The 72,089-nt window shown below is 45.8% G+C and overlaps 1 protein-coding gene across 4 annotated transcripts; it reads left to right on the forward strand.

Moving 5' to 3' along the window:
- Positions 1 to 2,585: 2,585 nt before the first annotated feature.
- On the forward strand, positions 2,586 to 59,339 carry LOC308471035 (arylacetamide deacetylase-like 4). 4 transcript variants are annotated; one of them, XR_013982696.1, is made up of 5 exons: positions 29,141 to 29,388; positions 32,038 to 32,218; positions 32,808 to 32,917; positions 34,935 to 35,296; positions 43,832 to 44,474. XR_013982696.1 is itself a non-coding variant. In XM_080994922.1 (4 exons), the coding sequence occupies exons 2-4, from the start codon at positions 37,040 to 37,042 to the stop codon at positions 58,686 to 58,688; spliced, it is 1,014 nt and encodes a 337-aa protein (XP_080851048.1). In that variant the 5' UTR covers positions 36,349 to 36,456; positions 36,908 to 37,039; the 3' UTR covers positions 58,689 to 59,339. The 4 variants fall into 4 exon arrangements, 2 of the variants coding, with proteins under 2 accessions (XP_080851048.1, XP_080851049.1); XM_080994922.1 differs by lacking the exons at positions 29,141 to 29,388; positions 32,038 to 32,218; positions 32,808 to 32,917; positions 34,935 to 35,296; positions 43,832 to 44,474 and adding exons at positions 36,349 to 36,456; positions 36,908 to 37,072; positions 53,977 to 54,193; positions 57,925 to 59,339; XM_080994923.1 differs by lacking the exons at positions 29,141 to 29,388; positions 32,038 to 32,218; positions 32,808 to 32,917; positions 34,935 to 35,296; positions 43,832 to 44,474 and adding exons at positions 50,805 to 51,060; positions 53,977 to 54,193; positions 54,799 to 54,862; positions 57,914 to 59,339.
- Positions 59,340 to 72,089: the final 12,750 nt, after the last annotated feature.

Here is a 72,089-nt window from a genome sequence, read left to right on the forward strand (position 1 = left end):
ATTAGAAAGCTTAGGGGTGTAGCTCTTCTGCAGATTATTATTATTATTATTATTATTATTATTATTACTAAATTTCTATACCCTCCTATACCTGAAGGTATCAGGACGGTTCACATCAAATACATAAAATCAAAACAAAACCAACAACCCAATAAAAAACAAACCCAAAACAGCCAGCATTTTTTAAAAGGGTATAGGTAGACCAAGTCAGGCAAAGGCCTTGTTGAAAAGGAACATTTCAAGGTGTATAGTGAAGGCGCCAGGCGAGCTTCCCTGGGGAGAGCATTCCACAGACAGGGAGCCACTGCAGAGAAGGCCCCGTTCTTGTGTTGCAACCCTCCGGACCTCTCGAGGAGGAGCCACACGAAGGAGGGCCTCAGAAGATGATCTCAGGGTCCAGATAGGTTCATATGGAAAGAGGCGGTCCTTGAGGTATTGTGGTCCTGAGCCATTTAAGGCTTTATAGGTAAAAACCAGCACTTTGAATTGGGCCCAGAAACTAATGGGTAGCCAGTACAGTTGGACCAGGATTGGTGTAATATACTCAAACCATCTTGCTCTGGTGATCAGCTTGGATGCTGAATTCTGCACCAGCTGAAGTTTCCAAACCGTCTTCAAAGGCAGCCCTATGTATAACGCATTGCAATAATCTAACTGGTGATCCAAGGAAAGTTTATAATTTTCTCATGGACATTTCATCAGTATGTACAGAAGTTTAGGGGCCAAATTCAACTGATTAATCTCACTAGTGGAAGCCCTCACAAAAACTTTCCGTCGTTGCTGCTCCCCACAAACAGCCAATGGGCAGGAAAAGACCCAGAAGGCCAAATGAAATCAACAGGCTAGCAGTTCCACATCTCTATTGTAACATACATTTCCCAAACATCTGGTACCAGATGCACACCTTTTTCTGTATGAGAATTTCAGGCACAATGCGCTCTTACGCTTCCATAAGTTTTACATTTAGAGCTATGCATCAGTGTTCTCAGTCCCTGTTCAACATTCTCAGCATCTCCTGGGTTTAAGGGGTGACAGCAGTGACTCATACAGATATGCAACAGGCACTACCTATTTTTTAGAAAGGGGATTTATTTAAAGATATACAAAACCACACATCCATTACAAAGTATCTTTTTATGATATACTGAGATAAACCAGTGACTTAGTCTATAAGAGAACAATGTCAGAAGGAAGGAGATGCCAGGAAAAGAGAAACCTAAAGAAAGAGGAAGTGTGTTATGTACTGAGTTGAATAGGATCCAAACTGCAGCAGTCTGATTGGTCCTAGAACAATAGGATCCAAAACGCAGCAGTCTGATTGGTCCTAGAACAATAGGATTCAGAATGCAGCAGTCTGATTGGTCCTAGAACAATGCAGCAGTATGATTGGTTGGCAGGAACCACCCAATCATTCTCTAGATAGAAGCGAATCCACAACCTGATTGGCTTACAGTAGAATTCCGGAATTAGCCAATCATGTGCAGCCCATTGTGTAAATAATGTATATAAAGCAGATACTGTGAGGGGACATTTATTCATTCCTCCTCACCACTATGAGCTGAATAAAGAGCATGAAATCACTTTCCGACTCTGAGTATATTTCAAAGTGAGAAAAAAGGAAAAGAAAGAAATGAAATAAAGATAAAGAAGAAAATAATAAAAGGACTTCCGGGTCTCTGTCCTGCTGCTACATATGGCATTCACTCCACAAGATCCAACAATTCTAGAACCCAGTATTTTTTCAGTCTTCAAATCCAGATATTACAAGATCATTTTCTCTTTCATGCAAAAAAGTTGGTAAGAATTTTTCAACCCTTAACAAATGTTAGTTGTGATTGTTCTCTAATCAAACATGTTAACTCTGCCACCTCAGCCAAGTTCAATAGTTTTAGCAGCTATTCTTCAATAGTGGGGTAGGGTTGTGTCTTTCCATCTTGGTGCATCGAGCAATCTCGCCGCTTTAATCATATATTGGAGCAATCTTCCATAATCCTTTTCTAATTGTGTTTCTATTAGCCCCAAAAGAAAGAATAACAGGCATTATCTTCCGAGGGCCACTGTATTCTGCTCTGGTATTCTGCTCCAGAGTACCTGGAGTACTGTGTCCAGTTCTGGGCACCACAATTCAAGAAGGACACTGACAAACTAGAACGTGTCCAGAGGAGGGCAACCAAAATGGTCAAAGGCCTGGAAACGATGCCTTATGAGGAATGGCTAAGGGAGCTGGGCATGTTTAGCCTGGAGAAGAGGAGGTTAAGGGGTGATATGATAGCCATGTTCAAATATATAAAAGGATGTCACATAGAGGAGGGAGAAACGTTTTCTGCTGCTCCAGAGAAGCGAACACGGAGCAATGGATCCAAACTACAAGAAAGAAGATTCCACCTAAACATTAGGAAGAACTTCCTGACAGTAAGAGCTGTTTGACAGTGGAATTTGCTGCCAAGGAGTGTGGTGGAGTCTCCTTCTTTGGAGGTCTTTAAGCAGAGGCTTGACAACCATATGTCAGGAGTGCTCTGATGGTGTTTCCTGCTTGGCAGGGGGTTGGACTCGATGGCCCTTGTGGTCTCTTCCAACTCTATGATTCTATGATTCTGTGATTCTACCCTGCTGACATCGGGAGCAATTGAATGATCCAGACATGCAGAAGAATCGATCCCATGCAGCAGAGGTTGCTGAGGAGGGAGAGGAGGAGGCGAGACCTGAAAGATAAATCATACAGAGCTGCAGCAGGCATCCTCTGGGTGTTTGTGCTTGGACTTAAAGGAACCTCAGTTTATTTTGCTTGCTTGCTTGCTTATTACAGCAGCTGTTCTCACTACAGCACTCTGGTACACAAACTGAGGAGGACTGTGCCAGCCCACAGGCATCTAAATTACATCAATCAGCTGTGATGGGCCATCCAAAACTCAGTGATATACTTCTGACATGACCTTCAGTGCTGAACCAGTTGCCCACTCCACCTGTTGATGACGTTGATCCAGGAGAATGAGAGCCACAAAACAGGTAAGTTGATACCTTCCATTGGCCCAACTTCTGGAAGCTCTTGGGCACTGAGGCTAGACCTCCAAGCACATCTCCTCAGTGCAGCAACTATTAACACCCCTAATAATAAACAGTCCCAAATACAAGGCTTCTCCACACACCAGTGTCAGTCCAAGTAGTGGTGAAGTTGTGAGGCAACCTTAGGCTTTAAAACTCGGTGAGAAGCGAGGAGAGAGGGGTGAAAGAGAAAGAAAACAATTTCTGTGTGGGGTAATTCATGCCTTCTCTTGCTTTGGATGGGGAAGAATTGGATTCAGTTTACCTTTAAAGGAGAATTTGTCAAATTTGAATCAAAACCCGGCCATCCTTCGCAATGTGTACACCTCCAGATTTTGCAGTACAGTTCTGCAGCCAAAGAACGTATACAAAAATGCATATCCTGAGGTAAAGGGTGCCTAAAAATCCATCTATTATCGGTGAAAACCAATGCATCTTATTAGGAACAATTGCTTGGCAAGAGTGTGTGTGCCTTAGGCAAAATTACATGCAAGCATGCGTGTATTGTGTGAAATTCACACTAACGTGCTGGTGGATGTTTGTGAGGACTTTTAAAAAGCAGCAACTAACTGAACAAAAATGTTATCTTCCCAAGGGTGGGGAGAAATGTTGTGTTTGCCTGGAAGTGTGGAGAAGTGAATCTAAGGCTGGAATAAAGAGAAAGCAATGGAAATTGAAAGCTTGAAACTGAAAGCCCATCCTTAAGGTTGAAACTGATGGAGAAGGATGAGAAGTTAACAGCCTGCATTGGGAGAAACCAAACCAGGTTTCTGTCTCCTGGCAGAGGGAATGTGGAGTTTACATGCCACCAGAGCAGCTGTTTACAGCCACACCTCCTCTTACACCTCTGCGATAAGAGCTGCCGCAGCAAAACTTCTTTTCCTTTCCTGTATCGGTAACAGTCCTTTCGATCTGTAGCTGTTTTGGCATCCCAGCCGTTGGTGGTCCTCTAAAGATCTGAAGTGTTGTTTGTTTTGCTTTCTTCTCAGAAGCAGGCAAATGCCTTTTTTAATTTACGTACTTAAGTAGGATTTTTGTTATGTACTGAGTTGAATAGGATCCAAACTGTAGCAGTCTGATTGGTCCTAGAACAATAGGATCCAAAAGGCAGCAGTCTGATTGGTCCTAGAACAATAGGATTCAGAATGCAGCAGTCTGATTGGTCCTAGAACAATGCAGCAGTATGATTGGTTGGCAGGAACCACCCAATCCTGCTCCAGATAGAAGTGAATCCACAACCTGATTGGCTTACAGTAGAATTCCAGAATTAGCCAATCATGTGCAGCCCATTGTGTAAATAATGTATATAAAGCAGATACTGTGAGGGGACATTTATTCATTCCTCCTCACCACTATGAGCTGAATAAAGAGCATGAAATCACTTTGCGACTCTGAGTATATTTCACTGGCGACGAGGATGGGATCCCGCTGAGCTGACTGCCACACACAGCACCGCAGCACCGCCAACTGCCGCACCGCTGCCTCGCACCGTGTATCCAGGCTTCAGCTCCGGGGCACAAGGAACTCAGAATGGCAGCCAACAGCAGCTTCTCGCCATTCAACCCAGCATCTGGAGACTGGGAAGCGTACGCCTCCCGTTTCACCTTCCTCCTAGAAGCCAAAGGGGTCACCGACGAAGAAGACGCCAAGAAGAGGGCGATATTCTTCAGCGTCTGCGGAGAGGAGACGTTTGAAATCGCCCGGGCTCTCCTTGCGCCTGAAGACGTCGCTACTGTTCCATACAAAACAATAATGGAACAGCTGAAGGGGCACTTTTCGCCGCAGCCCTCAGTGGTGGCTCGTCGAAATGCCTTCTACACAAAGCGGCAAGCCCCTGGGGAAACCATAACTGGGTTTGTGACCTCTCTCCGCCAAGCCGCCCGGTTCTGCAACTTCTCAGAGCTGGAGAACATGCTTCGTGACCGCCTCGTCGGTGGCCTGAAGGATGAGAAGCTGCAACGACGCCTCTACGCTAAGAAGGACCTAACGTTCCAGGTCGCTCTGGAGGAGGCCCTGGCAACAGAAGCTGCCGAGAGGTCGACCCAAGAGGCACGGCCGAGCCTGCCATCCCAACCGAGGGTCCACCATGAAGACCTCACCGACGACTCAGGATCCGACAGGGAGGAGGTGCACCGAGTACAGCAGCGCACTCAAGCAGCGCACAGACCACAGCTGCCTCGACGAGAAGGAGGGAACTGCGCAAGCTGCGGGGAGAGTCACGAGAGGAGGACCTGCCGTTTCCGCAACGCAGAGTGCAGGCAGTGCAGAAAATCGGGACACATCGCCCGGGTGTGTCGGGCTCGGCCCACCCGACACCAGGCATCAGATGACCAATCCAAGAGCCCCAGGTCCCGGGGCCCAACGCACCAAGGCAACTCGACGGAGCTCACGGACTTCCAGGTATACCAGTTGCCCCACCCCAACGTAGAGAAAATTTATGTAGAGGTACAGATAGAGGGGGCCCCATGCCGCATGGAGCTTGACACGGGTTCAACTCTATCCATAATCTCGGCAAGGACCTTAAGGAAACTGTGTCCCACTGGGGGTCCCAAACTCAGGCCGGCCCCATTCACCCTCCGGGACTTCCAGAAACGTAAGGTCCCCACAATGGGGGTGGGGACCTTCAGGGTGCAATACCGAGGGCGGACGCGGCAACTGGACTTGCTTGTGGTCAAGGGCCCCTACATTAGCTTACTGGGATTGGCATGGTTTGGACCACTGGGGCTAGCTGTCACCGGGGTGAACCACACTAGCTTACAAGTGGACGTGGACGCCATATGCAAGGAATTTCCAGGGGTTTTCGATGGGAAATTGGGACAGTATACGGGCCCCCCCATTGCGCTACAGCTTGACCCCGCAGTACGACCGGTCAGGCTCAAGGCCCGCCGGGTCCCGTTCGCCTTGAAACCCCGTATAGACGAGGAATTGGACCGACTCGTAGAGCAAGGAGTGCTGGAGCCGGTGCCTAATGCTCCCTGGGAAACCCCAATCGTCACACCCGTCAAGCCTAATGGTTCGGTCCGCATCTGCGCAGACTACAAATGTACCATAAACAAGGCCCTCACGGCCCACGCATACCCAGTGCCAGTGGTCAGCCATGTCCTTGCCACCCTGGCTGGGTCGAAAATTTTTGGCAAGCTGGACTTGGCCCAAGCATATCAACAGCTGCCAGTAGATGAGGCCACAGCAGAGGCACAGACGATTGTGACGCACAGAGGAGCGTTCAGGGTAAAGCGGCTGCAATTCGGTGTCAGCGTGGCACCAGGCATATTCCAGAATATAATGGACTCTCTCCTTAAAGGGATTCCTGGCGTCACCCCCTTCTTCGATGATGTGTTGATTGCCGGCCCCACACCAGAGGAGTTTGAGGACCGCCTCCGCACCGTTCTGCACCGTTTCCAGACGGCGGGTCTCAAGGTGAAGCGGGAAAAATGTCTACTAGGAGTGCCTCAGGTGGACTTTCTGGGATTTATGGTGGACGCAGAAGGGGTCCACCCAACTGGGGACAAGGTACGGGCCATTTGTGATGCCCCAGCGCCCAAGAGCAAGACTGAACTTCAGGCCTTCTTGGGACTATTGAACTTTTACCATTCCTTCCTTCCCCACAAGGCGGCGGTAGCGGAGCCCCTACACAGACTCCTGGACAAGCGGGCCCCTTGGGTGTGGGGCCAGCGCCAGGAGGCCGCATTCCAGGCAGTCAAGGACTTGCTTGTCTCAAACTCGGTCTTGGCACACTTCGACGAGAGGCTGCCGGTGGTGCTAGCATGCGACGCCTCACCCTATGGCATTGGAGCTGTCCTGGGGCACCAACTCCCGGATGGAAGAGAGGTACCGGTGGCGTACTTTTCCCAGACACTCAACACAACCGAGCGGAACTACTCGCAAATCGACAAGGAGGGTCTGGCAATCGTAAAGGGAGTAAAAAAATTCCATGATTTCTTGTACGGGCGGCCCTTCACCGTGGTGACTGACCACAAGCCGTTGCTTGGCTTGTTTGCCCCCGAAAAGCAGACCCCCCAAGTGCTGTCTCCTCGCGTCCTCAGGTGGTCAATTTTCCTTGCCAGCTACCAGTATGCACTGATTCACCGACCTGGGAAGGCGATGGGCCATGCGGACGCCCTCAGCAGGCTACCACTACCGGAAACAGGCCCTGACCCAGCACCTGCACAAGAGGTTATGAGCCTGGAGCTGCTTCCCGACCGCCCCATTCAGGCACAAGAAGTTGCACACCATTCCAAGAAAGATAGGGTCATCTCCCGGGTCCTGGACTGGGTGTGGAGGGGATGGCCCAGCAGCAGCCCCGGGCCAGAATTCGCCGGCTACACAACCCGCAAACATGAACTGTCGGCCCACAAGGGGTGCCTGTTATGGGGAAGCAGAGTCGTTGTTCCCCAGCCCCTCTGCAAAAGGGTCCTCACAGCCCTACACGAGACACATCCAGGGGTAGTAAGAATGAAGGCCCTTGCCAGGAGTTATGTGTGGTGGCCGGGGATCGATGGAGAGATAGAGGCCTGGGTCAAACACTGCCAGGCCTGCCAAGAATCCCGCCCAGACCCCCCAAGGGCCCCAGTCCAGTCCTGGGAGTCCGCCCGAGCACCATGGTCACGCCTGCATGTGGATTTCGCTGGCCCCTTTCAGGGGAAAACATTCTTCATAGTGGTGGACTCCTACACCAAATGGCTGGAAGTCGCACTGGTACCGTCCACTTCCACGTCCGCAGCCATCCGGGTACTACGCAGGCTGTTTGCAACCCACGGGCTCCCTGACACTCTCGTCTCAGACAACGGGACTGCATTTACGTCAGGAGAATTCCAAACCTTCACAGCGCAGAACGCCATCCGCCACATCCGTTCGGCGCCGTTCCACCCTGCCACCAATGGCCAAGCAGAACGCATGGTGCGGACCACCAAGGACACCCTTCGCCGCATGACGCAAGGGGACTGGGAGTACCGCCTTGCCACATTCCTTCTAGCACAGCACAGCACCCCCAGCTCAACGACTGGCCGGAGCCCCGCTGAACTACTAATGGGTCGGCGCCTTGCAATCAGATTGGACCGCCTTCACCCCGATAGAGCTCAGGATGAGGTAGTGGTGGGGGAAGGCAGGAACCCCCGGACCTTCGAGGCCCAGGACCCAGTGTACGCAAAGAATTTTGGGGCAGGCCCAGCATGGGTACCCGCCACAATCACCAGGGTCACTGGCCCCGTGTCGTACGAGGTGCTAACGGATGGGGGGCAATGCTGGCACCGCCACTGCGACCAGATACGGCGACGATTCCCGGGAGAAAACCAGGAGGAGGACAGGTCAGAGGAGTCCCAAGGGAACAGCGGGGCAGTGAGGCCCATAGAGCAGGAGGGGCCAGCAGGAGAGGCAGAATCAGTAAATACAGAGAGGACCCGTGAGGCCGAAAGGACACCGGAACCAGAACCACGACTGAGCGAGCCGGTTGCACCAGACCAAACAGCCGCATCACAGCCAGCATCCTTGGAACACGAGCCAGAACCCGGAGCCCGGACCAGGGAACACCCCAGGCCACAACGCACACGTAGGCCGCCGGCATACCTTGAGGACTATGAATGCGACCTCCCGGGCAGGACTGGAACTTAGAGGGGAGGGGTGTTATGTACTGAGTTGAATAGGATCCAAACTGTAGCAGTCTGATTGGTCCTAGAACAATAGGATCCAAAAGGCAGCAGTCTGATTGGTCCTAGAACAATAGGATTCAGAATGCAGCAGTCTGATTGGTCCTAGAACAATGCAGCAGTATGATTGGTTGGCAGGAACCACCCAATCCTGCTCCAGATAGAAGTGAATCCACAACCTGATTGGCTTACAGTAGAATTCCAGAATTAGCCAATCATGTGCAGCCCATTGTGTAAATAATGTATATAAAGCAGATACTGTGAGGGGACATTTATTCATTCCTCCTCACCACTATGAGCTGAATAAAGAGCATGAAATCACTTTGCGACTCTGAGTATATTTCAATTTTATTTTATTTTTTAAGCCTCTAGTTCATCAACAAGAGCAAAGTGTTTGGTTTTGAACTTTTCCAGCCCGGTTTGTTTAGCTTGGGTCTGGAGATGAAGCTGTTGTTGTTCTTAGAGCCAGCCATAAAAACATACGAAATGCTAGAAATTGCATTAGAATAACGGACAGGGCAGCAGCCGTAAAGCACAGAAACAAACAAACAGAGATGATGCAGCCAAAATGTGTGATATATATAAAGACAGCTGCTGAACTCAGGTTTAGCCAGGAGTCCCAAACCAGAGTGCTGTAAAAAAGAGAGACTAGAGTGCTTTCTTGTCACTACAATGATCAAATCATTACACACGTTCTGGTGTTAATGTTTTCATTCACTTAGACTGTGGGTGAGGTGGGGAACCTATGAGTCTCTAGTTGTTCTTGGACTCCAACTCCCATCAGTCCCAGCCAGCAAAGTCAATGGTGAGGGATGATGGGAGCTGTAGGAGGGTCACAGTTTCCCCACACCTGTCTTACAAACACCATACCTATCATTTTCTAGTATGCGGGTTGCGCTGTGGTCTAAACCACTGAGCCTCTTGGGCTCGCCAATCAGAAGATTGGCAGTTCGAATCCCCGCGACGGAGTGAGCTCCCGTTGCTCTGTCCCAGTTCCTGCCAACCTAGCAGTTCGAAAGCACACCAGTGCAAGTGGATAAATAGGTACCACTGCAGTGTGAAGGTAAACGGCGTTTCCGTGCACTCTGGTTTCCGTCATGGTGTTCTGTTGCGCCAGAAGCGGTTTAGTCATGCTGGCCACATGACCCAGAAAGCAGTCTGTGGACAAACACCGGCTCCCTCAGCCTGAAAAGTGAGATGAGTGCCTCAACCTCCTAGTCGCCTTTGACTGGACTTAACTGTCCAGGGGTCCTTTACCTTTTACCTAGTACAGTGGTACCTCGGGTTAAGTATTTAATTTGTTCTGGAGGTCCGTTCTTAACCTGAAACTGTTCTAAAGCACCACTTTAGTTAATGGGGCCTCCCGCTGCTGCCGCGCTGCCAAAGCACAATTTCTGTTCTCATCCTGAAGCAAAATTCTTAACCCGAAGTACTATTTCTGGGTTAGCAGAGTCTGTAACCTGAAGCGTATGTAAACTGAAGCATATGTAACCCGAGGTACCACTGTACAAGAAACACCACATAGCATTGCTTTTCTATGCCAGGGGTCCACATCTGGAAGCCCCAAGGTGAAATCCAGCCCTTTCCCCTGTGGTGATATTTGACCGCCTAGGCCCTATTTACCAACCCTAGCAACCACAGCAAAAAAGTACTATGAATGAGTAGCCTCTGACAAGGTGTTGGAATCAAGCATTGGGGAGGGCACTGGAGTCTTAATCCGTGCCTTCAACTCCCTTGCCAAATTAGCTGCTTTACCTGTGGTAAAGATGATGATCTTCAGAACTGCATCCAGGGCCGGCCCTACCATGAGGCAGCTGCCTCAGGTGGCAAACATGCAGGGGCAGTGGAGAAACAGTGGAGAAAACGACCTGCCCAAGCTAGAGGCATTAAGAAACAATACAGGGCCACTGAGGGCAATTGGCAATACATGATAATTGTCCTCCCTCCTTGCCCTGACATGTGAACAGAGCCTGGGGATTTGGGAGGTTGCCAGAATAACTGGCTGTGTGGTGATAGGAAAATAGAGTCTTTTAGCAAGGTGTGCTGGGAAGAAGAAGGGGAGGAAAAAAGACTGGGATCCATCTTGGGCAGGCTGGCTGAAGGCTGGCTGAGAAAGATGTCATGGACTCCAGGGCTGCACTGCTCTGTGGGACAAGCCCCTCTTGAAATGACCATGTTGTGAGATCTGTACTCCTTCCATGCAAACTGTAGGTGTAAATACCAAATTTTTCGCCCTATAGGACGCACTTTTTCCCCTCCAAAAATGAAGGGGAAATGTGTGTGTGTCCTATGGGGTGAATGCAGGCTTTCGCTGAAGCCTGAAGAGCGAGCACCGACCCCTCTCCCTCCAGGCTTCAGGAAGCAATCCACAAGCCTTGGGAGCCCGGCGGGAGTTCCCACTGGGCTCCCAAGGTTTGCGGACAGCAGCCTACAGCCCGAAACCCGGGGAGCGCAGCGGAGCGCAGCGGAGCGCAGCGGAGCGCAGCGGAGCGCACCCCAGGCTTCGGACAGTTCTCCGCAAGCCTTGGGAGCCCCCGGGAGTTCCCGCCGGGCTCCCAAGGCTTGCGGATAGCAGCCTGTTCTGGGGGCTGGGGTCAGGGGAAGCTCAGGCTTTCCCCGCCCCAGCCCCGCGCCTGGGGGGGAAATAATTTTTTTTCTTTATTTCCCCCCCCCCCCAAAAAAAAAACCTAGGTGTGCCCTATGGGCCGGTGCGCCGTATAGGGCGAAAAATACGGTAGGTGAATAAACCATATTTCCTAAAGCTTAAAAAAATAAAATACAGGGGGAGTTATGGAATACTCCCATCAGCCTCAGACAGCATGGGCTTTGTAGTCCACAACATGTGGAGAGCACCAGGTTGGTGAAGCCTGCACAGAAAGAAGGGAAGGAGTGACAGGAGCTGATCAAACATCCCACTTGCTGCAATCAGGTCAGTGCAATGAAAAACCAGGCTTATAACACAAACTGAGCACAGGAAGTTGCCTCCTGCCATATCCAACTCTTGGCCCATCTAGCTTAGTAGTGTTTACACTGACTGGCAGCTGCACTGCCAAAGTATGCGCCTTGCTACAGAACTACATCCCCTCTCCAGAAATAAACCTGCAGCGACTGCTGTTAAACTCTTACATCTGCTTTCTCCCAAAGAGCCGGTTCCTATATGGAGCAGTTTTCCTCCGCACAAGAAAGCATGTCGAGGAATCTGCTTACAAAGCATTATGTCAGAATAAAGAAAGAATTTCATTTGTAGATGGGTTTTTCCCCCCTCGCTCAGAGAATATCCATGAACAGGAGTCGGCAGAAAGCAAGTCCCCAGTTCTCGAGTGTTCCTGCAAAATACGTATGGATTTTTGCATTCCAGACTAACATTTTCCACATGCATTCCTCAGTGGAGAAAAAAAGAGAGAAAGTTATGCCAAACTGACTCAAATGTCTCCAAAAACACCCTACACCGCACAATGGATGTTCTCTTAACGCAGTCAGTAGCAGAATTCCAATGTGCGACTCTAGGAAATTATGGTAAACAGGATATCGACAGGTCATGGTGTCAAAACATGTCCACATGTTGCTTGGATTTGCATTTACTCATCTTTCTTTCTTTCTTTCTTTCTTTCTTTCTTTCTTTCTTTCTTTCTCTCAAGGGTTGTTGGCAAAGACCACACACAGAGGTGTGTGTATTTATGGATTCATGACCTCCAAGAAGCCCTGCTATTGTTTACCATTCTGCAAGAAAGCCAGAGAGAGCTATAATGTGATAATAATAGTGAAAGCCTCCTAACATATATATTTCTGGTGTGTCAGCAAAAAGTCAGCAGGGGCTCTCCAGCTGGCACCGTCATATGAGTGAGCTACACGGGGAGGCCATGCGCCCTGGCAGCTTCTGCTGCTGTATAGAAACTCCAGCAAAAGGAGAGAGAGAGAGAGAGAAGTGAGGAGCTATGGGGAGAGTGGGATTTGCAACTGAGAGCACTCCAGAGGGCTGCTTATTGTAGGCTCAGTGCTCCTCATGCAATAGGAATGGGGGAGAAATTCAGTTCAGTTAAACTGAAAGGCAAACTCCCCCAATTCATACTTTCTGAAAACAATTAAATGAACCAAAACTCAGCCAGTCTTTAAAATCCGCACGTCTCTGAATTTTGCGGCAGCTAGACTGGTGGCTGGGAGCAGCCATCGAGACCACAAAACACCGGTCCTGAAAGACCTACATTGGCTCCCAGTACATTTCCGAGCACAATTCAAAGTGTTGGCGCTGGCCTTTAAAGCCCTAAACAGCCTCGGCCCAGTAAACCTGAAGGAGCATCTCCACCCCCATCGTTCTGCCCGGACACTGAAGTCCAGCTCTGAGGGCCTTCTGGCGGTTCCCTCACTGCGAGAAGTGAGGTTACAGGGAACCAGGCAGAGGGCCTTTTCGGTAGTGGCACCTGCCCTGTGGAACAGCCTCCCACCAGATGTCAAGGAAATAAACAACTATGTGACTTTTAGAAGACATCTGAAGGCAGTCCTGTTTAGGGAAGTTTTTAATGTTTGATGCTTTATTGCATTTTTAATATTCTGTTGGGAGCCACCCAGAGTGGTTGGGGTAACTCAGCCAGATGGGCGGGGTATAAATATATTATTATTATTATTATTTATTTATTTATTTATTTATTTATTTATTTATTTATTTGCAATCCGATGCTCCAGCCAACTATTGTGTAAAAAGGGGGCAGGATAAACTGAAATAAAGTGTGCATAGGCATGTATACATCAGTGAAAATAACATACCAAGCAAAGCATCATATTCAGGGAAATTGCTTGGCAAAACTGTATCTATTAGGCAAAACTGCTTACAGAAATGTCTATATTAGGATAAATTAAGACTAACCTGATAAATTTCAATTGGAACTTCTTTTTAAAGAAATCCATGAACTAATGTGGAAAGCTAGAAAAATGAATTTTGGATTGGGAAACTGGGAAACTGAAATCGACAGATTCAGCCATTCTTCCTTATGCATTCATGTTTTCTTTCAGCATCTACATGATGTCATTGCCACGCCAACCCACACCCCTCCCATTTAATCCAGAATTGCACTTTCTGGGGGTGGGGAATCCATTAAGTTTAAAAGGAATGTTGCAGAATGTAACCGTATCTCAGGGAGATCTTTCTCTGATAAGACCCAAAAGTCCTACTGTGGCATGAACACTGCTTTAGGAAATTTAAAACAGGAATAATCTCAAAAATTACATCTGTGTCTGTCAGCAGTCTGTTTACACTCTCACAATTCATGGTGGTTCATAAAAGGTTGCTAGCGTTTAGCACCTGACGGAGTTTGCATCCCACGCCAAGTCAACTGGGCTTGGCAGCCTCCGCGTGGTTCCTCCGTGACTTGCCTCAACATGAACTTGAGCCACCACTTCTGAATAATTGTATCTAAAAATACCTTCTGGCCACAGCCTGAAGTCCAGGGAGCCATTCCTGGTTTCTACGTAGATCTCAGTGTTTACCGGAGAACAGAAGCTTGGGGGAAAGAGTCCCTGCCATTCTGACGGGTTTCTTTGGGTGCCAATTTGCTTTTCAATATGACTGAATTAATTGAGAGCAGCAGTGAATATGGCCTGGCTAATGCTAAAGCATTAATTAATTTTCTAATGAATGATTTTAGAGTGTTGTTTGTGCTGTACTTTTGTACTGTTTTATTGTTGTTAGCCGCCCTGAGCCCGGCTTCGGCTGGGGAGGGCGGGATATAAATTATTATTATTATTATTATTATTATTATTATTATTATTATTATCTTCTGTTTCTCAGGCCCAGTTGCAACGAAGGAGGCACGCAGCCTTTTTTAAAAAAATGGTTGCTACTTCACTGCAGCCACCATGTCCCTAGTTAAAAGCAGAGGTGGGTGAGAGGAAATCAATATTTAGCACCTCCACCCAGAAAAAAGACTGACCCAAAGGCAATTACAATATCATCACCATCATCATCATCTCAGGGCAGTTCACAGGATAATATAGGCTATTAAAGGGACCTGACTGTTAAGTCCAGTCGCAGACGACTCTGGGGTTGTGGCGCTCATCTCTCTTTACCGCAGACAGCTGCCGGGTCATGTGGCCATCATGACTAAGCTGCTTCTGGCGAACCAGAGCAGCGCACGGAAATGCCGTTTACCTTCCCGCTGGAGTGGTATCTATTTATCTACTAGCACTTGACATGCTTTCGAACTGCTAGGTTGGCAGGAGCAGGGACCCAGCAACGGGAGCTCACCCCGCTGTGGGGATTCAAACCGCCGACCTTCTGATTGGCAAGCCCTAGGCTCTGCGGTTTAGATGACTGCGCCACCCGTGTCCCGAGGCTATTAAAGAGGCAACTAATAAACTAGTCTTCATTAATTTCACATCCACATTCACCAGAAAGCAGCAGAACAAGCTGTCTTTTCAAGTGGGAAACTTTTAATTAACATTGTTGGGGGCCTCTGCTTAGTGTGACTTATCTGTGAGTCACTGTTGGATAATATAGCAGTATACTTCTTGTGCGCAGGGGTGCCAACATGAATAAAATATTGGGGGGGGAATGTCAGGTAAGTCTCGCCCCACATAATCAATCACATGACACGGCGTGCGCACACCATTTGAATGGCAATGCCCATCAACTTGGGAGGGGGGGTCTGGCCCCTTCAAATATTTTATTGGGGGGGCCGAAGACCCCTTGGCCCCTGGGAATTGGCTCCTATGCTTGGGCGGAACTTCCATTTTGATTCCCATTCCAGTTACTTGCAATACGGGGATTGTAATCAGAACGTACCTTACAAAATTGCTGTCCCCTTAGCTCTCACTGAGGTCCAAGCCAGACAGGTGAATGTGTTTATTACACAGCTTTTTCAGCTATTCAGCAGGGGTGAAGTGAATTTTTCATACTAAAAGAAGCTCAGAAGGCATGAGAGTGAAGCCCAATCCTTTTCTGCCCTGCTTGTCCAAACCCGATAGCTGTAAGACATTCACCTACACAGAGAGGCAACCCAGCTCAGTGAACTGGTCTGGAGGAAACACACATAAAAGCAGTTGAGCACAGCAAAGTAAGTGTGTGGAGGGTTTCACGGCTATTCCCTACCTGCTCCAATGAAAGAAAGAAAGAAAGAAAGAAAGAAAGAACGAAAGAAAGTGAAATATACTCAGAGTCGAGAGTGGATTTCATGCTCTTTATTCAGCTCATAGTGGTGAGGAGGAATGAAAGTCCTCTCAAAGTATCTGCTTTATATACATTATTTACACAATGGGCTGCACGTGATTGGCTAATTCCGGAATTCTCCTGTAGGCCAATCAGGTTGTGGATTCACTTCCATCTGGAGCTGGATTGGGTGGCTCCTGCAGACCAATCATACTGCTGCATTGTTCTAGGACCAATCAGACTGCTGCATTCTGAATCCTATTGTTCTAGAACCAATCAGACTGCTGTATTTTGGATCCTATTCAACTCAGTACATAACAGAAAGAAAGAAAGAAAGAAAGAAAGAAAGAAAGAAAGAAGAAAAACATGCACCCACTTTATAACCAAACATGCACATGGTTTGGCCCAAAGCCTGTGGAGATATTCCTAAATCTGTTTATCTTCATCCTTTGTCCCTATCATCTCTCCTTCCTTCCCTACTTCTATTGTTTCTTTTGATAATTTTTTTTAAAACCTTGGGATTGTAAGACCTCAGGGCAGCAATATGTCTTCCCCACCCTTACGCTAGTTTCAGGCACCATCCCTGCTGAGGGTGCTATGTAATTTCGATAATAAACTGTGGGGTGGGGAAAGGCTTTCAGTTTTTTATGCTCCTTCTTTTGGGGGATATACCATCGTCCTCCACCGCTACTTATTTTTTTTAAAAAAAACTATAAATTAAGTGCTTTGTGTGATATATCTGAACATGTACTTTGGCGCTTATCTGCGCTTCGAATTCTGTCCTACACTTTCCTCTTCCCACCCAAATAATTGCCAGAGGCCCTCCTAACTGCCTGAACGCTAGGATGTAATTTATCTAGGCCTAGTGCCCTATCAATTTTAATAGCTTTAATTACCCAACTGTCTGCTTTGATTAAACATAAAAACCTTTTAATATAACTCACCACTCCCTCTCAGTATACGTACATAAACAAAAGCATTAGGAGCCCTGGTTAACCCTACAGTAAAGGGCATCTTATGCTTTCTGTTCCTGAACCATTTCTGTCATAATCCTAGCAGTTTCCTCTGTCTTTTAATTTTATTTTCACAAAAGTGTCATGATCTCGGTTGCTTTGCAGATAAATTAATGCGCCCAAATACTGTAGCTACGAACACAGAGAGTAATTTTTGATCACTTCCAGAAGGAGATGGAAAGATCTGCCCATTTTGCCAATCTAAATTTCAGTGATCCATATTCTGCAGCAATTTGTGATTAAAAAAAAAAAAATTGCAGCATTTTAGTGCAAATTTATGCTAATAAACACATTTTTGACTAACGTACACATGTTTACAAGCAATTTCCGTAATATGCATTTTGGTATCTTCTTTCCATGGATATCTTTATAGTTATGTGCACTTTTACCTAATACATTCACTTTTGTAAACATTGGTTGATTGGCGAACTTCATTACAAAATTCGGTTGAGTGTGAATTTCAACAGAAAGATGTGCTTTGGTTCATCTATTTGGAATGAGCAAATTTGAAAGATTCAGATTTAAATACAAGCTGACTCAAATTCCTCCCTCACCCCTACTTCCAGATCTTTAACTTAAAAGTATGTAAAAGGCACATCCCTTAATTTCATGATTTCAACAGTGCAATCTTTCCTTATTTATCTAACAGTGCAATCTTATACTGTCTTCTCAAAATCCAGCCGGTATCAACATCACAGGAGCTGGGGCTCATCAGAAAGTCAGCCATCCTAAATGAAAGCAGAGTAGGCAAACTTAAAAGACTGATGGCAAGATATCGTCAGTATTATGAATATAAGCACAAATGGTGTGTTCAGTTCAATTGCTGAGTGACACTTGAGTGAAATACTGGAAGACCACTGTAAATGATACTGAGCTAGCTGGACTTATGGTTTCACTTGAAGGTAGTGTAGTAGTAGTAGTAGTAGTAGTAGTAATTTATTTATAGCCCACCCATCTGGCTGGGATTCCCCAGCCATTCTGGGTGGCTCCCAACAGAATAATAAAAACACTATAAAACATTAAACATTTTTTAAAATTCCCTAAACAGGATTGTGTTCTAAAAATCAGATAGTTGTTGTATTTCCTTGACATCTGATGGGATGTCGCAGGGCGGGTGCCACTACTGAGAAGGCCCTCTGCCTGGTTCCCTGTAACCTCACTTCTCGCAGGAGGGAACCACCAGAAGGCCCTCGGAGCTGGATCTCAGTGTCTGGACTGAACGATGGGGGTGGAGATGCTCCTTCAGGTATACTGGGCTGAGGCCGTTTAGGGCTTTAAAGGTCAGCACCAACACTTTGAACTGTGCTCGGAAACGTACTGGGAGCCAATGTAGGTCTTTCAGGACCGGTGTTATATGGTCTTGGCGGCCTCTCCCAGTCACCACTCTAGCTGCTGCATTTTGGATTAGTTGCAGTTTCTGGGTCACCTTCAAAGGTAGCCCCACGCAGAGCGCATTGCAGTAGTCCAAGCGAGAGATAACCAGAGCATGCACCACTCTGGCAAGACAGTCTGCGGGCAGGTAGGGTCTCAGCCTGCGTACCAGATGGAGCTGGTAAACAGCTGCCCTGGACACAGAATTGACCTGCACCTCCATGGACAGCTGCTGGTCCAAAATGACTCCCAGGCTGCGCACCTGGTCCTTCAGGGGCACGGTTACCCAATCCAGGACCAGGGAGACCTCCACCCCCCCACCCCCTGTCCCCAGAAAACAGTACTTCTGTCTTGTCAGAATTCAGCCTCAATCTGTTAGTCGCCATCCATCCTCCAACCGCCTCCAGACACTCACACAGTATAGGGATTGAAGGAAGGGAACCATAGAATTGTAAAATTGGAAGGGACCACAAGGTTCATCTAGTGCAAACAACTGCAATGCAGGACACTTTTGGCCAACACAGGGCTCATACCCCGTCTCATGTTCTGCGAACTGAGTCATGTGAAACAGAAAATTGTCATCCGAATCTGGATTTCAGTAAATCGTAGCTTCATGTCTCAGCAGCGATATTTCACCAGCTCAGAAATTGCCGTGAGAATGGGGCACAGGGATGCCCCTAAATGCCCAGTACACTTCTACAATCTACTCCTCCCTCCCTTCTGGGCTACATCTTTGCTCATGCTCAGACAGAAAGTACCCCCTCCCCATCTCTCTCTTGATATTCAGAAGGCTGGATCTAAGTACAGTACATCACCCCTCAAGTCTTTCCTAAACCATGCCAGCCACAATCTATTCCACTCTCTCATTAAGAAGGTTGTTAAAGAGTCGCTCTCTGGGATGATGAAAACCAAGCCGCAGTCTTGCACATTTGACACATTGGGCAAAGGCTGTGTTTGAAGGGAGCGTTTCATCTCCGTTCCAGGGCAGATTCCTGCATATAAATGTTTCATACTTTTCTGTTCTCTTGTGACATCTAATTGCTTTAAAGTGATAATCAATCCTTTTCATAGCACGCCAGTTTCGTCCCTGATCTGGCAAAGAACAAAGTGTCTTGCTTTGTGCACGCTGAGAGGACAAATCTGCTAGGAAGTTCTCCTCGGCATGTTGCGCCAGAATGAGCCAGAATTGCATGCATGGTGATCCCTGTAAAACCAATAGGTCCAATCAAAGGTGCATATGTAAACTTTTCAGGTCTGTGGCTAGTTATTTTCCCCCCCTTGGGGACTGAACATTATCCGGAGTGAAACAGCTATTCCAGCAGTTTCCCAGGCAGTTAAATTACATATTTTTCACCAACCACAAGCAAATATTTAGAACACACAATTTTAATTACATTCCTATTCTTATTAGTACAGGAAATGATGTGCTATTCATTCATTAAATGGCCCTCACCCAAGCTAGGCTAGAGCTTTGCTTGGCCTGGTACGAAAGCATACTTTATAAACATATCAACATTTATTTACCAACACATTACTAATAACAATAACAATAATAACAATAATTTATTATTTATTCCCCGCCCATCTGGCTGGGCATCCCCAGCCACTCTGGGCGCCTTCCGACAAAATATTAAAATACAGTAATGCATCAAACATTAAAAGCTTCCCTAAACAGGGCTGCCTTCAGATGTCTTCTAAAAGTCTGGTAGTTGTTCTCTTTGACATCTGGTGGGAGGGCGTTCCACAGGGCGAGTGCCACTACCGAGAAGGCCCTCTGCCTGGTTGCCTGTAACCTCACTTCTCGCAGGGAGGGAACCGCCAGAAGGCCCTCAGCGCTGGACCTCAGTGTCCAGGTAGAATGATGGGGGTGGAGACGCTCCTTCATATATACTGGACCGAGGCCGTTTAGGGCTTTAAAGGTCAGCACCAACACTTTGAATTGTGCTCGGAAATGTACTGGGAGCCAATGTAGGTATTTCAAGACCGGTGTTATGTGGTCTCAGTGGCCGCTCCCAGTCACCAGTCTAGCTGCCACATTCTGGATTAGTAGTAGTTTCCAGGTCACCTTCAAAGGTAGCCCCACATACCAGTGTGATCTGCAGAATATCCAAAGGCTAGGATCCAAAAGGGTATAAAAGCACACGTTCTGTGAACATATATATTTATCTCCCCGTTTTTTCTCTTTGGAAGTTGCTCTGCTCAAGATTCTCTCAAATTTCTCTTCACTCACCTCCAAGTTCAAAAAGTGACTGGGGGGATTTGGCATGAGAGTAGGTTAAAGTGAAATATTGGGTGAGGAGAGATAATCAGGTAAGACCCAGCAGCAGATTCTCTAAACATTTGAAATGTTCTTGTGGCAAATCCCCCAACTGCTTTTTTCATCTGCTCTTTGCAGATTTTGGGAGGCACCTTCTGATCTGAACAGGAATTGGATGGCAGAAACTGGGTGCACTCACAGAAATTAGATGTACACCAATCTGGACTTCAGCTCAGTGGACAGATCTAACTGTGCCTCCCTATCCTTCAAGCCCAGTCCTCCATCTGTGGTGGTGGGGGGAGAGTTGTTTTTTTTTTTAAAAAAAAAGAATTATGAATGACCTCACTGACCAGTTTATTTAATTTATATACCACCCTAAACCCACAGGTCTCAAGGCAGTTCACAAGTTGCAGGTCTTGGCGAAAAGTGAAGGTAGAACTTCGAGGATAATTAAGTAATATTCCACCCGGCCAGTTTGGATGCCAATAAAGGTTGCCACAGACATTTCTGAGATCATGGTCTTTCCAACAAGTGGCTTCTGTCCAGGTTTGCTAATTGTCTTACTTTAAATGTTGTGAGGATCCTATGCCCTTTTAAAATGTGTTTTTTTTGGGGGGGTGGGGGGTTATTGGGTTGTTGTTTTTATTTTGATTAAGTATTTTGTGGTTTTATATTTTGATTTTATTCTGTGAACCGCCCTGAGACCTCTGGGTATAGGATGGTATATAAATTCAATAATAATAATAATAATAATAATAATAATAATAATAATAATGGGGGTGGTGGTTCACAGCCAAATTGCAGCAGTCAGTGGGTAGATGTTGACTTCAGGGAAACTAGACATGTTTTCTAAGTCGGGATATGGGTATGACCAAGGCTATTTTTCTAGAAAAAGAGGTGCCAGAAACCATGAACACCTCCCTCGACAATGGCACCCTACTGAGAGGTGCTTAGAACTTGAGTTCAGTCGAGTTCTGGATGAAAAAAAAAGCCCTGGCTATAGAGACTCATTTGACCGCTCAGTTGCAAATGACAATGTTGACAAAGTAGGTTGTCTTGTGCCATCCATGTTCCCGGTGCTTTATAGAGTAACATCAGGAAAAGGCAGGCCTCTGCCACAAAGAGATGACAATGAACTTTAGAAATTGAAGCGGCGAGAGATAACGAAGTCTAGATGTGATCAGGGAAGAGTAACAGGATATATATGCAAAGGGAAAGGTGGTTACATATCGCCATTAAGCTGGTGAATTTCTTCACTCCGCACATCATGCCTTGAAGATCAATCAGGGTACACAATAGAGTGACGATTCAGCAATCACTTGCCCACCCAGAAGGCTCCAGTGTGAATCTCCCCTTGAAAGGTCAAAAGGGGAAAGATCCTTTCGAGACATGTGTGTACCGGAGACCAAGTAAACTTTCACATAGACAAAAATAACTGATCCAGCATCATACAAAGCACTGCCAAGTATTATGAGTCTTCTCCAGTGGCATGCTTGCATTGATGTCAACAGCGCTACATTCCTTCCCTTGGAATCTCGACCCTTTAAAAAAGAAATAACAACTTTCCTGCAATTTTTAAAAAAGCTTTTTGGAGCCCCTTTGGCACTTCACATTTCACATGAGCTGCTCAAGAGGGTGAAAAGCAGTTCAAAGAGAAGAGCATACTCTGCCTTTTGAGATGTGCTCAGTTGACAGGTATCATTTAAAGGTTGACACTGGGTGCATTAAGCAAAGTCCACAGTGCATGAACCTTCGGCCTGTGCCAAAAGGGTTTACCACTCTCTTTGACTTCACAAGGGCTCTGTATTCTTGCAGGGCTCAGATAGCGGCAGATGACAACATAGCATTATAGCCAAGAACTTTTAGAGCACTCCGAACATTAGTCTGAAATGTCTTTGCTTTGTTTCCTTTACAAGAGGGCGCAAGTGCCTCCAGGTTAAGCATCTAAACCATGTTCAAGTTTCCCAAACATGTTAGGAATGAGCGAATTGTGATGAATGACTTGAATAAGAGGGGCACTTCTCTCCCCCCAGTGAATTGTGTGGCAATAGTGAGGATATGGCTGGGGAGTGCAGGTGTGTGGATAGTTTGGGGAGAAGTGTGTGAGAAAAAAAAGGAAGGAAACAGTATATTTTGTTCTGCCAGAAGCGCCACTTTACAGAACTCTCTCTTTTTGTCCTATAGCTAGGCATGGGGGAGAAATTTGAGTACAGTTGTACCTCGGAAGTCGAACATAATCCGTTCTGGAAGTCCATTAGAAGAAGAAGAGAAGAGTTTGGATTTGATATCCCATTTTATCACTACCCGAAGGAGTCTCAAAGTGGCTAACATTCTCCTTTCCCTTCCTCCCCCACAACAAACACTCTGTGAGGTGAGTGGGGCTGAGAGACTTCAGAGAAGTGTGACTGGCCCAAGGTCACCCAGCAGCTGCATGTGGAGGAGCGGGGAATCGAACCCGGTTCACCAGATTGCGAATCCACTGCTCTTAACCACTACACCACACTGGCTCTTCAGTGTGACTTCCGAAACGTTTTGATTTCCAAAGCGTGGCTTGTGATTGGCTGCAGAAAGCTCCTGCAGCTAATCGGAAGTCCCTCCGGATGTCCGGGTTCCGAAAGAACGTTCAAAAACCGGAACACTCACTTCTGGTTTTTGATCGTTCGGGAGCCGGAACGTTCAACTTGCAAGGCATTCAGGAGCCGAGGTACGACTGTATTTGTTTATTTGATAAAATTCATACACAACTTGTTAAAACAAAAACTCAAAGCAGTTCAGTTCACACTGAGAGTGAACACTATGCCAATTCACATTTTCCAGAACAATAGGAGCACCAAGGCAAAGCAGTTCTCCAGCCAAGAATATGTACGAAAATGCAAATAAAGTGCTCATAAATTTGCTGACCCTCTGTGGTGGATGCCGTTGTGGGCGCCCGTCACAATTTTGGTGGCAGAAGCCCCGCCTCTTCGGCCACTTCCTGGGCAGCAAAGGATGTGCTAGGACTAAGCTTGCCGCTCGGTGAGTGGATTCAGCCCGCTCACACAATTGGCCAATCACGACCGGGCTTGGGAGCGGGCCACTCCCAGGGGATTAAAAGAGGACCAGTTTCCTCCAGGAATACTTGAAGCTGCGTCACCTTTTTGAGTGCTGCGCCCCCCAAATTTATTGTAAATAAAATCCACGTGTTAGGTGAAATTTCGTGCAAATATTGGGGAAACCGTGCAAGAAAATGCATATTAATATCCATGAGAACTTTGGGGGGGGGAATGCAAACTGATATCAAAATCAGATTGCCTGGAAAAATGAACTAAGAGAAACTGAAAGCGAGAGATTTTCCCATTTCTAGATTGTATTGTATACAACAAACTGCAATGAATTATAAGCTGGAAACAAAGTAACTCTGGTAGAGGCAGTAGGAAAATCTCTGGAATTTGGATGCCCAATGCCTTTATACACTGGGATGTCTTTTAAAAACTCGGGCAATTGTTCCGAAATGTTGCATACATCATCGTCCACCACCACCACTTCCCAATGATTTGTTGTATGCGTAGGAGCTCCCAAGCTCCCTTTCTTGGACTGGCCACCTATTTGTTTCAATGAAGAGAAGTCGCAGTGCATGAACATCCCTCTGCATGCACAGAGCAGCTCCTTCAATTGAAATTAATGGGCAATGTCATGGAAGGCTTAAAGGACACATCAGTCAAGAAGCAAGAGTTTCCCAGTACGTTTCCAAGCACAATTAAAAGTGTTGATGCTGACTTTTAAAGCCCTGAACAGCCTCGGCCCAGTGTCTCCACCCCCATCATTCAGCCCAGACTCTGAGGTCCAGCTACGAGGGCCTTCTGGCGGTTCCCTCCCTACGAGAAGTGAGGTTGCAGGGAACCAGGCAAAGGGCCTTCTCAGTAGTGGCGCCCGCCCTGTGGAACGCCCTCCCATCAGATGTCAAGGAAATAAACAACTATCTGACTTTTAACAGACATTTGAAGACAGCCCTGTTTAGGGAAGTTTTTAACGTTTGATGTTTAACTGTATTTTTACTGTATTTTGTTGTAAGCCACCCAGAGTGGCTGGGGAAACCCAGCCAGATGGGTGGGGTATAAATAAATAAATTGTTGTTATTGTTTCATTGTCGCTCTTAAACGAGAACAGACCAGCAACATGGCTCCACCGCATACTACGGAGTGACTAAGCTGCAGGAGGACACGATCCATGCAGACATCCCTGCACAAAAGCAAGAGATTTGTAGGCAGATCTCAGCACACCTAGGGCGCCTAAATCAGGGAACCCGTGCGTGCGAACCTGACACTAAGGCAGCGTTGCGGTGACGTTTCCCAACTCTATTCAAACAGCTTCTCAGAATAAGTACCATGCGCACATATGCAAACAATCACCACTTTGGTTTAATTTACATCCATCCTCAAATTATATAAAGCCTGGCTCGAATCCGACGAAACCCACTGGGAGCTTTATTATTTTTATTTTTCGCTCATTTCAGTGGATTCTGGACAGGGCCCTCACTGGAGCAAGCCAAAAACAGGAAACGCAAAGGTCAAGCTGCTTTTGAATTTTATAGAGAGAACTTAAGATTCCAGCAAACTTTCGGGAGAAAATCTAGTAGCAGAGGAAGAAACATGGCAACAGCATGCCAATCATTTTGGAGACACGATTAGGATAGCAGGGGCAGCCTTGACAGTTGTAGGGCAATGATGAAGCCTTAGCAATGTATCAATGGACTACTGATGTCAGTGCTCTTCGAACGCAGCCACAGCCACATGGAAGTCCTCTGCCCGTGGTGTGATCCCACACAGCTGGAGACTGTGTATGACTTGCACAAGCATATAGGTGGGGTCTAACACACTGGCTTTTCCCACGGTCGAGCCACACAGCCAGAAAGAAGTGAGTGGCACAGATTTCATCGGGGTGGACTATTTTAGAACATAGCTGCAGGCCTCCACACCACAAACTCCCTCCCTAAAAAGCTATCATGTCCAGCTTCAAGCTTCAAGGCTTCCTTTCCCCCAGATGTGGTCATATCCTCAGGGAAGCAAGGGTTCCTTTTGACCCAGTACAAAGACACGTTTGAGTAGGACAGGGGAGAAATTTGTTTCAGTTCACATTTAAAAGCAAACTTGCTTTACTCACATTTTCAAACGTTATGAGAGCCATCCTTTGAAATGCACACTTCTGTGAATTTTGCAGCGCAGCACTCGAGGCAAGTAATATGTGCAAAAATGCATTTGCTAGAGTAAAGCGTGTGTATGCATTCCTGTATTGGCAAGTGTGTGTGTGTTATAATTAGGGAAATTGCTTTGCAAAAAAAATAATAATTGCACACAAGTGTTCAGAATGAATCCACTGTCAGCAAGCCGGGTGGAATCGACAGTGGTACCTCGGGTTAAGAACTTAATTTGTTCTGGAGGTCTGTTCTTAACCTGAAATTGTTCTTAACCTGAAGCACTACTTTAGCTAATGGGGCCTCCAGCTGCCGCCGCACAATTTCTGTTTCCATAAGGTTCACCTAGTGTCACATTGTATATTGCACTTAGAATACATTTTAAATGTTTTATTTCCAGCTGTATAGCTGAGTCCAAGGAGAACAGGTCATTCGCAGATCAGAGAAAGACCGGGAAATACCGACTAACTTAACAGATAAAAGGGACCCCTGACCATTAGGTCCGGTCGTGACCGACTCTGGGGTTGCGCGCTCATCTCACTCTATAGGCCGAGGGAGCTGGTGTTTGTCTGCATATAGTTCCGGGTCATGTGGCCAGCATGACTAAGCCACTTCTGGCGAACCACAGCAGCGCATGGAAACACCGTTTTCCTTCCCGCCGAAGCGGTACCTATTTATCCTCTTGCACTTTGATGTGCTTTCAAACTGCTAGGTTGGCAGGAGCAGGGACTGAGCAACGGGAGCTCACCCCGTTGCGGGGATTCGAACCGCCGACCTTCTGGTCAGCAAGTCCTAGGCTCTGTGGTTTAACCCACAGCACCACCCACGTCCCAACTTACAGATAGTTTCATTATTAAGGGAGCAGAACAGAGATATATGGGAAACTTCCATTTGTCTAGATAAAGCAGTTGCCCAGACTGGCTTGTAACCCGCCTTTCCCTCTCTAACCATCTTTTTGTCAGGCCCTTCCCTCTGTCTACAGCGAGCCCGAAGAGCCCCTCTCTGTTTTTTCCTGGCTCTCTGCTTGGTAACATGCACTAGTTGCCATGTTTGGCGGGGGGGTGTGGCTTGCAAATCCCATTGCCAAGTCTGAGTCCTGTGGACTGGGGCACCTGCCTGTTTCCTCTTCTTCATCTTCCTCTAAGCTCTCAGCCTCCAGCACGTCCCAGCTCTTCCCCTCCTCTGGGGTGTGGCCGGTTTCCCACCAGCAGGAGCCAGGATCCAAATTCTCTCCCTCTGTGCTTTCCCTCGGGGCCTCTTGGTCAACCCTCCTCACCCAGCCAGTCCCTAACATCCACATGTGCAGAACTGAACCTGAGACTGGTAAATCAAGAAACAAAACCGACAGATTCACTCATCTCTCATTCCAAGCAGTGTTATAAGAAAAACTGCTCCCTTTCCCTTATGGGGTATCCCAGAGCCCGCATAGAGTCCTTAAGTGGGTTCCCTATCAGTAGGAGAAAATAACAGAGGCCAACCAGAGAATATTGAGAAGCAAAGCGATTAGTAAGCCTGATCTTTATTAAACTGTTGCAACAGGGTCCCCACTCACCACACGCAGGAGGGAGGAGAAACCTGAACAATGGTGTGCAAGCCCTTACACAGACTTTTGAAATTGCCTACCCTGAAGCCCAAGACCACCCCCCTGAAACATCATACATACACCACAGAAGGAGGCGGTCTACAGCAGAAATCCTGCCTGCCAGGATACCTGATAATGCTCACTGATTGCATTACCTGGGCAGCCTGGCTATTCTTTTGTGATAGTTAATACTTTTGTTCCTGAATCCAGGTCACAGGCTCACCCTATTCAGAAGAAGAAGAAGAAGAAGAAGAAGAAGAAGAAGAAGAAGAAGAAGGGGAGGAGGAGTTTGGATTTGATATCCCGTTTTATCACTACCCGAAGGAGTCTCAAAGCAGCTAACATTCTCCTTTCCCTTCCTTCCCCACAACAAACACTCTGTGAGGTGAGTGGGGCTGAGAGACTTCAGAGAAGTGTGACTGGCCCAAGGTCACCCAGCAGCTGCATGTGGAGGAGCGGAGACGCGAACCCTGTTCCCCAGATTACAAATCTACTGCTCTTAACCACTACACCACTAAGACAGGATTTGTAAGCGAAAAGACAATGGGAAGGCTTTCCCCATTTGCCTCCCTTACCGCAGAGGAATATTTGAGGTCATTGGGAGAGTCAAAATTGCTTCAGGATTGCTCTCCCGTACTATTTCAGACACATGGTTCATATATTTAGATACGTATGCATTTATGAACATTTATTCTATATTTGAGACCTTAAAATTTTTATAACACCAGACTGTGTTCTTGTTTGCTTGTTTCAAATTAAAATTGAACACTCAGGAGTATCCCTACTAGAAGCCCCACAGGCCTCACTACCCAGTGAGGCTAATACCATGCATGGATTCCCAGATGGTTTCACCTGTAGTCTATGCTGTTGCTGAAGAAGGGCTTGTATACGTTCAGTTTCCAGTTGCGTCTTGAGGCCCCAAGACCCACCCCCCAAAAATACACAGGGACCCTTATATTAGTTTAAGTTTTGGGGCAAATTTTGGCCACAACTTTATTGAAATAGAATCATGTGAGTGGTATTGGCTTAGGCATTGACTCCCCACTATAACTGACTCCACCTCTCAGGGTGATCGTCCAATGGGGTAAACCAAACGAGGGAGCAAGGTCAATGAGGAACAACCTAAGCTCACCCCAGGGTTCCTGTGGTCCTGGCATGGCCCTAGCCCCTCAAGCAGACTTCAGACGAGATCCAGGACCCCCAGATTCCTGGAGGGGCAGGTGATGGCCGCACCTCCCCTCCCCACAATCCAACTGAGCCAATGCCTAACCGCCACCTCACAAGTTGTGACAAGTTGCTAAGGGGTAGGCGAATACCAAATGGCTTAATGCCAATCTGCCAAATGGAAAAAAATTCCTACCCAGCCCCTGTTCCAAAACAGGCGACCCAAACCAAAGCAAGGCCAAGCAACTCTATCTAAACTAGGGAGGGTGGGCGGGTGTTCAGCAGATGCGAAGCAAGTGCCCCACTTGCATCACACTGCCGTTTTTAAAGCCCCTGGGATCACGCCACCTACTGGCTATTGGCTAAAACCCCTTGGCATGATCCCAGGGGAATGGCCAGGACTTCCTGCTCCTATCCCCCCTCCCCATTTTAACCCTGTCAAGTGAGCTCTTGGGTCCCGAGTGCAACCAGGACCCTCTGTTATGAGGATCCCATATGTTGCAGGATTCCAACTCTTCTCCCTGGCCACTGGCCATCCTGACTGGGGCTGATGTGAGGTGCATTCTAGCAGCAGCAGCAGCAGCAGCAACAACAACAACAACAACAACAACAACAACAACAACAACAACAAGTTCTCCAGCACCGTGTTAGAGCCACAAGTGAATTTACAGGCGAAGGCACTAGATATAGCCTGAAAATACTGTACTCTTCTCAATAAAACAGGAGAAGCAAAACATATTTTTCACTCTCCCACAAGCTTTTAAATGATAGATTTATCTGTCTGCTCTGGTCTTCCTCCAAGCAGGACAGAGATGTAACATACAACAAATCAGTGCCAGAAAACATTTCCTTGGCTGCACCTGAGGTGCCCAGAGCTAATTTACACTGGAGGTGAAGGAGATATTAAATCTTCTGCAAAGTAGCAGACATTTTTCCAGCAACGCAAGCCTGTTCTCAATTTTCCCAGAGCCTTGCGAATCCTCTTCAGCCAGGAGACTCAAAACTCAAGGTTAGCATTTCTTCCTTGTTTCATGTCTAACCTTGGGAAATTAACTCAGATCCTCCTGACCGCCCCATCCCCATTGCCCCCAGTTTTAATGGAGATCTGTAAATTGAGGAGCTTGGTTTTTAAACATCCCTGAGTTCCTTTAGAAGCCTTCCCATTGCTCAAGCGAGTAGAAGGCTTTGGGGGTTCCTAAGCCTGCCAAATAGCCCCTTATATGATTTGAGGAACACTGCTCCATTAAAGTAAAATAAAAATAAAAAGATCTCCAGCTGCACAATAGCCTAACCTTCTAAAAATTACGATCTGGCAACCATTATTCTGGTCCTTCCCTCCCTTCCACCCACCCCCACCCCCAACTGATTTAAGTGTGTTGACTATTCTAGGCTTTTCATGCTGAGTTAAAAGAATAGAAAAATCTCATAGCAGTTCTTAAACCGCCCCCCCCCCCGCCTCTTCCTTCCATTTGAATGTGGAAAGATGCCAATAGCTGATTGCCTATAAAGCAAAGATACCACCTGGGGTTTCTGCAGTCCGGTTATCTGCTGTGTTGTGTGAGCAGCTGAACATCCCAAGACAGTGCTATGGTTAACCAGAAACTATTGTATTACTTTACAACATTCCGTAACAGGCTCCAGGTCAAAAGCTAGCCCCGTAATCTTAACAATAACTTATCATAGGCTGTCTTCCTCTCTCGACTTGCAATTGAGTCCAGCACAGATCTATGTGCTGATGGATCTATATGATGGTGCTGCACCCAATATTGCCAGAATGGGGCATTTGGCTAGAAACTATTATTGCCAGAGAAAGGCTGTAAAACACAACACTATACTTGGTATCTTCATGAGTTCCAGCTGCCCCTCTTTACCACGTGCAGACTCTATATTCAGGGCCAAAGCTGGTTTGCAATGTTAAAACAATCGGTCAGAATAGTATACCCTCCAACATTTCTCTGATGAAATTAAGGATGTTCAATGCTATTATTATTATTATTATTATTATTATTATTATTATTACCACACCCATCTGCCTGGGTTGCCCCAGCCACTCTGGGCAGCTTCCAACATATATAAATAATAATAATAATAATAAAACGTTAAAAACCTTCCCTATACAGCATGGGTAGGCAAACTAAGGCCCGGGGGCTGGATCCGGCCCAATTGCCTTCTAAATCCAGCCCGTGGATGGTCCAGTGATCAGCATGTTTTTACATGAGTAGAATGTGTGCTTTTATTTAAAATGCATCTCTGGGTTATTTGTGGGGCCTGCCTGGTGTTTTTACATGAATATAATGTGTGCTTTTATTTAAAATGCATCTCCGGGTTATTTGTGGGGTATAGGAATTCGTTCATTTTTTCCCTTCTAAATATAGTCCGGCCCCCACAAGGTCTGAGGGACAGTTGACTGGCCCCCTGCTGAAAAAGTTTGTTGACCCCTGCTAAACAGGACTGCCTTCAGGTGTCTTCTAAAGGTTGTATAGTTATTTATCTCCTTGGCTTGGGGGTCGCATAACTCCATACCCTCCAACATTTCTCTGATGAAAATAGGGGCATCCTAAGAAAAAGTGGGACATTCCAGGATCAAATCAGAAACCGGGACGGCATCTGTAAATCTGGGGATATTCCTGGAAAATAGGGACACTTGGAGGGTCTGGAATAGATAATTAAATGGTAAAAGCTAGAGAGCATTAAAACAGGCCAAACAGAGGCTAGTAGGAATTGGTGGCATCATGGAGATAGATGGGGATGTCATGGAGACAGACAGCAGGGACAACCTGGTCATCTCCTGGAGGGCTATTTGGCAATTCTCTGCATTCCACATGAGCTTTTCTCAGCCTGAACCCCACCAAATAAGCTATGCAGAAGAAGGAGCAACTTGCTTTAGCATGTTGAACACCTACTTTGGGACAGCAAAGGATACAGGCGTGCCCCCAAGCTACGACCCTGGTCTTTCAGAGGAAGCCCTATCAAGACTAGGCAATCTCCCACCCATCCAATCTAGGGAACCACCCACTAGCAGTGCCTCATCTGGATTTGTGGGATGTAAAACACAGAGCAGTCAAGTACAACATCCCTAGAGTGGACATAAAAAGGGGATGTCTGGAACAACCAGTCGGAACTTCCTGTTTCCTCCTAGGCTGGGACAGACTTCCTCTACATGTGACCAGAGGTGAGCATGACCTCACCTATGTAGGTAATAAAACACCTCAGCGGAGGCCACCATCTCTCTCTCTCTGACCACATTCATCGAAGAAGCAACGTCTGCTTAGTCTGAGATGCTCTCAAAGGAGCTATCTCCTTATGGGATAGGATAGTTTCCAGGTGTATATTACTTTTGTAGCCCAAGCCTGCCTTCTGGGATCCATTTGTGAACAGAATGTGTAAGTAAACTCTTTTAATACTTTTATAGAAGACTGTGTCATGCCTATCTTTCTATGAGGGACTAAAGGAGAAATTACCAAGGAAACTTATTGTAGAGGCTTTAGCGAGCCTGAGCAAACGCATCCGCTGTGCAAGTTTAAAAAGGGGAATGTTACTCTGCTAAATTGTAGAACTTGTTAACACAAGTTGGAAAGGATATAGTCAAACAATATATCCTCTCCTGCATCCCTGAACATTTCCACAGGATTGAGTTTGTTTGTTGCCTCTCATCCAGTCCATTACTGAGGCAAGACACTGGTCCAGCACTTCCACTGCCTCACCTGCAGACGCAAAGGAGAAATAGAGCCGAGCGTCATCAGCATCCTGCGGACAACATACTCCAAAACTCTGGATAACCCCACCCAGCGGTTTCATGTAGATGTTCAGCAGCCACCTGCAACTCCAGGAATAACTCAGTAACCAGACCTTTTAATATTCCTTCTTTTCCCGCCTCCCCCCTCTCCTTCAGTACTCTCAAAGCTAGTTTTGTTTTGCCAGATTATCACCAATCAGGGTGACAAAGTCCCAGCACACTCTGTAACTCGAATTATACCAACTAAAAGCCAGGCTAGGAGTTCTCCTTGCAATTTATAGACTGGAGCATTTGGCTCAACTTACAAAACACTTTAAAAAGTGGAATTAAATTTTAATGGTGAAATATGTAATCACTATACTGTTTTATTATGCATGAGTAGGAAAAAAAGAAAAAGAAAAAACACACCAACGCTTTCAATTTAAATAATATCCAGCTTTTAAACACTATTAATGAACCTAGTGCACTCCAAATTAGAATTATGTACCCAAGTTTTCTAAATGTTTGGCTTATCCTAACAGTTTATCACCAGGGTCGCTTCTGCTAATGAGAACGGATAATTGGGAATTGATTGCTCTGGCAAATAAATGCCTTGGTGTGTTTAATTTCTTAAACTGACACACAGCAGGGGAAATCTATGATGCACTGCTCTATTCTTGTTGACAAGAAATTTATGGGAAATTTTGTTCAAGGTCGACTCTAGCTTCCATCTCCTATCCTGAGTTCACACATCACAGAAGAATGTCACATGACTGACCCTAGAAACACGTTCACAGAGAGAAGTGAACCATCCTCTCCACAGGTAAAATGGCAGGATGACATGCACATGCAGTAGTAGCTTTAAAGATGTGCCGCTGTAATACCAAATATTGCTACTAGGAACACCATAACTATATACAGTGGTACCTCAGTTTTAGAACGCAAATGCTTCCATTTTTGAACACACCTTGTAAGTCGAACAGCTTCCGCTGAGCATGTATTTCTCAATTTGGTTTTTCAAACGTTTCAGAACTCGAATGGTCTTCCAAAACAGATTACCGTATTTTTTGCACCATAACACTCACTTTTTTCCTCCTAGAAAGTAAGGGGAAATGTCTGTGCGTGTTATGGAGGGAATGCCTACGGGTGGCATGCCTACGGATTTTCCTCCTCTAAAAACTACGTGCGTGTTATGGTCGGGTGCGTGTTATAGAGCGAAAAATACGGTACTTTCGAAAACCAAGGTACCACTGTATCTGGAAAGCTTTTGCATACTAGGCAGTATTCTGCATGAATGCATCCTCACCAGGGATGCCCTGTTCTCATTTCACAGAGAGCTGTAATGTAACATTTGAACCAGCCTTGTGCAATTTCTACTAATGACTGAAGTACTGTACTAAATGTTGACAATGGGAGAGGCAACTCCAAAAAACCCCAAAAAAACCCCACACCCTTTAATATCTCTCCACCCCCATCGTTCAGCCTGGACATTGAGATCCAGCGCCGAGGGCCTTCTGGCGGTTCCCTCATTGCGAGAAGTGAGGTTACAGGGAACCAGACAGAAGGCCTTCACGGTAGTGGCGCCCGCCCTGTGGAACGCCCTCCCTTCAGATGTGAAGGAAATAAGCAGCTATCTTCTCTTTAAAAGACACCTGAAGGCAGCCCTGTTTAGGGAAGTTTTAAATATTTAATACTGTATTGTTTTTAACACTTGATTGGAAGCTGCCCAGAGTGACTGGGGAAACTCAGCCAGATGGGCATGGTATAAATAAATTATTATTATTATTATTATTATTATTATTATTATTATTATTATTAAATAGGATTCTTGAGTTCTACAGGAGTCCTTCTTCATCCCTCCAGAGAGCCAGGCATAAGGTGTCCAGCATGTTGAATTAGTACTCCAGACTGAAACCTACAAACCACCAAACATCTGAGCGGATTCTCATGCAGATCAAGCGTAGTTAAACAAGTTCCAATAAGTGCTGGAAGTGTAAAGAGAAAGAAGGTACATTTTATCATATGTGGTGGAATTGAAAAGTAACTGTTCCCCTATGAAAAAAAAATCACTGTACCTTCAACTGGGGCTCATGATATCCTGTCTGAACTAGCACAGATAAGGCAGGAGATCAGCAGCACCATAATCTGTGAGTGTGTGCCGTACACTGATTCAGTGCGCTGATGATCTACAAAAAGCTATTTGTTTAGATGGGCCCTTTCTTCTTCCCCTCTCACTTCAGAGATGGTTGATACCATGAGTGCTACATGCTAAGATAAGGTTACCAGACGTCCCCGTTTCCCGGGGACAGTCCCCAGATTTACAAATCAGTCCCCTGACAAAATCCATCAATTTAGTAAAGGTAAAGGCACCCCTAACCATTAGGTCCAGTCACGGACGACTCTGGGGTTGTGGTGCTCATCTTGCTTTATTGGCCAAGGGAGCCTGCGTACAGCTTCCGGGTCATGTGGCCAGCATGACTAAGCCACTTCTGGTGAACCAGAGCAGCACACGGAAATGCTGTTTACCTTCCCGCTGGAGCGGTACCTATTTATCTACTTGCACTGGCGTGCTTTCGAACTGCTAGGTTGGCAGGAGCAGGGACCGAGCAACGGGAGCTCACCCCATCGTGGGGATTTGAACCGCCGACCTTCTGATCAGCAAGCCCTAGGCTCAGTGGTTTAGACCACAGCGCCACCTGCGTCCCATCAATTTAGTAGGAAGTTGAAAAGTGTCCCTGGATTCATTGAAAAAAAATCTGGTAACCTTAAGCTAAGAACACTTTCCTATATTTGTGCAGAAGAGTTGCTGAGCTGAGAGGAGTATTTCTTCCCTTCTCCAGGACTGAAGGAGCCATGCTTCTATCTCCACTGACATTAAGGAAGAGGACACTCTGACAATTAGCATGCAACAAACACCCAGCAAATGGCTCCCAATGTTCCCCCTGAAAGGTACTTATTAAGCCTCTTGAAGGAAGCTTTTCCTGCCTTCTCGTGTGAGGCTCAGGGACACGTGACTGATGATGGATGATGCTTCAGCAAAGCTGCTGGAAATGGAGGGAGGCATTATTGACAGCTCTTCCTGCCGCATCAATATGTCAACATAAAGCAGGTCTCTGGTGGTAAATCAACTGCTGTGTTGCACAGAACGACCGTGGGGAGGAACCATGATTGCTACAAGCCACCGAAACTGGTAACAAAAAAGGTAAAGGACCCCTGACAGTTAAATTCAGTCATGAACGACTCTGGGGTTGTGGCGCTCATCTCGCTTTACTGGCCGAGGAAGCCGACATTTGTCCACAGACAGTTTTTCTGGGTCATGTGGCCAGCATGACTAAGCTGCCTCTGGCAAAACCAGAGCAGCACACAGAAACGCCGTTTACCTTCCCACAGGAGTGGTACCTATTTACCTACTTGCACTTTGATGTGAATTCAAACTGCTAGGTTGGCAGGAGCTGGGGCCGAGCAACGGGAGCTCACCCCGTTGCGGGGATTCGAACCGCCAACCTTCCGATCGGCAAGTCCTAGACTCAGTGGTTTAGACCACAGTGCCACCCGCATCCCTGAAACTGGTAATAACTCAGGGATAATCCACAGGTGTGCACAATAAACCTTTCATCAAGTCAGAAGGCTGTATGACACAATTCAGAGTGTTGGTGCTGACCTTTAAAGCCCTAAATGGCCTCGGTCCTCTATACCTGAAGGAGCGTCTCCACCCCCATCGTTCAGCCCAGACACTGAGGCCCAGCGCCGAGGGCCTTCTGCCAGTTCCCTCGCTGCGAGAAGTGAGGTTACAGGGAACCAGGCAGAGGGCCTTCTTGGTAGTGGTGCCTGCACTGTGGAACGCCCTCCCAGCAGATGGCAAGGCAATAAACAACTATTTTACCTATAAAAGACAACTGTTTAGGGAAGTTTTTAATGTCTGATGCTGTATTTTTAATATTCAGTTGGAAGCTGCCCAGAGTGGCTGGGAAAACCCAGCCAGATGGGCAGGATATAAATAAATTATTATTATTATTATTATTATTATTATTGCCAGTGCTTTTCAGGATGATACACAGAAAAGAACCCAGTTAATGAGCATTTATGCCAGCATGGAGTATGGCTGCTGTTACAGGGGAGATCATAGAATCATAGAGTCGGAAGGGACCCCAAGGACCATAGAGTCCAACTTCCTGCAATGCAGGAAAATACCACTGTCCCATATGGGGATCAAACCTGCAACCTTGGTATCATTAGCACCACGCTCTAACCAGCTGAGCTATCCAATGATGTAGGGTCCATTTCTGTCGAGCTGCAGAAATGGATAAGATATGAGTAGATTCTTCCCATCTGTTGTGTAGGGAGTCCACACATTCACCAAAGGTAATGGTAGCAGTAGTCACTTACATCTGATTTCATGGAGAAAACGATAGTCCCTATGTTCTCTAGGAGGTACAGTGGTACCTCAGGTTAAGTACTTAATTCGTTCTGGAGGTCTGTTCTTAACCTGAAACTGTTCTTAACCTGAAGCACCACTTTAGCTAATGGGGCCTCCTGCTGCCGCTGTGCCACCGGAGCATGATTTCTGTTCTCATCCTGAAGCAAAGTTCTTAACCTGAAGCACTATTTCTGGGCTAGCGGAGTCTGTAACCTGAAGCATATGTAACCTGAGGTACCACTGTATTGCCAGCTGAGCTCCAGCCAATCCTATCGCTCCAGTTGTTTACGGAAGTCCCAAAGCAGCTTTTGCCAACCTGATGCCCTCATAAGGATGTAAGAAGAGCATGTTGGACCACTCCAGTGTCTCATCTAGTCCAACATCCTGTTCTCACAGCAGCCAACTCGATGCCTGTGGGAAACTCTCAAGCAGAACCTGAGCACAATAGTTACCCTGCCCTCCCATGGTTTTCAGAAATCCCCTTCCGGGTGCTTTGATTCCAACTCCCATCACCTGTGATCATTCATCATGCTGGCTTGGGCTGATGGACATTGGAGCCTGGTAGCATCTTGGGGGGTCACCATGTTGGCAAAGGCCTTGTTGTTGTTGTTGCTATCTGCTTCTCCTGATTCGGTTCTTCTGCTGATGGGTTTGTTCAAAGTCATGAAATGTATTTTTCGTAATTTTTTTGTGCCGGATGTTTGTTGTACAGTGGTACCTCAGGTTAAGTACTTAATTCGTTCCGGAGGTCCGTTCTTAACCTGAAACTGTACTTAACCTGAAGCACCACTTTAGCTAATGGGGCCTCCTGCTGCTGCCACGCTGCCGGAGCACGATTTCTGTTCTCATCCTGAAACAAAGTTCTTAACCTGAGGTACTATTTATGGGTTAGTGGAGTCTGTAACCTGAAGCGTATGTAACCTGAAGCGTATGTAACCCGAGGTACCACTGTATTTTTGACTAGCTGTCTTCCATCTTTTTTATAAAAATAAAAATTGACAGCTGGTGGATAGCTCGGTCTGTAGAACATGAAACTCTCATTTTATTTTATTTTATTTTATTTTATTTTATTTTATTTTATTTTATTTTATTTTATGCTTTATTGAGATTAAAAAGCAAACAAACAGTCATCAAAAGAATAATACACCTTATCAAAAAATAATTACATAATTTCTATAGCGACTTCCGGTCACCCCATCATGGGTCCACAACATATTTGATATAACACACTTTTCATTTTCAATCATAACATATCACAATTGTCTTATTTTCCTAAGATTTTCTACTGTTCCACAGAAGTCATTCTGGGCCTGCCAACGACTTCAGATTTTTACAGTGCTCCCTAAGATATTTTTTTTACATGCCCCTTTCTTTGATAAATGTTTGTGCAGTGCGGTCTCTTAGTTTTCCCATCATCATTGCTAGTTCTGCATACTCTAGCAGTTTCGACTGTCATTTCAGTTTAGTCAGAATTGAACCACCTTTCCAATTTCTGTCTATTGACATTCTTGATGCTACAGTAGCATATAAAAATATCTTCCTCACCTGTTTAGGAATATCCAAGCCCATTATGCCCAAAAGAAAGGCTTCAGGATTGTTGTTTGCAAAGGAGATCTTAAACATCTTTTTGAGCTCATTATAAATTACCTCCCAGAATTCCTTTATTTTTTTTTACAGTTCCACCCCATGTGAAACATTGTGCCTTCCACTCTCATTTTCTTTTCTTTTTTTATATATACATTTTTATTGGTTTTTTTACATATCATTTTTAACAATTCTTTAACATAACTTCTTATCTTATACAATATTTTAGACTTCCGTCAACAACCTCTGATGATTTTCCGTTCTTTATCACTTATTCTGCATTTCTTAATTTCTCTATTACTCTTAATTATCATTAACTAATAATTCTCTTCATAGTCTTTCTTGCAATATTTCAAATAGTCCTCATTCTTGCAGTCCTATAAGCGTAATCTGTTCATTACAATTGCTTTTCAAATAGTTCCTATATTTACTCCAATCTTCTAAGAATCTCTGGTCCTGCAGGTTTCGAATCCTTCCTGTTAATTTATCTAATTCTGCATATTCCATTAATTTCATCCGCCATTCTTCTTTCGTCGGTAATTCTTCTTGCTTCCATTTTTGTGCCAGTAATATTCTTGCCGCCGTCACTGCATATAAAAACAACTTACAATCCTGTCTATTAATATCATCTCCAACAATGCCAAGTAAGAATGTTTCTGGTTTCTTAATAAATGTGTATTTCAACATCTTTTTCATCTCATTATATATAATTTCCCAGAAACTTTTTACTTTTTTACATTCCCACCACGTGCCTTCCACTCTCATTTTCAGGGTCGTGGGTTTGAGCCCCACTGTGGCGTTTGCCTCCTAGGTGGGTTATAAGGAACGGGTTAAATGAGTGTGAAGTGATTGGCCAGTGGGAACCCAAGGGGAGGAGTTAGAGTTAGCGTTGGAGTTGTTTGGAAGTCAGTTGGGAGTTGGAGAAGGAAGAGGGAGGATAAGTCTGTGGGTTGGTCGAGTTGTGTGGTGAGAGAGTGAGAGGAACTGTTAGGTGGAGTCAGATAGTTGGGATACAGTGGTGCCTCGCAAGACGAAAAGAATCCGTTCCGCGAGTCTCTTCGTCTTGCGGTTTTCTCGTCTTGCGAAGCAAGCCCATTAGCGGTTTAGCGGATTAGCGCTATTAGCGGCTTAGCGGGTTTAGCGGATCAGCTGATAAGCAGCTTAGCGGCTTAACGGATCAGCTGTTAAGCGGCTTAGCGGATCAGCTGATAAGCGGCTTAGTGGCTTAACGGATCAGCTGTTAAGCGGCTTAGCGGATCAGCTGATAAGCGGCTTAGCGATCAGCTGTTAAGCGTCTTAGCGGCTTAGCGGATCAGCTGATAAGGGCTTAGCGGCTTGGGGAAAAGGGGGGGAGGGGAAAAAACCCGCAGGAATTCGCAAGACATTTTCGTCTTGCGAAGCAAGCCCATAGGAAATTCGTTTTGCGAAGCACCTCCAAAACGGAAAACCCTTTTGTCTAGCGGGTTTTCCGTCTTGCGAGGCATTCGTCTTGCGGGGCACCACTGTAATCAGTTTGAAGTTGTTAGGAACGTATAGGACAGTAAAGGAACTAAGATTAAGAAACTGACAAGAAAAATTAACTGAAACCTTAAACTTGTTCATGCTTATAAAAATAAACTTGATCATTTGTTAATGTTAACAACTGTCTGGACTCCGTGTGTACCCAAGAGAAACGGGTTGGTGGCAGCGAAGAGGCAATCACAGTGGTGGCACAGGGATCAATAGACCGTCAAACGTCCGGGGACCCTGTGTGATCGCCACACCCACATTGGGCAAAAGATTCCTGCATTGCAGGGGTTGGACTAGATGATCCTCTCGGTCCCTTCCAACTCTACGATTCTATGAGCATAAAAAAGTTTCACAGCTGCATTTTATTCTATTTTATTTGTAAGCTGCCTTGAAAGGGTTTTTACCCTTAAAGGCAGCCTAAAAACACCTTTTTTAAACCATCAAGCAAAAACGTTTTCTGCATAGCTACTCATTTGTATGCTTTATCACAGGAATTCCACACAGGAGGAGGGCTTCTAATGGATGAAGTGCTTTCCTGTTTGATAGTGTACATTTCGCTCTAGGGATGGCGTCTTCCTCTTCTGTGGGTGGGGTTTTAATGGGGCAGGAGGCAGAGCCAGTGTCAACAAACACACACGCAAGCTTAAAATTACGCCACAGCTTGAGCCAGTGAATTATACACGCTTAAAAGTGCACAGTGAACGACCAGTCGCTGCCAAGAACACAGCATTTTAGATACTTTCCCTGAAACCAACAAGCACCCAGCACTTTCCCCCTCTCCTGATTGATTTAATTAAGCTGAGACTTGTTGCTGCTTGCCAGCACATAATGCGTACAGTGGTACCTCAGGTTAAGAACTTAATTCGTTCTGGAGGTCCGTTCTTAACCTGAAACTGTTCTTAACCTGAAGTACCACTTTAGTTAATGGGGCCTCCTGCTGTCGCCGCCGCACGATTTCTGTTCTCATCCTGAAGCAAAGTTCTTAACCTGAGGTATTATTTCTGGGTTAGCGGAGTCTGTAACCTGAAGCGTCTGTAACCGGAGGTACCACCGTATTTTATATGTCGCTGTTTCTGGGCAGGGAGCATACAGCAAAGTTGTCATCAGACATCCATAGGCCTGGAGAGAGGTTTCTAGTTACACCAATTTATTGCAGCGTGACCCTTTGCAGATCCAGTTTCTTGAAAGAGATAACCAGATTCAGCTCTTTCTGCCAAGGAGCCGAAATGTCAGTGTGACAAGCTGATCCCTTACCCCACCATAACTTAATACATCCTGTGCATGCTTGGGAGGATGTTTTTGATGAACTAGCAACTTAATTTAGCAAGGAATTTCCAGCATGTGGCCAGTCTCCTCATGCACCAGCTATCAGGATTCACCTTGAATTGGACTGTGTGGGGAGCAGGAGGAGAGTTGGCTGGCCATTCCATCATTATGACTCAACTTGTGTCTCAGAATTGGCGGCGAGCGCAGGAAAAATTCCAGGAAAGCAAAAGCTGTCAAACAGACAAGATGGCACCAGTAGATTTCAAAATACATGGCTGCTTTCTAAAGGAGGCTCTTCCAAAACAGACACGGCATATTACTTATGGCTGGAATGGGAAGGCGGGGGTAGAGAAAAACCTGTCGTACAGTATTGATTTACGGCAGAGAAGGAACTGAAAGGAATAAGGTCTAAAGGCAGGGAGGATTGCATGCCAATGACACAGAATCAGAGAATTGTAGCGATCCAAGGGACCCAAAGGGTCCGATCCCAAGCATTATCTCTCCCCTGCCACTTATCTATCATCAGGTGCCTGTGGCCTAAACTGCTGAGCCACTTGGGCTTGCCAATCAGAAGGTCGGTGGTTCGAATCCCCACGATGGAGTGAGTTCCTGTTGCTTGGTCCCAGCTCCTGCCAACCTAGCAGATCAAAAGCACACCAGTGCAAGTAGATAAATAGGTCCCGCTGCAGCGGGAAGGTAAACGGCATTTCCGTGCGCTCTGGTTTCCATTGCACCAGAAGCGGTTTAGTCATGCTGGCCACATGACCCGGAAAGCTGTCTGCAGACGAACACCAGATCCCTTGGCCTGAAGGCAAGATGAGCATTGCAACCCCATAGCCACCTTTGACTAGACATAACCGTCCAGGGATCCTTTTTTTAAAAAAAAGGTAATGACCCCTGACGGTTAAGTCCAGTCGCAGACAACTCTGGGGTTGCGGCGCTCATCTTGCTTTATAGGCCAAGGGAGCCAGCGTTTGTCCACAAACAGTTTGTCCGGGTCATGTGGCCAGCATGACTAAGCCGCTTCTGGCAACAGAACACCAAAACCAGAGCAGCGCATGGAAACGCCGTTTACCTTTCCGCTTACCTTTTAAAAGCAACAATAAGCAGTCCAAGCGATGACAAGCATTCACCAAATCTGGGCATTTTTTCAAAGGTTGTGTACTGGAATTCTCCTGTTGTAACTTGATTTAGATCATACCCTCCAACATTTCTCTGATGAAAACGGAAACATCCTATTCCATTGTTGTTGTTGTTTTATATACCACCCACCTTACTGGGTTGCTCCAGCCACTCTGGGCAGCTTCCAACATATAAAAAAATCATAATAAAACATTTAAAAACTTCCCTATACAAGGCTGCCTTAATATGTCTTCTAAAGGTTGTATAGTTACTTATCTCTTCAGCTTAGGGGTCGCATAATTCCACACCCTCCAACATTTCTCTGGTGAAAATAGGGACATCCTAAGGAAAAGCGGGACATTCCAGAATCAAATCAGAAATCGGGACGGCTTCTGTAAATCTAGGACCATCCCTGGAAAATAGGGACACTTCAAGGGTTTGTTATATAAGCTGCCCTAGGAATATATATTTCTACATTGAGGGCAGCTATGCCTTAAACACAAGGATTAAACACACACTTATATGAAAGAAAATATGAGGTATCCCACCTGCTTTCCCCTTAATAACATAAAACATCCACGTCAATCTTAGGCTTCAATTGAACTGTCATAAATGGCATTACAGTGGTACCTCTGGTTATGAACTTAATTTTTTTCTGGAGGTCTGTTCTTAATCTGAAACTGTTCTTAACCTGAGGTACAACTTTAGCTTATGGGGCCTCCCGCTGCCACCGCACCACCAGCGCACGATTTCTGTTCTCATCCTGAGGTAAAGTTCTTAACCCGAGTTAGTATTTCTGGGTTAGTGGAGTCTGTAACCCGAAGTGTTTGTAACCCGAGGTGTTTGTAACCCGAGGTACCACTGTATTGGCCTATCCTTGCAGCACCATCTCTTACAATTCCTCCCTCACGCCCAACAAACACAAAATGGATTCTAGTCTATGAAAACATCTGTCCAATCCAATTTCTCAGTCTTTTTAAGGTGCTGCAAGACTCTTGCACTGTGTCTCTTAATGCTGCTCAAAGCAGGCATATCATTGCCCTGAGGCAGTCATATGCTAGAGCGATTAGCATCATAAATACCTAGAGATGTAGAGTCTTAGGAATTCCTATCTGTTTGTGACTCTATAAAATGCCCATCGAGGGTGTGGATGGACGGACAGGAATGGCCTAGTTATCTCTTCCTGCGTATGACCTTCCAGTGGAAGCACTTGCGTTCCAACCCTAGCTCTTCCATGGCCTCCAGCAAGTTGCACTCACTCCCCTTCTTGGGGGTGGGGTGTGTGTGTCTGTTTCAGCTTTGCCTTTTTGTGGTGGAAAGTCCAGCTCTAAGGATTGAGTTCATCCATTTGCTTCGACCTTTTCTTCGCTCACACAAGATGGTTATCGTCTGCTCAAGAAATGGAATGTGGGAGCCAGAGCAGAACATGGATGGTACAGTGGTACCTCGGGTTACAGACGCTTCAGGTTACAGACGCTTCAGGTTACAGACTCCGCTAACCCAGAAATAGTATCCCGGATTAGGAACTTTGCTTCAGGATGAGAACAGAAATCAGGCTCAGGCGGCGCGGCAGCAGCAGGAGGCCTCATTAGCTAAAGTGGTACCTCAGGTTAAGAACAGTTTCAGGTTAAAAACGGACCTCCAGAACGAATTAAGTTCTTAACCCGAGGTACCACTGTATTTCATTTTGCTGCAGCACTGTGTGCTCACCACTTCCTCGAGGGACCATGCTATAGGTTCTGGTTCCCTTTGGAGGAGACCCACAGTGGGATGCTGCTGCTGCTGCTGCTGCTGCTGCTGTTGTTGTTGTTGAGTTTTTGCAATATTTGCTTTATTCAGGTAAGCGGTTGTACGAGAGAACAGACCCAACATTAGGTACCCAGAGAGAAGCATCTGCATCTAATCAACCTGAATGTTGGAAGATTTAGACAAAAAGACGGCCTCGGCCCAATATACCTGAAGGAGCATCTCCACCCCCATCGTTCTGCCCGGACACTGAGGTCCAGCGCCGAGGGCCTTCTGGCAGTTCCCTCACTGCAAGAAGCAAAGCTAAAGGGAACCAGGCAGAAGGACTTCTCAGTAGTGGTGCCCGCCCTGTTTAGGGAAGTTTTTAATGTGTGACTTTTTAATGTATTTTTAATCTTTGTTGGAAGCCACCCAGAGTGGCTGGGGAAACCCAGCCAGATGGGCGGGATACAAATAATAAATTGTTGGATTATGGAACTCACTGCCACAAGAGGTGCTGATTGACACCCAACTGGATGGTTTTAAAAGAAGACTGGGCAAATTTGTGGACAATAAAGGTCTCAATCACTCCTAGCCATGGCGTCTATGTTTTGTCTCCACTGTTGGAGGCCGTATGCTTCTGAATTACAGTTGCCAGAAGCCATAGGAGGAAAGAGGGCTGATGGGCTCAAGTCCTGCTTTTGGGCTTCCCATAAGTTAGCTACTGTGAGAGCAGGATGCTGGGTTCATCACAATGACAATGCGGTTACACGATTTAGATAATTAATTACGTAAAGTACATAAGTTGCATGAATTCACCACAGTGGGCAGGGAGACCAATAATGCAGAAGATGAACTGCAATGGAATGGAAACAGCACTGCACAAAAACCAATGCAGTGCAGAGTAGGAAATGATGTTTTATTGTCTCCCTAGGTAAAGGTAAAGGTAAAGGTAATGGGACCCCTGACAATTAGGTCCAGTTGTGACCAACTCTGGGGTTGCGGCGCTCATCTCGCTTTATTCGCCGAGGGAGCTGCTGTACAGCTTCCGGGTCATGTGGCCAGCATGACTAAGCTGCTTCTGACGAACCAGAGCAGCACACGGAAACGCCGTTTACCTTTCCGCCGGAGTGGTACCTATTTATCTACTTGCACTTTGATGTGCTTTCAAACTGCTAGGTTGGCAGGAGCAGGGACTGAGCAACAGGAGCTCACCCCGTTGCGGGGATTCGAACCGCCGACCTTCTGATCGGCAAGTCCTAGGCTCTGTGGTTTAACCCACAGGGCCACCCGCGTCCCTAGGCTCTACCAAATTTCATAGTGTCCCTCTTTGCCAGGTCCCACCAAATTCTATCTTGTTTCTGCTCCAGAGTGAACACGTACCCTCCCAAGAGGTGACCTTCTCTACCTGCCTGGTCACACCCACTGACTATCAGAAGAGTGGGGGGATACTTTAAAAACTTGCAGCCCTCTTTGCTCTGGATGTAACAAGAATGGATCTACTTTCAGCTATCAAGTGCCGGAAGTCACACGATTCTAGTTTGAAAACGCTGCACAAAAATAGACTGCTCCCGATCCCACCGAAGCCAATGGCAAAACATATATACTTTTCATTCAATATCTGAGCCTTCGTTTTTTGGTTTGTTTTTTCAAAACCACAGAATGTGGATTGGCAACATTATAAGACTTGGGAGGGTTATTATAGATGCTCTTTTATTAATGTGAATGCGGTCAGATTGTTTCTTTGGAGGTGCAGACGGAGGGAGATTTATTAAAAGCAGCCTCTGGGCAACTACCAGAGATTAAGAAAAATGTAGCTAACTACCTGTTATGTCAAGTTTCATTTTCCAGATCAAAATTCACTGTGTCAGCGGGTTTCCTTTGTTGTTAATTGAAAAGAAAGAGGAAAAAACCAACCACACAAACACGCACAGAGAGAACTTTGTATGCACTGGAGAACTTCACAAGACTAGCTCACAAGATTTATATTTTCTAAATGGCTGTTATTTTCTACTTAAAACAGAGCTTCAGATAAAAGGCAGAGGCACTTAGATAATGGTGAGCCAAGGCGTTTGATGATGTTGTTCCCATGATTTCTGTACACCAATCCAGACACACTGGATGGCTCATGCAAAACGGATGAAAGCGACAACCATGTAATACAAATTATTATGGGCACAATCTAGCCAAAGGTACACTCATTTAACTTTTAAAAGCTCCAATATACAGGCTTCTGTTGTAGCACACACAGCATAACTAAACATCCAATGTCTATCCAGAGATGGCTGAGGGCAGATTTTCTGCATTGCAGGGGGTTGGACTAAATGACCCTTGGGATCCCTTCCAACTCTTGAGTCTATGATTCTACCATCTTTACACCTGCGCAGGTGTTGATTGCCACACTCTTTGCTTTCTGAAAGGACTGCAGAAGGACCGTCTCTGGTTCACATGCTTATGGGACGGCTGTGCTTTGACCCTTTAAATAACTCATTGCCAAACCCACCAATTGAACAATTTGGATCTGAAATCCTCCAGCAAACGAATCTTTCTGAAGAACTGCATAAGTCCTGCTAGGCATCTTCCTTTGTGATCTTGTTGTCGCCGCTGCTGCCCTTTCAGATTGCACCGCTGCCCACAGGAGTTCCACGTCAACCTGACTGTAAACCCTGGGATTGTGAAGAAGGAGAAGGAGAAGGAGGAGGAGGAGAAGGAGAAGGAGGAGGAGGAGGAGGAGGAGGAGGAGGAGAAGAAGAAGAAGAAGAAGAAGAAGAAGAAGAAGAAGAAGAAGAAGAAGAAGAAGAATTTATTATTTATACCCCGCCCATCTGGCTGGGTTTCCCCAGCCACTCTAGGCGGCTTTCAACAGAATATTAAAATACAATAGTCTATTAAACATTAAAAGCTTTCCTAAGCAGGGCTGCATTCAGATGTCTTCTAAAAGTCTGGTAGTTGTTTTTCTCTTGGACATCTGGTGGGAGGGCATTCCACAGGGCGGGTGCCACTACTGAGAAGGCCCTCTGCCTGGTTCCAAGGGAACTGCCAGAAGGCCCTCAGCGCTGGACCTCAGTGTCCGGGCAGAATGATGGGGGTGGAGACGCTCCATCAGGTATACTGGACACGGGCCGTTTAGGGCTTTAAAAGTCAGCACCAACACTTGAATTGCGCTCGGAAACGTACTGGGAGCCAATGTAGGTCTTTCAGGACCGGTGTTATATGGTCTCAGTGGCCGCTCCCAGACACTAGTCTAGCTGCCGCATTCTGGATTAGTTGTAGTTTCCGGGTCACCTTCAAAGGTAGCCCCACATAGAGCGCATTGCAGTTGTCCAAGCGAGAGATAACTAGAGCATGCACCACTCTGGCAAGACAGTCCGCCGGCGGGTAGGGTCTCAGCCTGCATACCAGATGGAGCTGGTAGACAGCTGCCCTGGACACAGAATTGACCTGCGCCTCCATGCACAGCTGTGAGTCCAAAATGACTCCCAGGCTGTGCACCTGGTCCTTCAGGGATACAGTTACCCCATTCAGGACCAGGGAGTCCTCCACACCTGCCTACCTCCTGTCCGCCAAAAACAGTACTTCTGTCTCGTCAGGATTCAGCGTCAATCTGTTAACCACCATCCATCCTCCAACCGCCTCCAGACACTGACACAGGACCTTCACCGCCTTCACCGGTTCTGATTTATCATCCGCATACTGATGAACACCCAGCCCAAACCCCCTGATTATCTCTCCCAGCGGCTGCATGTAGATGTTGAAAAGCATGGGGGAGAGGACAGAGCCCTGAGGCACCCCACAAGTGAGATCCCAGGGGTCTGAACACTCATTCCCCCCCCCCCCACTTTCTGAACAGAGCCCAGGAGGAAGGAGCGGAACCACTGTATAACAGTGCCCCCAGCTCCTAGCCCCTCTAGACGGTCCAGAAGGATGTTATGGTCGATGGTGTCAAAAGCCACTGAGAGATCCAGCAGAACTAGGAAACAGCTCTCACCTTTGTCCCTAGCCCGCTGGAGATCATCAACCAGTGCGACCAAGGCAGTTTCAGTCCTATGATGAGGCCTGAATCCTGACTGGAAGGGATCCAAATGGACATAATCCAGCAGGACATAATCCAGTTTTACAATTTACATTTATATTCAAATAATACCCATAATCATACACATATGATCCCCTGAATCCTTGCATTTCCCTCCACCCCTCAATGGGTTCCATTGCCAATCTGTTTTCAATTGCATCTTACAATATTCTCCATCTTTTCTTAAAATTCCCTTTTTAACCATTGTACTTGTTACATTACAAGTGTTATTACAATCCTGCCAAAGTTTTTAGTTGTTTACAGTGTTCTCCGAGGTCACTTATAAATTTCCCCTATTCCTCATTAAAATTTCTATGTTCCTGGTTTCTAATCTTACTGGTCATTTTCGCCATTTCAGCATAATCCATCATCTTTATCAGCCACTCTGGTCGGGACTTTATCTTCTTTCCATCTCTGGGCCAGAAGTATCCACACTGCCGTTGTCGCATACATAAATAATCTCTTCTTTTCCTTAGCCTATTGGAAGGTATGGAATAGGACATCCCTATTTTCATCGGAGAAATATTAGAGGGTATGGAGGGGGTATGCAACCGCCAAGCCAAGGAGATAAGTAACTATACAACCTTTAGAAGACATCTGAAGGCAGCCCTGTATAGGGAATTTTTCTTTTAATGTTTACTGTTTTATTATGTTTTTATATATGTTGGACGCCATCCGGAGTGGATGCCGGTGGTGCTGTGGGTTAAACCACAGAGCCTAGGACTTGCCGAACAGAAGGTCAGCGGTTCGAATCCCCGCAACAGAGTGAGCTCTCGTTGTTCAATCCCTGCTCCTGCCAACCTAGCAGTTCATAGCACACCAGTGCAAGTAGATAAATAGGTACCGCTCCAGCGGGAAGGTGAACGGCGTTTCCGTGCACTGCTCTGGTTCGCCAGAAGCGGCTTAGTCATGCTGGCCACATGACCCGGAAGCTGTACGCCGGCTCCCTCGGCCAATAAAGCGAGATGAGTGCTGCAACCTCAGAGTCAGTCACGACTGGACCCAGTGGTCAGGGGTCCCTTTACCTTTACCTTTATGTTTTTATATATGTTGGATGCCTTCCAGAGTGGCTGGAGGCAAACATGCTTTCACAAGCATGAGGTCTAGAAACCTGCGATGCCTGCCGGTTAATAAGTGGTGCATAAACTATGAATGCTCATGGTGAGCAATACACTCTGCTATATAATGACATGAGGAGACTAAGCCTCCTTTCTAAGAAATAACACAGCTTTCCTTCAGTTTCCCAGTCTGCCCGGTTGCCAGCCACCCAGTGTCAAGCATTACCTCAGCTCGGTTCTTTTTTCCTTTCTCTTCCCTCTATGTAAACTGAGAGAACTCTGAAGCATGAGTTATCCAGATTCTGGAAATACTTGGAAAATACCAGTTTTTCAGATTCTTGGCTCCATGCCATGTTTTTCTGGGAGGCTCTCCAGGTAGCAGAAAATAGCAAAGCCTACAAAAGCAGGGGGTGGGGGGAGGAGCAGAAGAATTTTTTGGGGGGGGGGGCAATATAAAATTCAACCTTTCTTTTCTTTCTTTTTAAAAATATTTTTTTATTTGATTTTACAAGTATAAAATTATAGCAATACAACCGTACACATCCACATTTGTAGATTCCTCCGAATCTCTGGACTTTCGAAATTCCCTTCCATGGCTCCTATTGTTAACCTTTTCAACTGCATATTATTCAACAGTCCATATTTTATATCACTCCATTTTGTCCATAATATTTGCTACAATCCTGCTAATGTTTTCATCTGGTCTCCAAAATAAATTAAAAAAATTCCCCATTCTTTGTTAAAGTTTTGGTCCTCTTGGTTCCTGCTTTCCGGTCAGTTTTGCCATTTCATGTTTTGCCATGTACTACAGTATTTTAATATTTTTTTGGACGCTGTACTGTTTTTAACACTTGATTGGAAGCCGCCCAGAGTGGCTGGGGAAGCCCAGCCAGATGGGCGGGGTATAAATAATAAATTATTATATTAGTATTAGTATTATTTCGGCATAATACAACAGTTTAGTTTGCCATTCTTCTCTGGTAGGGACCTTGCCTTCTTTCCATCTCTGGGCTAGCAACATCCGTGCGGCTGTCGCCGCATACATAAAAAGTCTTTTCTGCTTAAAATTCAAGCTTTCTTAGGCGAAAGCTTGGATTTGCTTGAGGAAATCGACAGAACCGGGCATCCTCCTGCTGGAACGTAGCCAATTCAAAAGTGTAGAGCCAGGGCCCCTCCTGATTGGCCAGCATCCTTTCGCAGATGCATTCCACGCCATGTCATGGACGCAATAAAAGTGCATCAGTGGTGGGTTTATGCTGGACCGTCCACAATTCATTCCACCCGATCATTTGTTCTGTGATGCTTCCCCAATGTTACAGCATTGGTTGCTGCAGCAAGGGTACCGCATTTTGGCTGTTGCAGTGCAGACCCAGGTCATCAAGTCTGAGCTTCCGCAGCTGCCACCACCTGCCATTAAAAAAAAAGGTAAAGGGCCCCTGGACGGATAAGTCCACTCAAAGGCGACTATGGGGTTGTGGCGCTCATCTGGCTTTCAGGCCGAGGGAGCCGGCGTTTGCCCACAGACAGCTTTCTGGGTCATGTGGCCAGCATGACTAAACTGCTTCTGGACACCATGACGGAAACCAGAGCACACAGAAACGCCATTTACCTTCCTGCCACAATAGTCCCTGTTTATCTACTTGCAATTTGTACTTGTAAAAACAAATTTAAAAATATTACACACACAAACAAAAATGGTTTCTTGCCCTAATCTGATTAGCCACCAGAAGCCTTGGAAATCCCATGTACCTCTTCCCTCTAGAGGAGGGGCTGGGCAAATTCACACACCTTGAGATGCACCTCCAAAAGGACATCTTGCAGTTTCTGAAGGAATTACTAAACTGCTTCTTTTCTTCTCAATTGAAAGATATGTGGGTTGGCCGAGGTTTTGTTCTCTTCCACATGGCGCAGAGTGTTCTTGTACAAAAGAGAACAATCTACACCGTGTGCAAGAGAACATCACTGCTAAACCACAAGAGCCACGTAGCGTCGGGTAAGGCACAGTCACCACTTCTGTGCTTCTGAGTTTAAGGGAAATGGCATTTGGTGGAACTCTGTGGATGCTGATACTATACGTGACCATTTCTATTCATTCCTTGCTGTTTGCATGGGGAGTTTATTATCGTCTTACCAGGACCCACCTGCCTCGAGGAATAAGCTGTCGTGCAATATTACTCCTTGCCGATTTCTTAGTGGGATATGTACTTGTACTGGTAAGTTTCTTTATATATATGTCACGGGATTGAAGTCACACCCTCTACAATTAATAATAATAATAATAATAATAATAATAATAATAATAATAATTTTATTATTTTTATGCCTTCCATCTGGCTGGGTTTTCTCTGAGCAGCTTCCAGCAAAATATAAAACCATAATAAAACAATCAAACATTAAAAACTTCCCGTAATCTGTGTACAGTGGTACCTCATGTTAAGTACTTAATTCATTCCGGAGGTCCGTACTTAACCTGAAACTGTACTTAACCTGAAGTACCACTTTAGCTAATGGGGCCTCCCACTGCTGCCGCGCCACTGGAGCACGATTTCTGTTCTCATCCTGAAGCAAAGTTCTTAACCTGAAGCACTATTTCTGGGTTAGCGGAGTCTGTAACCTGAAGCGTATGTAACCTGAAGCATATGTAACCTGAGGTACCGCTGTAGTTCCTTATCTCCTTGACATCTGATGAGAGGGCGTTCCACATCTGAAATATTTTAGTTTACAGAAATGGCGAGTAACAGGCGACATGATAGAAGTTTATAAAATTATGCATAACATAGAGAAAAGTCTTCCTCCCTCAGTTATGACAAGCAGACCTTGTGGACATCAAGTGAAGTTGCACGTTGGAAGATTCAGGAAGGATAAAAGCAAGTACCATATTTTTCCATGTATAAGACGATGCTTTTTGCTAAAAAAAAAATTAGGCAAAAATTGGGTGTCGTCTTATACACAAATAGTGAATGCAGAGGGGGGACGTGCAACTAATGGCAGCAGCAAGCAGGAGATTGCCAGCGTCGATTGGGCGGGTGATTGGTGGCTGCAGCAAGGCCTGCTGGTGATTGGCTCCGGCTGTGGCAACTGGGCAGGCGATTGGAGGCTGTGGCAAGGCAGGCAGGTGATTGGCGGCTGCAGCAAGTGGGTGGGTGGGCTGTTGGTGGCGTTGAGCAGGCAGACAATTGGCGGCTGCGGCGAGGTGTGCGATCGGCAGTGGCTGTGGCAAACGATCGGCAGTGGTGGGCAGGCAGGTGAGCGAATGGTGAAAGTGACCTCCCCCATCCCAAAAGCTAAGTAATTTCTTAATTTGGGGTTTAAAATATAAGGATGGGGCGTCTTATACACGGAAAAATACGGTATGTCTTCACACCAGACATATTCAAACTATGGAAGTCACTCTCACCGGAGGCAGTGATGGTTGCCAAGTTGAATAGCTTCTGAAGGCGATTAGGCAAATTCACGGAGGAGAAAGCTATGGATGTCTGCTAGGCTCCATGGCTCTGCTCTGCCTCCACAACTGGAGGCCACAGTGCTTCTGAATACCAGTTGCTGGAAGGGGAGAGGACTCCTGTGCTCAGATCCTGCATGGCAGTTGCCCACAGGAACTGTGAGAACAGGCTGCTGGACTAGATGGGCCATTGGCCAGGTCCAACAAGCTCTTTTTACATTCTTATGTACACACACACACACACACACACACACACACATATCTTCAAGCCACCCCAATCTCTGAGTGGTGAATGAAAGGATATAGTACGTTTCCAGGCACAATGCAAAGTGCTGGTGCTGACCTTTAAAGCCCTAAATGGCCTCAGTCCAGTATATATGAAGGAGCGTCTCCACCCACATCATTCTACCTGGACACTGAGGTCCAGCTCCGGGAGCCTTCTGGCGGTTCCCTCACTGCGAGAAGCCAAGTTACAGGGAACCAGACAGAGGGCCTTCTTGGTAGTGGCGCCAAGAACACCCTCCCACCAGATGTCAAAGAGAACAACAACTACCAGACTTTTAGAAGACATCTGAAGGCAGCCCTGTTTAGGGAAGCTTTTAATGTTTAATAGGTTATTGTATTTTAGTGTTCTGTTGGAAGCCACCCAGAATGGCTGGGGGAACCCAGCCAGATGGGCAAGGTATAAATAATAAATTGTTGTTGTTGTTGTTGTTGTTGTTGTCATCATTCAGTGCAGACCCTCCAAGAGTCCCTATGTTCCAGGGATAGTCCCAGATTCACAGAAGCCGTCCCGCTTTCTGATTTGATCCCAGAATGTCCCGCTTTTCCTTAGGACGTCCCTATTTTCATTGGGAAAATGTTGGAGGGTATGAAGTTAACCAATCCCCAAGCCATCTGATGGCAGCCCTGTGTTGGGAAGATTTTTTAAAAAATGTTTAATGTTTTCTTATGTTTTTATATATGTTGGAAGTCATCCAGAGTGGCTGGGGCAACCCAGTCAGATGAGTGGGGTATAAATAATAAAGTTGTTGTTGTTGTTGTTGTTAAATAGGACATCCCTATTTTCATCGGAAAAATGTTGGAAGGTATGACAGTTTCCTCACATGTGAGGGTTTTGTTCCACAGGCTGCGTATATATGCAAATATGGGAGTGGCCGCCAAGACCATATAGCATTGGTCCTGAAAGACCTACACTGGCTCCCAGTACATTTCCGAGCACAATTCAAAGCCCTAAACAGCCTTGCCATGTATAGCTGAAGGAGCGTCTCCACCCCCATTGTTCAGCTAGGACACTGAGGTGCAGCTCCGAAGTTCTTCTGGTGGTTTCCTCACTATGATAAGTGAAGCTACAGGGAACCAGGCAGAGGGCCTTCTCAGTAGTGGTGCCCACCCTGTGGAACGCCTTCCCATCAGATGTCAAGGATATAAATAAATATCTGACTTTTACAAGACATCTGAAGGCATCTTAGGGAAGTCTTTAATGTTTGGTGTTTTATTGTGTTTTTTATATTCTGTTGGGAGCCACTCAGAGTGGCTGGGGAAACCCAGCCAGATGGACAGGGTATAAATATTTTTTTTTAATTAGTAGTAGTGGTAGTAGTAGTAGTAGTAGTAGTAGTAGTATTGCAAAAACTTTCAAAGGCTGAGGGCTGATAATAAATTCTGAATATTTTGGTTTAAACAGGGAGTGCTTCTGGAAAAACTGGGCATTTGCCATAGGTATATCATCTGGAGGGCTGTGTACAAAGCAATGCCACCAATAAAGGACTCAAAGTTGATCATAAAGGACCTGGTTTTCGATGAGGTGCCCGTGAGGGTATACTGGCCCAAGACATCACATGCTGGGAACAGGAGAGGAGTCATCTATCTTCATGGAGGTGCTGGACTCTTTGGAAGCATCCGTAAGTTCTTTGAAATAGTTTCAAAATGGTTCACGATATCATCTGAGTAGAATTTGGGGTGGTACTTTCATGTAAAGTTCCTGGGAGTGGTTTGTACTGCTCCTGTAGGCAGTTTAAGTTTAGTGTCAGGGTCAAGGGGGAAAAATCCTTAACATATCAAAGGTTTTTTTTCTGATTCGTGCCTCAAAGGACTTCTATGAAAGGGCTTCCAGAGGTGATTGGAAATAACTGGAAAGAAGCCCAGAAATGTGGGTGTAAGTTTGGTTCTGTTCTGATTTTTACCCATTGACACTGCTCTGTTACTGATCAGTAAAATCCACATAATGGTTTTCAGCTGGCGGTGCCCCAGTGACAAAGAGTTCAGTCCAACTCAGCTTTTCTCAGATGAGATTCATGGAAAGTCGCTGTTTTCTACAATCAGGTATCATATACACCTCATGACATAAAAATAAATAAATAAGCAGATCGAAATTAGTCCTATCTCTTGATTTCGACAGATTTACTTTCAGTAGGACTAGCACTGCACCCAACTCACAATGATTTCAATGTGAATGACCAGGAAAAAAATGGTAACGGGGGGGGGGGGGGCTTGTGCTTTCTTCCAGGAGCCTCTGAAAGGGTTTGTCGTTCCATTGCCCACCTAAGTGATTCAGTAGTTGTGAGTGTCGGGTAAGTGGCTTCACTCTCATTATATCAGAAGGAATGTGTAATGCCCCCAGCTTCTACCTTTCCGAAGACCTAAACCAATAATAATAATAATAATAATAATAAATTTTTTTATTTATATGCTCCCCGTCTGACTGGGTTGCCCCAGCCACTCTGGATGACTCCCAACAAAACTAGTAAAAATACAATACAGCCATACCTCTTGTTACATTTGGTTCAGGTTACATTCTTTCAAGATACGTCCCGCAGCAACCCGGAAGTAATGGAACAGGTTACTTCCGGGTTTCGTTGCTCGAGCATGCGCAGATGCTCAAAATGACATCACGCGCATGCACAGAAGCGGCGAATCGTGACCCCCGCACGCGCAGACGCGGGTTGCGTTCTGCTCAGGTTGCGAATGGGGCTCCGGAATGGATCCAGTTTGCAACCAAAGGTACCACTGTATAACATCACCCACTAAAAATTTCCCTGAACAGGGCTGCCTTCAGATGTCTGTTAAAAATCACATAGCTATTTATCTCCTTGACATCTGCTGGGAGGGTGTTCCACGGGGGCCCCTCTGCCTGGTTCCCTGTAATTTCTCCTCTCGCAATGAGGGAACCACCAGAAGGCCCTTGGAGCGGGATCTTTGTGTCCAGGCTGGATTATGGGAGTATAGATGCTCCTTCAAGTATACAGGGGCCGAAGCCATTTAGGGCTTTAAAGGTCAACATCAACACTTTGAATTGTGCTCAGAAACGTACTGGAAACCAATGTAGTTCTTTTAGGACTACAGTGTTACATGGTCCTGGTGGCTGCCCCCCGGTCACCCGTCTAGCTACTGCATTCTGGATTAGTTGTCGTTTCCAAGTCACCTTCAAAGGTAGCCCCACGTGGAGCACATTGCAGTAGTCCAAGCAGGAGATAACCAGAGCAGGTACCACCACCCTGGCGAGACAATGTGCTGGCAGGTAGGGTGTCAGCTGGTGTAGCAAATGGAGCTGGTAAACAGCTGCCCTGGACACAAAATTGACCTGTGTCTCCATGGACATCTGTGAGGCCAAAATGACTCCCAGGCTGCTCATCTGGTCCTTCAGGGGCACAGTTACCCCTTGCAGGACCAGGGAGTCCCCCACACCTGCCTGCATCCTGTCCCCCCAAAACAGTCGTCTTCGTCTTCTTCTCCTCCTCCTCCTCCTCCTCCTCCTCCTCCTCCTTTGGCGATCACTCGTAGCAGAATAAGATTGTCTTTCATGAACAAGGTCTTAACAGTGAGTCCGTAAATGACTATAGAGGCCAATTCTGGATCCACACGTCTTTCCACAGTGGGAACATAGGTTTCCAGGCCGGAGTTAATCACGGTGAGGGTTTGCCAAGCGTGCCTTCCTCTTAGCGCATTTCTCCCTTTCGTCCTGTGTGTCTTCAAAGCCCATGACACTTTTGGTAAAGGCTGTTCTCCAATTGGAGCGCTCGCAGTTGGAGTGCCCAGAAACAGTACTTCTGTCTTGTTGGTATTCAACTTCAATCCATTAACCGCCATCCAGCCTGATAATGTTTTAAACATGGTGATTTTGCCATGGGTGATCATTTTTGTATTTAGATTTTTATGGCTGGGGCCCAAATCCCTTTGACTTTGAACATAATAAGAACTGTGCTGGATCCAGCCAAAGGGGACCTATCTAGTCCAGCATCCTGTTCTCACAGTGGCCCACGAAATGCCCCAATGGGAAACGCACAAGCAGGACCTGAACAGAAGAGTCCTCTCCCTAGCTGCAATTTCCAGGAATAATATTTATTTATTTATTTATTTATTTAGACATACCCCGCCCATCTGGCTGGGTTTCCCCGCCACTCTGGGTGGCTCCCAACAGAATATTAAAAACATGAAAAAACAATAAAAGCTTCCCTAAACAGGGCTGCCTTCAGATGCCTTCTAAAAGTCAGATAGTTGTTTATTTCCTTGACATCTGATGGGAAGGCGTTCCACAGGGCGGGCGCCACTCCCGAGAAGGCCCTCTGCCTGGTTCCCTGCAACCTCACTTCTCGCAAGGAGGGAACCACCAGAAGGCCCTCAGAGCTGGACCTCAGTGTCTGGGCTGAACGATGGGGGTGGAGATGCTCCTTCAGGTATACTGGGCCGAGGCCGTTTAGGGCTTTAAAGGTCAACACCAACAATTTGATTTGTGCTCAGAAACGTACTGGGAGCCAACTGGTATTCAGAAGCATTACTGCCTCTTCTAGGAGTCTTCCCAACCCGATCAGGAGAGCTGCAATGGAGGGAGGACAGACAGACATCAAGTACTGGGGATAATAACTTCATTGCTGCTCAGGTAGCTGGAGCGATGCTACAGGATCCTGCTAATGGAAAGGGAAAAACAAGAAGGAAGCAGCTGGAGGGTAGAGGAAGATGTGCGACTATGTGTATGAACCAGTCGATTTGTCCAAAAGGAAAGTTTGCATTTGCTTGCCATTCACCGCTGTGGCCCCCAGAAAGTTACATAGAAAGGAATGTAGCCCTGGGGAGGTAAAAACATTCCCAACCCTTTCAGTATGCCATGCAGTAATCATAGAATCTTAAGAGTTGGAAGGGACCCAAGGGCCATCTAGTCCAATCCAATGCAGGAATATCAGCCAAAGCATTAATAATAATAATAATAATAATAATAATAATAATAATTTATTATTTATACCCCGCCCACTCAGGGCAGCTTCCAACAAAACACTAAATTACAATAACCTATTAAACATTAAAAGCTTCCCTAAACAGGGCTGCCTTCAGATGTCTTCTAAAAGTTTGGTAGTTATTTTTCTCTTTGACATCTGGTGGGAGGGTGTTCCACAGGGCGGGTGCCACTACCGAGAAGGCCCTCTGCCTGGTTCCCTGTAACTTGGCTTCTCGCAGTGAGGGAACCGCCAAAAGGCCGTCGGCGCTGGACCTCAGTGTCTGGGCAGAACGATGGAGGTGGAGACACTCCTTCAGGTATATTGGACCGAGGCCGTTTAGGGCATCCATGACAGATGGCCAAAATGGCCTGTATGTGATTGAATGTGGGCAACCTTTTGCTTTCTCTTTAGATTCCGTTTAGCTCCTGAGCATCCGTATCCAGTCCCATTCCTGGACTGCTGTACTGCTGCAATCCACTTTCTGAAGAATGCAAAGGAATACAGAGTGGACCCCAACTGCATCGCCATTGTTGGGGAGAGTAGCGGGGGGACATTTGCCGCAGCCGTTTGTCAAGAGCTGGTGACCAGAGAGGACCTGCCAAGACTGCGAGGTCAGGTCCTGATCTACCCATTCCTACAAACCGGGGACTTTGATTTGCCCTCCTATCAGCAAAACCAAGCAGTCCCTCCCTTGTTCAGGAAACGAGCAGTCCATTTTGGCTTGAGACATCTCACCGGGAAGGAGATTGATGTGGACGGAGTTATCAAAGGCGCCCATGTCCCTTACGATTTGAGGGAGAAATACCGGAAATGGGTCAACGTTGATTACATTCCAGAAGAATTCAAGGCTAGGGGCTATGTCCCTAAAGCACCTGCCCCGTTTTCAGAAGAACTTTATGAGCAAGTTAAAAGAGCTGGAGAGGCCATCTATGCTCCACTTCTAGCGGAGGATCACATAATCCGCCAACTCCCTGAGACTTTCATTCTAACCTGCGAATATGATGTCCTCCGGGACGACGGGCTGTTGTACAAGAAGCGGTTAGAGGACAACGGGGTGCCGGTGACATACCACCATCTTCCAGACGCAAGCCATGCAACCATGAGCTTTTACGCTATGGGGCCGCTTGAATTACCGAGCTCCAAGATATGCATGCAGCATGTAGTACAGTTCTTAAAAGGTTTATAGAAACGAAATGTATAAGATGAGAAATAACAAACATTGGAAATGTAAAGAAAAAGAGGGGAACTTTTATCACACGTGGTGGACTTGTTGCAAGGTGAAAAGCTTATTGGGAAATGATATATAACGAGTTAAAGAAAATGTTTAAAAGTACAGTGGTAACTCGGGTTACATACGCTTCAGGTTACAGGCCCTGCTAACCCAGAAATAGTACCTCGGGTTAAGAACTTTGCTTCAGGATGAGAACAGAAATTGTGCTCCAGCAACGTGGCAGCAGCAGGAGGCCCCATTAGCTAAAGTGGTGCTTCAGGTTAAGAACAGTTTCAGGTTAAGAACGGACCTCCGGAACGAATTAAGTACTTAACCCGAGGTACCACTGTACCTTTGTGGAAAAAACCAGAGGCATTTTTGTTAGGTATAGTAGGGGAAGAGATCCCAAAGAAAGATCTAAAACTGTTTATTTTTGCAACAACTGCAGCAAGAACTCTTTTAGCCCAAAAATGGAAACAACAGGAAATTCCATCGTTAGAAGAGTGGCAGACGAAAATGATAGACTATGCAGAATTGGCAAAGCTGACCGGGAAAATCGGAAACCAGCGTGATCAAGCTTTCCAAAGAGACTGGAGTGAATTTGTTCAATACACGAAGGATGTATTCAATACATGTAAACAAATAACAACACTAGCAGGGTTGTTGTAAAAAAACTTGCAATGTTAAAGATATGTTCCTTTTTATCTTTATTTAAAAGTTTGTGATAAACAGAAGCAGTGCAAAGGGAATTAGAAAATGTATAATTGCTATGAAGTAAAAAGGGATGAGAAAAACCACAAACAGGGAGGGAGGGAAGTCGAAGCTCAAGTGGGAAAATAAGTAAGGAATATAATTGTGTTTAAATATGACAAAATGGAAACTTAATAAAAAATATTTTTAAAAAATAAATAAATAAAAGGCTTATAGAAAGGAATGAGCTTCTTTGTCTTCCAATGGCAGCCTTCCCTTTCTGTGGGGCAGTATTCCCCCTGACCGATTGTCCCAATCCCAAAGTAAGAAGGAAAACTCAGATCCAGAATTCTACGCAGTCTGATTTATTGAGCAATAAGCTAAACTGAGCTAAGCCCTTGGGAGTGATATGAACTCATTTAAGGACACCAGCGTTAGACAGGATTAAAGCGAAACCCAAGGGTGGGGATATATTTACCCTCCCCCACAGCAGATAGGCTGAGCTGCCTGATCCAGTGCTTTTTTTTCTGGGGGGATGCAGGGGTACACATACCCCTAAACATTTTGTGAATCTAACAGGAGAAGAATTTTTAAAAATAATAATTCTAAATTAGTCTCTTCTCTAGCACAGTGAATCATCAGTTCCATCGCTACTCCCAATGTTGGCCTAATTTCCTGTCACGGTGTTTCCTGAGTCTCAGGCGGAAGCGGGCGTTTAATGTGTGAAGTAGGAGTTTGAACCTAGCATGGTGATTGGTCAGTTTCGTTGCTGCCACCTCCGATGGCGGCTTCATTTCCTTTCCCAGTGATTTTCTTGAGTCAAAATGAGAGTACCCCTAAACATTTTTTTAGGAGGGGAAAAAAAGGACTGACCGGATCCCTTCGGATGCCAGGATGGGCTCCTGCAAATTCGCTATGTTTTGGAAAATTCAGGGCACTTGGAGGGTTTGCAAGGAATGAGACACTCTAGCTAGTCCAGGGAGGGAGTTCCAGAGTCTGGGAGCAGCCACTGAGATAATCATGAATGTATGATAGAAAGGATATGCAGAAGGGCCCACGGGCCTCTCCCATCTCTGTATAACCTCAGAAATGCACATGTTTCTTTGGTAGAAGCCCTGCAACCAAATATCCATGTACATGGAAATCTAGTTTGTGCTAGCTGTCAGCGAACTGCCATCAGTGCCGGAGGGAGAGAGAGAGCTCCAGAGGGATCCCAGAGAGTGTCACGGGATTGGGAGAGGCAGCCCATCTTCTGGGGAAGGGAATCAGCTCAGCTCCAGTGGAGAAGGGGGGCAGATGGGGGAATCTGAGAGGGAGTCACATAACTCCTTGCCTGGGACCAGCGGGGGGAGGAAGGGTCCTCCGCTGCCTACGCCTTCCTTGCGCAGAAGGCTTCCGCGCAGGGAAAGTAGGAGGAGACTGGGCGTGAAAGAACTTCTTTGCTGGAAGAAGTTTAAGAAACGCCCACTGACGGATTCTGCCAGCGATTGAGACAGCCACGGGTGAGTGGCTGTCCGGACAGAAAAGGTTCACTTAGGCAACCCAGCCAGGTGTAGGCACCGGCTTACGCACGAGCAACCCCTAGAACCACTACACTAGCCTTCTGCTTTGGGGGGAAATTTTACACGGGATGATTTTTAAAAAGCAATCACTGCCCACATGCAGCCTGAATACTATGAGATGCACAGCTGCAAGTCTGAATCAGCCTTCAGTTGATTACAGACCTCATGTTTAATTCCCCAGCATCCTTTGATATCTAAGCACTACCTGCTTTGTAAAGTCCTGCAAATCTTTTGCCTTTCATTTTGGGCGCTATCTTTTTCCATCTTTCATACACGGATATGTCCTTGTTATTTCAATTAAGACTAGCAGAAAGAATTGGAGAGGCTCATAGTTTCAAGCATATAAATCTAGGGCAGCTGTGGTTCAAGTCACCAAAACATGGAAATAGAGTTTCCTACAAACCGATCCTCTTCCCTGAGGCCAGCTCAACGGCTGTGATGAGTCACCGATTCAAAAACGATTTCAAAATGATGGCAGCATTAATTTCCAGAATCGATAAACCATAGGATGCATTGATGCACTTTTCTGTGACATCCCACCTTTCATCTAAGTCAGGATTGGTCCCTAGTTTTGAGGATTGTGCCCTAGGTCACATGACCATGCTGAACAGGGTTTGGAACGGCTAAAAGTCTCTCACTGCGTCCCACCATGCGCCTGAAATTTGTCAGTCTGCTCCACAGAGCAGTCTAGCTGAGATACAATTAATGAGGAAGGATGATCGTTACAAACATTTCCACTTTTAAATTAATTTGTTTCACTTTCTATATGTGTGTGTGTGTGTGTGTACACACACACACACACACACACACACACACACACTTGAAGCTATGTGCAAATTAAAAGCAACTGGGGGGGGGAATAAAAGGCTAAAATTAAAATGGAGCATAATACCAAAGCTACTAAATAACAGCACCTTAGCAGCACGAATATTTTTTTCAATAAATAACATTATCGGTCAATATACCTTGTGGCAGAAGAGAAGCAGAGACATTTGTCAGCTGAGCTTCCTTGGGCAGGCAGTTTCAATTAGTAGAAACGACCGAAGACAAACCTCAAGAATGAAAGCAGATTGTGGGATACCCTGATTTTCCAGGGACAGTCCCAGAATTATGAAAGCCATGCCAGCTTCTGATTTGATCCCGGAATGTCCCTATTTCCCCCGCCAGCACTGCGAGCTCAGGGAGGAGAATGAGCCGGCGCTTGTCATGAGCAATGACAGCGGCAGCGGCTGCTGCGAAGGAGCATCCCGTTGCCTCTCCATGGCTGCTGCTGCTGGCCTCCTCCCTTGGGCTGCTCATAGCGACTGCTAGAGGGTGGGCAAGGAGGAACAGAATCTGCTGCCACCAAGGCCCACCTCGCATGATGCACTGGCTCCAGGGCCGTCTTTAGTATTCAGTTGTGGGTGAACATATCAGACAACACAGCGATTCTTCAAACAGCTCTTGTTTATTCAGAGGCCAGAACAGAACTGAACTGAAGGGTTCAGTCAGCCTGCATATATAGAGCTCCAGTACAACGTAACTGTAACAATTTTCTAAAACTATCCAATCACTGAACGTCACTTTCAATCCCTTATTTGCATAACTATCTACAGTATCCCCCTGCTGGCCCAGGGTGAGAACTTCAGTACATAACATTTAGCATATGTGGCGCCGGGGTGCAACGATCCGCCCAGCACCCCCATAGTTGTTGAGCTTTTAAGGAGGGAAACAGCGAAAACCGCTAACATGAAAAAATAAAAAGCGGCAGCAATAACTCCGCCTTTCCGTTTTTGCGATCATGCGAAAATGAAAGACACCGCTAGGGGGCACCGCTGGATACGTTGATTCTTCAGCTCTTCCGCAAAAGAGAACGGAAATGACCCATCGACCACCCATCAACCAAGCTCACGGTTAAGAGCTTAGGCGGCTTCAGCAGTGGGCGCCCCCCAGAATTTGATGCCCGGGTGCACCGCACCCCTTTCACCCCCGGGTAAAGACGGCCCTGGCTGGCTCGGAGGGGCAGGCAGATGGCAGCACCACCCTGGATAGTAAGAAGGGGGAGCAGAGCAGAGCACTATGGTTCTTGATTTTTAAATAAAAAATGCTTTGTGTGTCTGTGTCTAATCTTTCCCTTCTAAAATGTATTTATTGGCTTGTGTTTTCCTTCTTGCAAATCTACCAAAGAATAGAATAGAATAGAATAGAATAGAATAGAATAGAATAGAATAGAATGGGTTTTCTCAGGACGGTGGAGGGTGTGTGTGTGCTATGTCCCATTGGTCTTGTAGTGCCTTTTTCTGATAGGAAATGCTATGCAGTGGGAGGGTCACAAAAATGGGGAGTTAAGGATTGTTCATTGGAGGGAGGATTGAGAAATGTCCCTACTTTCATCTGAGGAATGTTGCAGGTCTGGATCACGGCTGGCTTTAACCCTGATGCAATGCTGTCTGAACTACGGCTAGGAGATTGGGAGTACTCCATAGAACCTTGCGCTCCTCATCATCCCTCTTCCCTTCCACAATGGCTTCCCCTCCTCTCACAACCCTGGCCCTCCAGCCTTCAGGTTTCTGTATCAGTGTTTTGTTTTGTTGTTCCCCCCCCCCCCAATATTTACTGAGTTTCATACAAACACATTACTTCACTAAAACAAAAATAAGAACAATAATAATAAAAGAAAAGGGGGGGGGGAATAATAATACAAACCTACCAGATAATAACCAAGAATACAACCACATACACAAGTACAATGAGACTTAATTAGTTAGTTAAGCTTCCAACTTCATAAACATATTACTTGACTTCCTCTAATCTCTTCCATCTTGATTTCCATGTAACTGAATGTAGCAGTTTTCCAATATCATTATTCAAAAAACAATATTCCGGTTATAATCTAATTTATTAACTTTTCATGTCGTTCTATTTCTCAATTATTTATTCAATCCTAATTTAATCCTAGGCCTATTTAGGTCTTTCAAGTAATTACTAATCTTTAATGTTACTGTATTTGTTCAAATAATCTTTAAATTTCTTCCAGTCTTCTTGATATTCCTCTTCTTTCTGGTCGCGGATTCTCCCAGTGAGATCAGCCAGCTCCATAAAGTCCATCATATTCATCTGCCTCTGTATCTGTATCATAGCACAAACCATAGGTAGCCTCAACCATAGTTTGTAAACCCCCTTCTTACTCAAATCACAAGCTGTAGTTGTAAAGTTAACATCCCCATACATGCAAACATGACACTACCTGGTACAGTGGAACCTCGGTTTTCAAGCGTCTCGGAAGGCCAAACGATTCGGAACCCAAACGCTGAAAACCCGGAAGTGAATGTTTCCGTTTTCAAACGCGCATCAGAAGTTGAATGGCTTCCAAGGTGCATTTTTCCATTTTTCTCAATGGAATTTGCTGACCGCCCATTGCGCCTTGGTTGTCAAGCGTTTCGGAAGTCAAACAGCCTTCTGGAATGGATTATGTTTGATAACCGAGGTTCCACTGTATTAACTGATAAACCATAATTTAACTTCCAGACTGAAAAGTAAGCAGAATGATGTCCAGATGATAGTATAGGGTGGGGAGGATGCAGTTGAGTGCTCCTAACCATGTTTGCAAACCTACTAAGAGCCCTGCTAGATCAAGACCAAAGTCCTATCTAGCCACATTGGCTCACCAGATACCTATAGGAAGCCCATAAGTAGAACTTAGGTGTGATAGGAATTTTATGGTCTTAGATATATGGTAATGTTCATAACCGCACATACATAGATCAGCACAGGAAGGCCAACCTGGAACCATTTTGATTCCTAAACTGACCAAATGTTTTCTCTGCAAGGTCAAACTGGAAAAGTCTTCCCATTGTCTCTTTCCTCACAAATCCTGTCTTAAGGACACATTTAAGATATGAATAGGGTGTGAGCCTGTGACCTGACCCAGGAAATAAGTATTTTACCACTACAAAAGAATGGCCAGGCTCCCCGGGCAATCCAATCAAGTAACTTGCCAGACAGGAGATAAACTGTGACAGGAGAAAAACAACATTTAAATTTATGTGATGTAGGTGGGATGTATCTGAGGGGTGGTCTTAGGTTACACCCCTTCTGTGAGGTATGCATAATGTTTCTGGGGGGTGGTCTTGATCTAGAGAATGGGAATTTCAAAAGTCTTTATAAGCCCTTGCACAGCATTTTGGGGGGTCCTCCTTCCTCTCCTGCATGTGAGGGGAGCACCCTGTTGCAACAGATTAATAAAGATCAAGCTTACTAGCTGCTTTGCTTCTCAATATTCTCTGGTTGGCCTCTGTTATTTTCTCCTACCAATAGGGAACCTATGTAAGGACTCTATATGGGCTCTTGGATACCCCATAAGGGAAAAGGGCATATTTTTATTTACAACAATAGCAGAACATGAAGTCAATAGTTAGGAGAACAGGCAGTGTGATACCTGCCTGAAGCCCAAGCAACAACTTGCTAAATTCAAATGCTATTACATCTTCCCACTAAATATCACAAAACCCATCTGCATTCATACCTGAGAATGGGGGACGGGGAAATCTGTTTTATTTTATTGCAAGCAAATTAATCTGAGTAGAACTTCTCTTTCTCCTTTTCAGATTCTTGCCTTCCAAAACTCAGAATGAACCATGGTTTGATTTTGATCGCTCAGTTCTTATTCTCCTCCAGGAAGTTTACAGACCTCCAAGGTTTGGGCAATATGTCAAAAGCGAGTTAGGTGCTGTGTTTAAATATGCCCCTCCTCCGAGAAGCATAAAATTATACCTTTGTGTGGCCTGTTTGAAGTGCCCCCCTGACAGTCATTTCTGATCTTCAGTGAGAACTTTTCATACGCCTGTTTTTATAGCTTTCATAATTCTTGCTGCAGACTCCTGCAAGCAAGAACTCATTTCTTTTGCGTTTCCGAGAAACTGTTTGTGTTGGCAGAATATGTTCCTCTTCGAAGCCTATTAACACTGAATTTAGAAGATCGCATAAACAAAAAGGCGATTTAACTCAGCCCGAGATAGCATCTGCTCTTTACCTTGATGAAAAAAATGGTTTTAGGGCAATATCAGCCGCAGCAGCAGCAGCAGCAACAGAGAAGAGAGCGGTCATTTAGTCAGAAACACAGACACGATTCAAACCAGCGTCAGTGGTCATTCTGATAGTTGCAAGCACAGAGAAACTGCTTTTACTACTTGATTTCATCTGACAGCAAAAAAAAAGGAGGACAAAATGAAATGTTGCAAAAAAGAGTCTTCTGGCACCTTAAAGTCTAACAAAGATATTTGCGGTCTTAGCCACACGGTTTCAAAATAGCACAACAAAAGGCCAGCTCTCACAATGCTATCACTTAGCTTGCAGTATCTAGAGATAATCTCAGACAGGGTGAGCTGTGGCCCCCATCTCTTAATGTGTGCTGCAGAGGACAAAACTCTGGCACTGGTTTGGTTCTTTTGATTTCATTTTCGAAATCAAATGTTCAGTCCTCAAAACGTTGAGAAATGCAGTCTCCCAAAGTGTCGGGAGATAAAGGGAATGGCAAACAACAGTCTATTCTGCACATCATTTCTGGTGCCCCACTTCCCAGTAGCCCAATCCGCGTGGTACATCTGAGCAAGTACATCGCAATAAACAATAGTTACACAAGAACACACAAATGTGACGCTCCATTCCTCAGGCACGGCCCAAGAATTATCTCAGGGAAAAGTGATTATCCCTCCTTTTCGTTGCACATTGTTGTGTACTGCACATGTCACAACAATCAGAGAAAGAGTCATGCTTATCTAGTCCTTTCGAAAGTCACCTCCAAGCATAAACAGATTTTAAAAGTTACAAGGGCATTTCTTCTACATGCACACACAGAGTGTCTTAGCACTTCTTGGACGCTCTGTTTGCTGCCAGCGTTTTATGGCAAAATTCCTCAAATCCTGAGTCATTAGTCAGAGGACTGTGCAAGGAGTTATGAACTTGGCCCAGAAGACAGTAATATATCCTAAGTAACTGCTTTGCTTGCAAACCTACAACCTCTTTATACAAAGATCAGACAGCTTTCCATTTGCCCAAGGTAGCTCCTTGTATGCCGCTCTGTAAGGACAGTGATGAGATCACCCAGGCTTCCCATGGGTGGTGTCTGCAACCCACGGGCGCCAAGCGATGAAGTCATAGCTCTCCTTCAAAGTTTCACACAGGGCCAGGTGGATCGAGAAGTAATTACTCATACCCTTTTGTTTTCAAGGATCAATGTCCGTGATCCAAGGGCAAGGAGATGGGTCTACCCGCCTGGTTGGAAAGGAAATTCCACTGTGCAAAGCTGGTCTTCTGACTTCAAGAGGCCATGGGCAAGGACGGAAAGGAAGCCCACAAGAGAAGGCCAAAGCAAAACGCAAACACTGCAAAACACTGCAAAGCAAAACACAAACACAAAGAAACATTGGCTGGTTCACCCAGTGCAAAAAGCTGGTAGGCAATTCTGTTGATACGTCAATTGTCACCAAGATTCTGCCTAGATGGATCTGTGAGATGAAATGTTTAAGTTCCACTAATGCAGAATTATGCCTTGAAAATTGGGGCAGACTTAATCCACATTGCTTTACTAGATCTACTGACAGCATCCAGAAAATATTCTGTGCTTATAAAACTTAAGGGACTACGCTCCCATATGCCCCATCCAGTATTTGCATGTGGTAACAGGATCTTTTGTCTAGTCCATGAAGATCTCTCAGCAGATATTTAATTATTGGCTCAAACATAAGGGAATGCCAGAACGCCATCTGGCAATCAGGAACAATTGACTTTTCGTTGGTTGAGGAAGAAATCCTGGTATCAAAATATGACCCATGTATAATCCAGAAATTTCAGAGCTCTTGTCTTGGCCAAGAAGGAGTTCAAATGATGCACAAATTATGCAGAAATAGTTTGCATTTCTTAAGTCAGTAAAGGCATCCCACTGGTACAATTTGCTTAAAAATAAGCCAAGCCAAGAAGGGTTGCTTACTTAAAATCAGTGTTTTGTTTAAGGAAGGAACTCAGGTTTGCTTGGTTCTAATTAATGCCGTCCAGCAGTTTGTGTAGATTGGCAGAGTGTCTGTTCAATTGTTCACTGATACAAGGCATTAGAGAGACTCTCTTGTTGGTTTGTTTAACAAATGGCACCCACTGGTCGATTTCTTGATTTCTGAAAAAGATGTTAAAATCCCCCTTTAAAAAGGCAGTAGCCAAGGCACAAGCCAAATCCTACAAGGCAAATGTAGGCAATACCACTGGAGAAGCCCTAATCATCTTAATTATTGCCATTTTATTTTTGTATGTTGCATTTTTACCAGTAGCTATCTACAAACTAAAATTAGAAACTGATGTGATGGAGATATAAATCTAGGTAAATAACTGGCTGGGCCCCACTCAGTAATTACCCCTTTTGAAAGGTAAGCTGTTAAATTTTTAATTAAGTTGATTTTATCGATTGATATTTAACTCTGTTTTATTACTTACTCTATTTGCAGTACTGACCGCACCCCATTTACCTGGGGGTTACGCTCCAGACCTCCTTGTGCGTCAGTGAAATGAGCGCAAATGGGGAGCACCTTGGAGAATCCTAGTGGCTTGCAAGGAGCCCCACCCCAGAGCCCAAAGGGGATGTCCCTCCACCTGGCACACTGAGGGAGGAATGAGTTGCATCAGCCCCGTCCCCACAAGGCACTGGGGTGAAACCGCCTCAGTACCCTCAGTGGAAGCGGCAGTGGTTTCACCCGGCACTTCATGGGGCTGGAGCCAATACAGCTTCCCACCCCCCTCTGCGTGCCAGACGCTGGCAGTAGAGGGAATCAGGAGCAGTGTTTTCTCTCGCAATATACCACCAGGTGAAGGTGCCATTGCTCTCTGGCCCTCAAACCAGTCCTGGGCGATGTAGCGATCCTGTCAGGGACTGGACTGAGGAGGAATGGTGAGGGCCACCCCCCCCCTTCTCCTGAACCTTCCTGAGAACAGCAGGACAGTATAGATTTAGAACAGCGGTTTGCAGAAGGGCATAGTTCAGACGCTGCGGGGGGCAAAAGCTGGGAAATATTGGAACAGCAGGAAGAAGAAGAAGCACCAGAAGAGAGGCAGCTGACAGACTCAGTGTCCTTGGAAAGTATTCCTGACCACCACCAGCCTGTCTTCCCACGTGATGTGTACAATTTTTAGGAGACACAATTGATGGAATCTTTCAAGGACAGGGTGAGCTGTGCCCCCCTTGGCCCTCCCTACACTACGCCCCTGCCTCCTGATGTTTCTAGCAACTGGTATTCAGAAGCATTACCTTCTCCTCCATGAAAGTGTCTAATCCTCTTTTAAAGCCGTCCAAGTCTGTGGCCATCACTGCTTTTTCTGGGTGCAACGTCTGTGGTTTAATAGTCATGGTAGCAGCAGCAGCAGCAGCAGCAGCAGCAGTACAGCTCTTCCAGAAACCAAAGGAATCATTTTGGAACTTCAGCAACACAGATTGGAGCAAATCCAGTGCTCCAATGCCCCCTGCTAGCTAGAAAATCAACCCTGGCACCTATGCTAGTCAAAATACCATTTGAAAACATTTCCCAAAATATATACACAGCCAGGATAGCCCCAACAGAACATTTCAGAGTCCAACTTGAATTGTGAAATCTAAATTGTAGGGGTGGATGGAATTTTACCAGGGGGAAATCAAGGCATTCACCCTGTACTTATTCATGCTGTGTTTTCATTCTATTCCATTATTTTTCATCACAACAAAAAGAGGGGGGAGGGGGGAGACAGAGAGAGAGAGAGAGAGAGAGAGAGAGAGAGAGAGAGAGAGAGAGAGAGAGGCCTTCCCTTAATATTTCTGCATCATTAGCTCCCTATTCCACCTTGACCCGTCTTGAATAGCTCCAGGCTGGGTTCTTAAATAGTTCCAGTGGGGATCACCTAATTATTCAGATGTAATAAGGAGATAAAGGTGGAGGAAGCATCATTAAAGGCTTTTCAGGTTTTATTACTGCTACTGCTACAATTATTCCTCCCACAGAGCCAGACAGTTTTCCCATTCACTGTTAAACTACCATTTGGATCTCCCCCGCATTCCTCAAACACTAATTCCCACTCTCATGATAGGAGGGGTTAAAGGGACGGGATGTTTTTTGTTCGTTTTTTGTTAAAATCTATCAACAACCTATTACAGACATTCTGAGCACAATTCAAAGTGTTGGTGCTGACCTTTAAAGCCCTAAATGGCCGCAGCCCAGTATACCTGAAGGAGCGTCTTCACCCCCATCGTTCAGCCCGGACACTAAAGTCAGCTCCGAGGGCCTTCTGGCAGTTCCCTCACTGCGAGAATTGAGGTTACAGGGAAACAGGCAGAGGGCCTTCTCGGTAGTGGTGCCCACACTACGGAACTACTTCCTATCAGATTTCAAAGGATGAATAACTTTGCAACTTTTAGAAGACATCTGAAGGCAGCCCTGCATAGCAAAGTTTTCAAGGTTTGATGTCTTATTGTGTTGTCATATTTTGTTGGAAGCCGCCCAGAGTGGCTGGGGCAACCCAGTCAGATGGGTGGGAAATTATTATTATTATTGTTGTTGTTGTTGTTTTTGTTGTTGTTGTTGTTGTTGATGATGATGATGATGTTGTAACTGGCTTGAGACAAAACCAAGCTTTTGGTTATGTACATTAGCTATGGGTAGTGTTAGTTCATTAGGAAGCGGGTGGCGCTGTGGTCTAAACCACTGAGCCTCTTGTGCTTGCTGATTGAAAGATTGGCATTTTGAATCCACACAGTGAGATGAGCTCACTGTTGCTCTGTCCCAGCTTCTGCCAACCTAGCAGTTCGAAAGCACACCAATGCAAGTAGATAAATAGGTACCGGTGTGGTGGGAAGGTAAACGGTGTTTCCATGTGCTCTGGTTTCCGTCACGGTGTCTCGTTGCACCAGAAGCGGTTTAGTCATGCTGGCCACATGACCCGGAAAGCTGTCTGTGGAGAAACGCCGGTTCCCTTGGCCTGAAAGTGAGATGAGTACTGCACCCCATAGTCGACTTTAACTGGACTTAACCATCCAGGGGTCCTTTACCTTTACCTTTTATCTAGTTCAATAAATTACGGTAAGTAATGCAGTACCTATGGTTTTCCAGCTAGTCAACACCATCTTTCCTGTAGTCCAGGGCTTTTTTCAGCCGGAACTCGCCGGAACTCAGTTCCAGCACCTCTCAGGTAGGTGCTGTTGCCATTATAAGAGAACAAGGGAGGTGTTCATGGTGAGTTCCAGCACCTCTTTATTTTAGAAAAATAGCACTGAGTAAGACCATCTTTAAAAGCATCATTCGGGCAGCGGGAAGGTTGCAGAATTTGAGATACAGGAGGGAAATGGAATGTTGCTTAAAACTGGGCAAAGAATGACAGAGTTGCCGATGGTTTTTTGTTCTTTTTGAAAAATGTGACATTCTTTATGGACGGCTTCTGGGGTGGAGCACATAATCTCGAGCTCCCTCTAGTGCACCACTGCTCCAACTATTTGCCTCCCTGCCCCCAAGATTCTCCCTCAAAGACAGGCTTAGCAGACCATTTTGTGCCAGGTTACGACATTTCGCCAGCAGCCAGCACCAAAGGGCTTTCATCACAATTAAGACATCTAACAAACGAGTAATCCCTTTTGATCAGAGAGAGCGATGTTAGGCATGTGCCCAAGCTTATGCAATGGAAGCCACAAGTTTACATCTATAGTGGATTGCACAAGGAGTAACCTTTAGATGTTCCATTATTGGATATATAATTTTTGGCATTCATGTACCTCATTAGTTACAAGTGGGCTGAGAGAAACTGTCTTTAAATCACCCACTTGTAAGCTTTTAAGAACCGTATATACATGGGGTGACATTGGCTGACTGCTGAACCCAAGAGTATCATGATGAAATCTTACTGTAGAGTTGCAGGGTGAAAAACAATACAGTGGTACCTTCAGGTTACAGACTCCGCTAACCCAGAAATATTACCTCAGGTTAAGAACTTTGCTTCAGGATGAGAACAGAAATCATGCTCTGGCGGCGGCGCAGCAGCAGGAGGCCCCATTAGCTAAAGTGGTGCTTCAGGTTAAGAACAGTTTCAGGTTAAGTAATGTTATGTTTTCTATAAGCAACAGAGTTGCTCTATAGAGAACTGTCCC

This window comes from Podarcis pityusensis (assembly GCF_964106645.2).
Source record: "Podarcis pityusensis genome assembly, chromosome: 2".
Lineage (NCBI taxonomy): Eukaryota > Metazoa > Chordata > Lepidosauria > Squamata > Lacertidae > Podarcis > Podarcis pityusensis.

Excerpts from the sequence above, each read along its gene's own strand:
- LOC308471035 (XM_080994923.1), top strand. The coding sequence starts at position 50,884 with ATGGCATTTGGTGGAACTCTGTGGATGCTGATACTATACGTGACCATT. Across the intron at positions 54,194-54,798 it reads TGGACTCTTTGGAAGCATCC|GAGCCTCTGAAAGGGTTTGT; the intron begins GTAAGTTCTTTG and ends GCTTTCTTCCAG. Across the intron at positions 54,863-57,913 it reads TCAGTAGTTGTGAGTGTCGG|ATTCCGTTTAGCTCCTGAGC; the intron begins GTAAGTGGCTTC and ends CTTTCTCTTTAG.